This window comes from Mustela lutreola, chromosome 6 (genome assembly GCF_030435805.1).
Source record: "Mustela lutreola isolate mMusLut2 chromosome 6, mMusLut2.pri, whole genome shotgun sequence".
Lineage (NCBI taxonomy): Eukaryota > Metazoa > Chordata > Mammalia > Carnivora > Mustelidae > Mustela > Mustela lutreola.
The window spans coordinates 96,471,727-96,543,815 of NC_081295.1; the positions used below are offsets into that span (position 1 = coordinate 96,471,727).

Consider the following 72,089-nt stretch of genomic DNA (forward strand, 5'->3'; position numbering starts at 1 on the left):
GAATAAAATTCCACATTATCAGTTCCTTGTTATCTAATGTTTGGCATGTTATTGAAAAACTTAAAAACCAGAAAAAAGAATTAGTCAGTGAAGATCCACATGTATGCATCTATTTCCCAAACTTTTGTTGTAAGGCCAAGATCTTTTTGGGGGGGTGGGGAGCAGTATCTGCAGATTGAAATTTCTTATCTATTTCCTGGCATAAACGACACAAAAAGTTCATTGTCTAAGATATTCAACTTCAGGTTCATTAAATAAGATGAAGAATCTTGATAAGCAATCTAAGAGTCTTTCTAGATTTAGTCCAATATCTTATTTATACTTAATGCAAAGTCAGTCTGTTTTTGTTGTCATTGTTTTAGCAACTTGTCTTCATAGTCTTTCTGATATGTCCAACACAAAAATGAAGACTTTCGCTAATTGCGCTTATAAAAACATCAATGAGCATTGAATTTTAGAAAGATTCCATATAGACAAGTTACTAAAATTGCATCATTTAAAGAAGTGTTAGGTAAACTGAAAACCTACAATTGTTTGAGGTCTGGAGTTTGCTCTCAGCTTCTGGGAAGTAATCTCTAAGCCCTTGGAATTTCCTGCCTGATAGAAGTGTATTTGTTTACTTGGGGGTGTTGGGTCACCTAGATAGTCTATGCTAATAATGACTTAGAGTGTTGTCTTGGGCCATGTGGTAAAGCTCAACCTCTGGAAGGGTAGAGACTAAGATAAACCATGTGGGTGGTCAAAAAACATGTTTATGTGACCAAGCTCAAATAAAAACTCTGGAAACCAAGGCTTGGTGATCTTCCTGGTTGGCATTACTTCATATTGCCACCCAATAGTCCAGTTCACTTGACTCCCCTGGGAGAGGTCAGCTAGAAGCTTATGTCTGGAATTTCCTGGATGTCCTATAGGATTTTTTTTTTTTAAACAAAGTGGGTTTTTTTTTTGTTTGTTTGTTTGTTTTGTTTTTTAGAGATTTTATTTATTTATTTTACAGAGAAAGATCACAAGCAGGCAGAGAGGCAGGCAGAGAGAGAGAGAGAGAGAGAGAAGCAGACTCCCTGCTGAGTAAAGAGCCCGATGCAGGGCTGGATCCCAGGACCTGAGATTGTGACCCAAGCCAAAGGCAGCTGCTTAACTCACTGAGACACCCAGATGCCCTGTCCTATGGGATTTTTTTTTTTTTCTAGCATTTGAATCTGAATCTCTATTCTTTTGCTATAGTAAGCAGCAACCATGAGGATAAGTGCTTTTTCTGGAATTCTAATTCTTTTTAACAAATTATTGAACCTGAGGGTATTCTTGAGGACACCCAGACTTTGTATTTTTTAATAAATTCAATGTAGAAATTATCACTCCCATTTAGTCCACGTAAACATGAATGAATCTCTAACTAGTTGTTTTAGAAAGGCTTCATGTTGGCAAATTGCTAAAATTGGATCATTCAAACAATTATGAAGTAGGCTGGTAACATATAATTGTTTGGAAAATATGATTACAGTAATAGACTAGACAGCTTGTTTAATTCCATGAGTTGAGTAAAATAGATGCCAGTAAAAGAGAACTTCTACTATATATTAAGAAAATGATGAGAAAGCTATTGTACCTGATTTCACTCACTTCAGAAACATGAATTTTTAGCCAGTTATTTTGTGTGATATAATGATATCTGAAAGGGATCTTTTACTGGGAAAATTTTGAAGATATCAAAAGGATTTGCTGAGAATGATGGACTCTACTAACCATAATGTGAAATATTTACAATTTACCCAACATACTTATGGCCAATAAACTCAAAATGGTGTATTGTGAGATATGATGTAAATTCTCATTTCTAGCTCATTAAAGAATTGGTGCTAATTATTAGAAAGTGCTTCTAAGAGAATAGTATTGAACTGAACTAGCTTCTACTTTGATGAGATCCGAGAGATACTTCTGTAGCTCCTAATTGTCTCATCTTACCCAATTCATGTTTTGTTTTAAGTACCTGACCTTGAGATTTTTAATTCTCCCCCATGAATTTATTCAAAGAATAAGTGGAGAAGTGTTCATCAATAGGCATATATATATTTTTGCCTGCCTTTGTAATGAACTGAGTGCTGGCTACCTGTTTTGTTGGTGAAGATTGGGAGTGAAAACATCATAGTGCAGCTCACAACTGCACTATGGTCTGGACTTTGTTCCCCTATATTCCCTCCCCAAATAGCATTTGCTCTGTAAGAGGAGTGTGTTCCATGTCATCAATGTGGGCTAGTAAAATCCATTTTGGACTAAAAAGTCACTTTATGTTTGAAATCAAGGATAAAACAAAATGTCCTTAATGTATCACAGGGTAAATATCTACCACATATTGAAACAGCAACTTATAAAGTGATATTTTTCAATCACTTCATGCTCTATTTTGCTTTCATTTTAGAAATTTTGGAGAAGAATGCCTGGCAATTTCACCTAGCTCAATATAGATGTAATCCCTGGCTCCTTCTATAAGATTAAAAGGCTTTTCTGAAATGGAATTGAGTTGGGGTGCTTGGGTGGCTCAGTCTCTTAAGTGTTTGCCTTTGGCTCAGGTCATGATCCCAGGGTCCTGGGATCAAACACCGGATTGGGTTCCCTGCTCAGCAGGGCGCCTGCTTCTCCCTCTCTTCTACTCTTCCCCCTCTGCTCGTGCACTCTTACTATCTCTCAAATGAATAAATAAAATCTTTTTTTAAAATGGGATAAAGCTAATCCCGTAATGCAAGTTCAGAAGACAGTTATTGTAGGGTGATCACTGTTTTTTATTCCTCGGACCAAAAAAAAAAAAAAAATTGACTCTTATTCTTCCTCTTTCCCTTTCCATTTCTTCTTCTAATGAAAAACTCAGTTCTGCCACTAAAGGTAGGACTGAAAACAAGGTAGTCCTTCCCACGTGTGCTGGTGGCTTAGACCAGCACACGTTGTTGGAGCTGGAACAATGTAAGTGGATTGCTCATGGTGGAGAATCAGAGCCAGGAAGAGTGAAGAGTGAAGACAGTGACCACATGGAAAAAGGTTGTCATAAGGGAAGGAGGGGTAAGCTAGAGTCTATGTGATAAAGTATAGTGGTGAAGAGATCACCTGTCTCAAGAATGAGGCAGTGGTAGTGATGAAAGATGGGTTATATACTGGGACTTGATGAATTAAGTGCCCATATCAAGGATAAGAAGAGATAGGTTTATCCCTGGGGGTCCCAAAATAGAAGATATGAAAATTAGTATAAATCCTGGAGTGTTGGACTGGAATTAGAGACGTTTGTGTGAATTTACAGTTTTAAATAGAGTCAGTGCTGCTAGAATATGACATCATGTTCCTAAAAACTATTATGTCATACAAAATCAGACAATAAAATGGACAGGGCTTATGAAAGAAATGAGGTTGGGGAAATACTTCATCAGTGACACATTAAAAACAAAGTTTGGAACACAGTAAAAACGATAGCACAGTTAACATGTTAAATGGGTAAGAAATACATAAATACTATGGTACTTTACATTGAAAAGGACCAGACATTTGCTTGTAGAAGTAGGCATCAAAAAGACCGCAGCTTCGGAGTCATTGTGAAGCAGTAGAAAGGAGAGTTACTTAAATCAGAAAGTAAGTTGTACCACCAGATGAGATGGTTATGGAGAGTGGCACATAAAATGAGTTGAAGTAGATGGTAGATGTTGGATGTGTGTGTGTGTGTGTGTGTGTCTTCCATAAGGCAAGGCTTGGAACAACTGAATGTAGTTTTCTGTGTTCATCTGTTTCTCTCAGAGGAAATCATGCCTAAGCAAACACAAAATTGCACTATGCTCAAATTCTGTCTTCATTATTCAGTTGTATTGGAAAAAATCATATTATCAAACAAATGGTAAAGTAGAACTCATTGTATATACATATACATAGATAGGTATTGAAATATTTATAAATGCAAATGCACACATTGATTACATACACTTCTAACTTATATGATATTCTCTATCTCCAACCGCTGAGAGAGCCTTGGAAAGGCAACATCCCAACAGCAATGAGCACACTTAGATCTCAGAATCTAAATACACATCTTCCTCGACTTACACTGGGATTGCATCCCATAAATCTATTGTAAATTGAAAATGTTATAAGTAAAAAAATGCACGCAATACACCCAACCTACTTAGTCTAGCCTACCTTACATGTGCTCAAAACACATTCATCTACAGTAGGGGACAACCATCTAACACAAAACCTATTTATAATAAAGGGTTGAATATCTCATGTAATTTGTTGAATTCTGTATTGAAAGTGAAAAACAGAATGTCTGTGTGGGGACAGAATGGTTGTAGGTGTCCTGGCTGTTCCCTCTCGTGATCACATGCCTGACCAGGAGCTGTGCTGCCACTACCCAGCATCAGGAGAGTTGATCGTACTGTCCATCACTAGCCCTGAAAGATCATAGTTCTGAATTCAAAGTATGGTTTCTACTGAATGTGTAGGACTTTTGTGCCATTGTAAAACTGAAGAATTGTCAGTCAAGCTATCATACTTTGGGGACTGTTTGTACCAATCAAAGGAACCAGGACTTGGAGAAAAGAGTGATTCCAAAGCTGGAACAAAGCAAGTACAAGATAAGCATATGTCAGAAAAGACATCAGAACCAGTCTGAATAGTGTCCAACTGGCTAAATCTGGGACAATTTTATCGTTACAATGAATAATGACTATTATGTAAGGAGTTGAATAAAATTAGAATTCATGAGTTTCTACTGACATAAATTAGTAAATAAAAAATTAGAAGATGGAGGAAGAGTGAAACATTTATATAGGGACATGGGACATTTCACATTGCTTTCTCATAAAACAATATTAATTACAAAAGTAAGAAGAAGGAATTTTATTTTTTTAGAGATTTTATTTATTTACTTGTCAGAAAGAAAGAAAGAGCTCAAGCACACAAACAGGGGGAGCAGCTGGAAGAGGGAGGAGCAGGCTCCCTGCTGAGCAAGGAGCCCAATGTGGGACTGGATCCCAGGACCTGAGCCAAAGGCAGACACTTAACCAACTGAGCTACCCAGGTGTCCCAGAACAAGGAACTTTAAAGTGGAGAAACAGGCACCTCCTTCATCAATGATCAAAATGATCATTAGTAATGGAGAAAGTTCAAAAATAAATTCTACTTGGTAGGATCCAAGGAGAAGCTCGTAGTTTCACTTTTGTGATAATGCTTTGAGTTTTAGAACTTGAATCTAAGCATTAGGAAACATTGGGCAGACCCAAATGGGGGACGTTCTACAAAAAAAAAAAAAAAAAAAAAAAACAAACTTGGCCTATAATTTTCAAAAATGTCAAAGACATAAAAGTCAATGAGGCTGAGGCACTGTTACAGATAAAGAGCTGGAGAGAATAACAAGTAAATTCAAAATGTGATTCTGAACTGGATTTTTTATAGCAAAGCTCATCATTAGGACATTTGGTGAAATTTGAATGAGGGTCTCAGGATTTGATAGTTGCTATGGACTGCATTATGCCTCCCCAACAAACCAAATTTAAATGTTGGAAGCCCTAACCCCCAATGTGATTGCATCTGGAGATAGAGCGTTGAGCAGGTGATTCAAGTTTCATGAGGTCATAAGGACAGGATCCTAATCTGATTGGACTATTGGCTTTAAACGACAGAAAGAGATCTCCTTCTCCCTCTCCCTGTACTTCTCTCCTCTCTCTCTACTCACACCCAGGAAAGACCCAGTGAGGACACAGAGAGAAGGTAGCCATCTACAAGCCAGGAAGAGCTTGCTCCCCAGGAACCAAACAGAATGACATTTTGATCTTGGAATTTCCTGCCTCTGGAACTGTGAGAAAAATGAACTTCTGCTGTTTTAGCTACCCAGCGTGTTTTGGTATAGCATGGTATAGCAGCTTAAGCTGACCACTGGTTTTGATGGTTATGTTTTGGTTGAGAGAGTATTTGTTTATTGGAACTATATACTGAAATATTCAGGGATAATGAAGCCAGAAAATTATATGGCTCCATAAAAGACAGTTTTGTGGGCTGTACTGCTTTTTCTGAAAGCTTGAGATTGTTTCAAAATAAAATTATTTCAAAGAGGTGTTGAGCAAAATATTCAGTATTTTGTGAGGACTTCTGGCCCCACTTTAATAGGAAAATAGCATAAAATATTCAGGAAGCTGACAGTTGGATTTATGTTGATGAAAAAATGGACAAAAATATCAGCCAAACATTTTAGAATAAATCTTGTCTTTTTTTTTTTTTTTAATGTATTGACCTTCATATCTAACAAACTTTGGAGTAGATCAGAACTTTAATTAGTGACAGAAATAGGACAGGACAGGACCTGAGACTTTTCCCTCCAGAATTAACTCTGTGAGTGCTGGGTATTGTGCCAGCCAGCCATTCCCATACATTAAGCAAGATGCAGCTGTTTGCCTAATTCATTGCTTTGGAGCAGGAATGTGGAAACGTGACCATGGGAACAAATCAGGCACTTGTTTGGTTTGTTTGTTTTTATAGAGCAATATTGTTCTATTCATCATGTGTAGAAAAGGGAACTTCGCAAGAATGGATGTTTTCAATGTAAGTACCTGATATTCCTTGCAACCAGAAAAGTTACTTACACTTCATTCATCATTTTATCTAATTCATCTATAAAAATCTGGGAGTGGAAAAAAATTGAAGGATTATAAATCCTGATATTTTTAATTGATAGTTTTTTGTTTTGTTTTGTTTTTTAAAGAAAGCTCCATGCCCAGTGTGGAGCCCAATATGGGACTTGAGCTCACAACCCTGAGATCAAGACCTGAAATGAGGTCAGGAGGCAGATGCTTAACCTAATGAACAACCCGGGCGCCTCTGGTAGAAATGGGTTCTTAGGAGAAATATATATGAATTCCAAATGCTGGGGGTTAAAATATCCCCACAGGAATCATGATTCAGGCAGCAGTGGCAGAATGCTCATATCTAAGACCCTCTTCCCTAGGTCTGATGGGATCAAGCTGCTGGTTATGTGGTGCCAAGATCTCTCTCCCTCACTCTTTTCACTAATACTTGAAATTCCACCAAGAGACATCCATTTCTCTGTGCTTGTACAACTTAATCTTTAGAAGTAGCATTCGGAGTTGGTTGTAAAAAAATCAATATTTGAAGTTACAAGATCTAAGCTTGAACCCCAGCTCCTTTAGTCAGAATCTCAGCTTCTTCAGTGATAATATATAAGTCAGAGGGCCACTGCAAGGGTGAATTTGGACAATTTATGGAAAACTCCTAGTTGATATAAATACTTAAAAAAATTAAAGAATATTAAGATGATTTAACTTTCTTCTAATTTTTCTAAGGGTTAAAATGTTATCCTTCGTCCTCAAAAATAACTTCACAAAGTAGGTATTATTGCTTTTTATAGATGAATAAAGATATTAAGAGAGATAAAGTACTTTTTCTATAAACACATAAATAGTAAAAGACTAAGCAAGAATTAAATTCAAGGCCTGGCATATTAATGGGTGAGGTCTAGGAAGTGACTATGTCTGATTGACAAGGACAAGATGTGCTTGTTGGAGCTGCTGTCATTTAGGTTGGATAAAATTGGGGTAGATATTTTTTGGAGAGATTATTGATGAATACCAACTGAAATAAGACCAGGATAAAAGCTAAGGTTATTAGTTAGAAAAGACCGGATTTTGTTCCCCCCAAATAGACAGAACATAGATCTAGAGCTAGACAGGACAGAAGTGGGTGATTTAGGAACTAAAGTACAGATTAGAGAGATCTGACATTCATGAATTTTATTGACTCCTCTCACTTGCTACTCACCTTAGCTGACCTATCCAACCAATCCACATCCACATAAATATACACGCACGGCAACAACATGCATCTTCAAAAAGAAGAAGGGAAAGTGGATGGAGGAGTCATCTAATCTTTCATTTCATGAGCAAGTGGTTTCTAGGTGAAAGAGTGTTAGCTTATTTTCAATAGAGTTGTCTTGTTTTTGCTATTATTTTTTAAAGATTTGTTGATTTTTTGAGAGAGAGAGCTGGGGGTGGGGCAGAGGGAGAGAAACTCAAGTAGACTTCATGCTGAGCATGGAGCCCAACTTGAGGCTCCATCACATGACCCTGAGATCATGACCTGAGCTGAAATCAAGAGCCAGATTCTTAACCAACTGAGCCACCCAGGCATCCCTATAGTTGAGTTTTAAATCACTCTTTGCATATATATATATATATATATATATATATATATATATAATTTTTTTAATGGCAAGTTTTCCTTTAATTTTATTTAGGTTCTCCTCTCTTCTTATCTGTGACACTGTGTATGCTACCATTCTAGCACCCTCCCCCCCTTTTTTAAAGTAAGCTTAACATCTAATGTGGATCTTGAACTCATGACCTTGGGGTAAAGTGTCACATGTTATACTCACTGAGCTAGACAGGCACCATTCATCCTATATTTCTAATCAAACTACAAGGCATGTCCTGAGCTGAGCAGTAACTGAGCCTGCTGTTTAACTGGAGGATGGAAGACCGTGGATGCAAAGAAGGAAAGAAAAGCTGATAGAGAAGTTCCCTCCTCTATGTTTGATGAGAATTTGGAGGCAGGTGGCAGAGACCCAACAAGGAGAGGTTTGAGAACTATTGCTTTGCAGAGGTTTGTGAATCCCCAGGGAATGGTAATTTATCTTCTCAGCTGAGCATTCCTGAGGTGATGTGGGTCTCCCTTGTCCCCCATGAGCTGCAGGCATATTAGCAGACACATTGAGTTCTTTCTGGTCCTGGCTCTAGAAGAACACCAAGAACAGCTTGCTGAAAAGACTGAGGAACAGAGAGGCTTTGTTGGAGCTCTCATTAGGGGAATTATATTTTCACACTCTGGCAAATCTCTGACATACTTTGCCAGATTGCTGTGCCTGCCTTCATTATCCAGATTACTGGCACTCAAGGTACCTCAGCAACTGGAATATAACACCCAGGGAAAAGATACACTAAGTCAACAACCAACCGAAAGGGTGCCAGAAACCGGAAGGAAGAGACTCAAAACACCCAAAATAAGTGGCTTCTAACAACATAAAGCTATTGCAGAAGCCCTGCCCTAGATCAGCAGAGATCTCCTACCTTATACAATGTGTCATGGCTTTTTATGGCTAAGTCACTGCTAATGTTAGCTACTGTTAATAAAAGAATATAATAGCACTTGAGAATATGAGGACAGAAAAAAGATGGCAGCAAACACAGTTCAAAACACAACAAAACAAAGCAAAATAAAAATGGTTATAAAAAATTAAACATAATTTTTAATTATTATAATATTTTCATTATATTATGATTATATATTATATTAATTACTATTAATTATTACATTATATTGTTATTGTAATTATATTTTTTATTATTCCTAAGATTGCTATAACTATTTAAAATGCTTAAAGTCCCTTCCAAAAAGCTGAAAGATTTAACTAACATGTCAAATGTACTGAAAATGGAAAGAGCACAGCACAGAGCTAATGAAGAACGTCCGGCATTATTGCAGGTATGAAATTTGAACAGGGAGTTCATAATTAGAGAGTTAGGAGAAAGAGGAAGAGAATAAGAACTTTTTTTAACTATCATGATATTCTCTGAGTAATAAATACGAGATCTTAGAACAGGGTTTTCATTAAATTCTTCTTTTATACTAATTGTTATTATTGTATGGCTAACGTGTAACGAGGGCTTTCTGTGTTCTAGGCACTGCTCTAGGCACTTGTAGTTGTATCCCTTAATTCTCAAAACAACTTCGAGATGTGTGTGCTATATGATTTTATTATACAAATGTGAAAAAGAGACCTATTTTTAACTCAACCTTAGACAAACTGCTTAAAGTTATGATGCACACCTTAGTCCAAATGCCGATTCTGATTCTCAATCATTATCTTGCAGAAGAGAATGGGCGATAACATTAGGTATTATGACTAACTTCAGGCTTTTAGTTAGTGAATACTTGAACAGTTAAGAGAACTGTAGGACTTATTAAGTAGTTATTAAGAATAAAGTTGATTAGACCATATATCCCTTAGCCATTTCAAAGTAGTGTGTAGATAATGGTCCTTGGGTCTTTGTTAGCAATTTAGAAAATCCAGGATTGGTAGTAGTTTATGCAAGGAATGCATCCCCAAGGATTTCTAATAATTCAAAAATCACAATTTACTCCAGTTTTTCCATATGATTGAGAATAACATTGGGTGCATTAGACTCTGAACAACAAATTTACATGTATTATAAATTAATTACATATATTATAACTTTTGTATATTATGTAATAATGAATTGCATATTTTATAAATAGAAACTTACTTTCTTCCTAGTGTGAGGTTATATTGAATTTTTATTCCTGTTACTACTTTTCAAGAATATATTTTCAGCGCTGACACTAGTTCCACCATGTAATGAACAGTTGGATATACTGATATAGGTATTTTTAAAATTTCAGCTTTATTGGCTATAATTATAAGATATTCAAAGTGTACATTGTAGTGATTTGATATATGTACACATTGTGAAGGACTCCCTCATCTGGTAAATTAACACATCCTTCACCTCACATTATTTATTTTTTATTTTTTGTGTGTTAAGAACACTTAACTTCTCTCTCATCAAATTTTTCAGTATACAGTACAGTATTACCCATTATAATCACCTTATTTTTCACATTAGATCATCACACCTCCTTCATCTTATAGCTGAGCATTTATACCTTTTACTAACCTCTCCCTATTTTCTCCCCTCCCAGCCCCTGGTAACCATGTTCTTACTCTTTTTTTGTGAATTTGTTTTTTTTTAAAGGTGATTTTAAAGGTTTTAAAATGTGATCATGGAAGTTATCTTAATATTTAATACTTGAGTAAGTCACTTGAAAGTGGTCAGAGATAGCAAATGATAGTGTGATCTTCTGTAATACTGAGGGGCATTTGTTTTCTAGCAAAAAGCATAAATATAGTTAAATGAAAAGAAAACCAAATACATATTTCTTATATCACAGCATTACAACAGTCTATGGTTTGCTTGCTTGATGGCCAGTTACTCAGTGGAAGCACTGTTTGCATTTTGGGCACAAGAGTTCTTCACTGGTCTAACAGAACCGTTGAACTAGGAGTTTTTAGGTCTTGTCTGTATCTATCAGTTTTCTGTTATGTTCCTTACTTACAACCACTACCTTTTCCCACAGTAGCCTGGAGCTGTTTTGGGGGTGACTTCAAAAACCTGTATCAGCTAATAATGGAAGTTGTATTCATTGAGCTCTCTCATTCGCTGATGGTGCTACAGAAAAGGCAGTGATGAGCGCTTTCTCTGAGACTGAGAAGATGGTATGGGAACTGCAAGGGCTCAGGTTTTTGATCTATATGGACCTCCGCATAGGAATGGAGCCATAGGATTTCACAACCAGAGTTAGCTTAAGAATATATAAAAATAAGGACAAAACAATAGCAATCCACAGATAACAAAAGCATGCTACAAGTGTGTGTTCACAAAACAGATGAACACTAACCTAATTCTTAAGCAAACTGAAAGAAATTCAGATAAACAGTAGAGGGTATGGAAAAAATCATAAATCGGCATTAGACATACTAAAAACTGAAGCCACAGAATTTAGGAAAAAATTATAAAAGAAAAAGCTTTTCAGATATGTAGACTACATTAGAAGAATTAAAGCAAATGTAACAAATAAATGCTTAAAATAAATAGTAAAGGAGAAAATTTTAAGGATCAAAAAGAAACATTTTTTTTTTTGAAGTTGAGAAAAACTGACAAAGTAAAAGCTCAGCATAGAAGATATGGCATAGGTATAGTAGGACTACCCAAAGAAGATAACCAAAGCAGTGGACCAAAATATTTTTTTTAACTACAATGGAAATTTTTAGTCCTTATTATATTAACTTTTCTTTATTCATTGTTGTTATTCATTCCCTCTATAGTGAATTGATTGGTGTCCCCAAAAATGATATGCCCAACTCCTAGCTCTCGAACCTGCAAATGTGCCCTTATTGGAAAAGAGAGTCTTCCCAGATATAATCTTCCCAGATTAATCTCATCTTCTCAAGATGAGATCATCCTGGATTATATTGGCTGGGTCCTAAATACAAAGACTCATGTCCTTAAAAAGACAAACATGTCCTTAATAAGAGAAGGAGACATGGAAGAAAAGGCTGTGTGAAAAATGCAGAGATTGGAACAAGCAGCCACAAGGAAGTCTGGGAGAGGCTGGAAGAGGCAAGAGAGGATTCTCCCTCAGAGATTTCAGGGGGAGCACTATCCTGCCCACACCTTGCTTTGGACAACTGCTCTCCAGAGCTGTGAGAGAATAAATTTCTGATTTCAGACACCAAGGGCGTGGCAGTTTTTTGGGCAGGCACAGTAAACTAATACATGTGGTAACACACATTGGTACTGGACAGGACTCTCTAAAATCAAAAAACCAAGTTACAGGAAATTCAGGACCGAGGAACAAGTTAAACCTGACCCACAAATTCTATAAAGCAAACTATCTAGTTTTCTGTGCAAATCAATTGGAAAGATCCAAAAAAATTGGACTGGAAAACTGTAGATGAAAGGAGACTTAATATGCACTTCCTAGAATTAGAATGGCCAAAATCTAGAATGTGGACAACAACAAAGGCAGATGAGGATGTGGAGCAATAGGATTTCTCATAGCTGGTGGGAAATGCTAAATGATACAACCAGTTTAGAATACAGTTTGGCAGTGTCTTACAAAATGAAACCTCTTCTTACCACATGATACAGCCATCATGCGCCTTCGTATGTTGTACATGGATGTTTGAATATTGCACATGGATGTTTGTGGCGGCTGTATTCATAATTGCCAAAAGTTGGAATACCAAGATGTCCTTCATTAGGTGAGTGGATAAATAAATGTGGGATATCAGACAATGGACTATTATTCACCACTAAAAAGAAATAAGCTATTGGGCCCTAATGAGACATGGAGGAACCTTAAGTGCATATTATAAATCACAAGTGAAAGAAGCAAAACTAAAAAGGCTCCATACTGTATGACTGCCACTATGTGATGAGTTAGAAAAGGCAGAACTGGAGAATAAAAAGATGAGTGGTTGCCAGTGGTGCATAGTGGCTTAGAGATGGATAGGCACAGCACAGCAGATTTTTAGGCCATCAGTCCTTGGGCTCTGCTGTATTCAAAACTGCTGCAGCAGTTTTGCTGAGTTATGGAGGAAATATTCTTGTACATGGGTTATATTTCCTTCTTCCATGGATACTAAATCTCCATGTAATGAATTAGTAAGTTGGTAAATTAGTTTCTCAGAAGTTTGTTTTGCAAAAGGAAAAAAGAATTACCAGTTTCTTCTAAAAATTTTTCAATATATGTGGTATTTATAAAATATGTCTATTAACATATTTTGGCTTTATTCAATACTGTATTTAATTTAAAACATTAACTTTCTGATCTCTTACACAGGAAGAAATAGATAAAATAGCAGAAACCATAGAGTCAATGCCTGGGAATATTCAGAGCCTAAAGAACAAAATTCAGGTTCTGACACGTGAGGTGGAAGAAGGGGAGGAGAAAGTAAAACAGGTAATTGTTTAATGATGCATATCTTGAGTCTGGATAAGTTTTTTAATGCTTATCTCTCAGCAAGACAACTTTTGAATGTAAGAAGAGAGAAATCAGCCTTTTGAAATAATCTGTAGCTTTCTATTTTTACTTTAGATGTTTCAAATAGATAGTGGGATACTCTGTCTTCCAGATCTTTCTCAGAAGAGTCTCAAAGCAGCCACACTTCAGGTAAATGCTCATTTGCCATATCAGCTGTATCATCAGTTGTGACTTGCATATATAAAACCATAATATCCTTTTCCTTTTTTTAAAGACAAATGATATCTATGATACGTTTGTAGGCACATTATTTTTCTGACTTGACAGAATAGTTTGAACATCTTATTTTGTGAGCATCTTTCATGTGGATCTCTCATTCTTGTCAATAACTGTATAACATTGCATTCTACCGTACTATAATTTGTGAATTACTGGTGGAAATAAATGATTTTTGCAGTTACAAATAATGCTCAGTATCGCTTGTATATGTATCTTTAGATATTTGTGTGGTTGTAACTGCAAGGTAGATTTCTGGAAGTAAATTCCAATAGTTGAGTTTGTTTATGCTTCTAATAATGGCCTATAACTCATCATGAAATAATGTTGTGTTATTTGTAGCAGACTATATACTGGGCTCTGTTTTCACAGGTTCCCAGTAGCTATTATGGTATAAATGTTTATAGTGGTAGAAACTCTTTAAGTTTCTTAAAAATAACTTAAAATAGTCCTATCTGTAATCCATTTAGAGTGAAAGAAAAGGGAATAGACAGAGGAAAAACAGAATAATACAAATTTGAAAGAATAGGAATGAGTTGATGATTAGTGAGTTTAGCTGATGAGTATATAAGGTTTAGTGTACCATTCTCTCTAAACATACATTTGACATTTCTCATAATAAAAGGTTAAAAACTATTTATATGGGTCAACATGGTCAAAAGGTACAAACCTGCAGGTATAAAATCAGTCATGGGGATGTAATGTAGATAACAGTGACTGTAGTCAATAACATTGTCCTGTATATTTCAAAGTTGTTAAGAGAGTAAATCTTAACAGTTCATATCACAAGAAGAATTTGTAACTATGTATGGTGCTAGATGTTAACTAGATGTTAACTAGACTTACCGTGGTGGTCATTTTGCAGTATACACAAATATTACATCATTGTGTGGTATACCTGAAGCTAATATGGTGTTATATGTCAATTATATCTCAGTTTTAAAAAATTTTAAACTAAGTGCTATTATACCCACAGAAAGAAATGTTGACATCAATTCCAAACCATAAAGCTCTTCAGAGAGACAGATATTCTCCATAACTCATCCCAGATAAAGAATATGTTAACTTTCAGGACGCCAGGGTGGCTCAGTTGGTTGGGCAGCTGCCTTCAGCTCAGGTCATGATCCCAGAATATGTTAACTTTCATCGAAGAAGCCTACCCTTTAAGAGTTTTTTAGTCTGTTCTGTATTAATTTAAAGTTTATGAGTTTGTAAAATTTAGCCTATGATAATACCGCTGAAGCTGAGGCTTCTTTGGGATTTATTTTCACCATACACTTAAAATTAGCCTCTGTAGATCTAGTAGCATCTAATGTAGTTCTAAAAACTGTTTTTAATTGTTGTCAAATCTAGCAACTCACATTTCTGTTGCTGTTTATCCAGTGGTTTTCCTGAGCTGCTCTCTAATGATTTACAATGGCTGAATCGAGTTCTTTTATTGATTAGTGCTGAGGAACTGTGATACTGTAATGCAATATATGGAAAGTGCGTAGAGTGCCTAGCACATAAAAACACAATTGTTTGCAGTCATTATTATTTAGTTCATGACTTGCATTTTCTATCTGGTCATCTGGAACTTGAGAAATCCCCAAATGCTTTTATTCTTTTACATAACCCTTTAGACCTTTTGTGACATAATTAAGATTTGCTAGGTGTGTTTACCTGTGGGAGTAGCATGAACATTTTATTTCTTTGGTTGGATTATTGACTAGATGATGAATATTTTCCACTGTCATCAAAGCATAATTTCATTTAAAAGGAACCTAAGCACATTTATTCCCTTAAAAGAAAAATCAAACAAAAAACCCCTTTCTGTAAACCTTTTCTCATTGTAATAATGTTAGGAATTAGTTGGACAGTTAGGTAGTCTGGACCAGGGTCCCCAACAAGAAAATATGGAAACAGGATAGCTAAGACAAAACAGTACAAATATCCTATTTTGCACTAGCATTTTGTTTTGCAGCCTTTGTAGAAATGACTTTTGCAAAATGATCTAAAATGAAACAAAGCATCTGTCACTATCATGAACCGGGGCAGTTAAGACATAAGTCCCCATATCTTAGCCCAAAAAGGCCATCAGCACATAAACATTAACATCACATATGTGTGATCAAAGCCCTGATCAGCATGCCTTAGAACACTTTGGTTGCTTAAAATAGTTCTCCAAAAGTGCTCATAAAAACCCCTAGACTTAGAAACTCCAATGCGACCCTCTCGGGTCCCCTTCCTCTTTGGGAGTTTTGTACTATTGCTCAATAAACTCTGCTTTGCTGGTTACCACTTTTTGTCTGGTCTACCTCCTCATTTTCGTAGTGGCATGACCAAGAACCTTGGGCATTAAAGAAACGAAATCCTGAAATACTTTCTTGGGATTTCATCCAGGATCTCCACCAACATAAAGGACATCTAACTCTGAGTAGCAGGAAGCGTCTCTCTCCATTTTGTTAAAACAGTGGACACCATCAGTCACGTAAGAGCGGATTAGCATGCCTGCCATTCTCATATCTCTGGTGACAGGCTCTCTGGGCTTCTTTCTGATTGATCCCCCAACATAAGTTGGGAGGACTCAGAACTCGTTTCAGGCTGGACCACTGGATGTGAGGGACCTAGAGAAAACTGAGCAGCAACTGAGGGTACTGACCAAGACTAACCTTTGGAGGACACTTGAAGGCTCTCTGAGGGACTTAGCTCCTTACATGCCCATCCAGGCATCGAGCGAAAAACCCTCTACTGCTCTTTTCTCAGACATCCTCTTGCAGATGGTTCAGGCGGCCTCCAAGGGATCATACACACAGTTCCCTGTCATGATGAGGAACAGCCTTACTCCTCTGCCATGTGCCCTGTGGTGGCATCTCTGACTCATACTCCTTACCACAGCTACTGGGTCAGATGGAAGAGTGTATTACTATACTGACCAGAAGGGCTGGCAACCAAGGCTTCCTTGGGGGCCTGGCCCATGCTGTGCATCAGGAAGCATCCCCCACTGGCACCACTTTAATCCCTATATTAGATCACTGGAATCATCTCTTTTGTGCATAGACAGAGAAGAAATGTGGGTTCTCTTTCTGCATAAATGATGGATAGGATCCAATCCCCACAAGCCTAGGTCTGTATTACCTGCCTGAAGGAGTACTCACACATGGTGGCAGGTACCACTTCACTACACCTGACAAATTGTTATTCCCATATCTATACTTTAAGGTAGACCCTTCCCCCACTGCCCAAAATTGGCTTCACCACCTATAGGTAGGAATGGCAAAACAGAGCTGGTAAACTAATGTCTACCCAGGCACCTTCCGTCTTCCCAAGTTCCCCATCATATCCCTCCAAAAGGTGGCCTTTACTAACCTCTTTTTGTGGCTATGCCTGACAGGACAATTCTGTTATGCCATTATGCCAACTTTCAACAAGCCAAAAGAAGTCTAGCATTTCCATTAACTACTCAGGGAGATTTAATAGGTCATAATTAGTACCCTCAAGTACCATGGGTAGGAAACAAGGGGACAAAAAAGAAAAATATTAGGGAGCCAAGGGTCACTCTCTAGAGTTAGGGCCAAGCCTGGGTAAGCACAACTACTCCCGGCACCTCACAGAATTGACACGGGCCTTGGTTGTCAGTCACATCAACAGCCCAGGCCATCAGATCAGAAAAGGTCTTCCTGATATATTATAAGGAACTGACTTAAGAGATGCCTTTTCCTCTCTTCCTATAGATGGGCAACTGCAATTCCCTGACCAACACCAGTACTCCTTTAAGATGCATCCTGAATATCTGGAAACATTTTGACCACAAACCTTGAAGAAAAGGCAACTTACTTTCTTTTGTAACAAGACATGGCCACAATATAAATTGGAGGAGGAGACATGGTCACCCGAGGGAAGTATCAATTACAATACTATTTTACAATTAGACTTGTTTTGCAAACATGAGGGAAAATGGAGAGAAGTACCCTATGTATAATGTTTCTGGGCCTTAAAGGAAAATAAGGGTCTGTGCCAGCAGTGTAGGATTGATTCCAGCCTCCTGGCTGCTCTCTCCTATGGCCGGCCACTTGGGAAAGGGCAGGAAGGGGGACAAAGGACTACCACACCCACACTGAAGGTATATAGGCAAATGGCACTCTCGCAGAAAATCATCCACCCCTAGTCTCTCCTTCCCTATGGCCTCAAGGTGTTTGTTGGGGTCTTAGGTCAGTTCCCTCTACATGGAACCTGGACTGGTACTTGGAGGCTCTATCCCTTCCAAGAACATGTACCTGGAGAAGGACCAAGGGAAAGGACTGCTGCTGTGGCTAGGGTATAGGAGCCCTTTTCATTGAAAGACTTGAGACAAAGGGGAACCTTGGAAAATTTTCCAACAACCCAGACAAATATATTGAAGCCTTCCAAAATCTCACGTGTTTGAATTAACATGGAATGATGAATTGCTCTCATTAAATCAAACCCTCTCCAAGGCAGAGAAATGTGGGATCCTGGCCACCACTGAAAAATATGGGGACAAACAGCAACTTCATTACCAGGGCATGGGTTAGCCCTTTGGTGACTTCCAGTTCCCAAATGGAGCCACATTTTCCTTGTCCAGTATCCCAATTGAAACCTAATGATCCCCTCAAAAATTGGTACTGAGCTCACTTCCAGGCTTGCGTCCTTGAGGGATTAAGAAGGTCAAAGACTAATTAAGCCTCTGAATTGTGCCAAGTTGCCTACCATCACCCAAATTCAAGAGGAAAACCCAATAGCCTTCTTAGGTTTAGAGAGGCTCTCATTAAATACAGCTATCTCCCCCAGTTCTCCCAAGGCAGAGATTATTCTCAAAGACAAATCTCTGAACTAGTTAGCCCCAGATACTCGATAAAAGTTGGTTGTTGGACCAGAGGGTCCCTAGAACGGCACTCATGAGCTGCTAACAAGACCTTTTACAATCAGGCCCAAAAGGAGAGTAAGGAACAAGAAAAGGGACTAAGATAGAAGTCCAAGACCCTAGTTCCAACTTATATATGCTTACCAACTTGGCCCCTCAAGGCTCTGCTACTAAATACCACTGAAGTGGGCCACCCACAGCACTGGAAGTGAGAATGTCCTCAAAAGGAAAAATCAAAGCCCTGCAACCCTGTACTATACGTGGAGGGGGAAACTGGGAATCTGAATGCCCTTGGGAATCTCAGTCTGCAAGGGCTCAGACAACCAGCACCCCCAACAGGGACTGGTGGGGCCCGGGGTTCTTCACAGTTACTCCCCAAGAACAGCTTACCAATGAAAACCCAGAGCCTCAGGTAATCCTGGAGATAGAAAGCCAGGCAATTTCCTTCTTGAAACTACATTCCACTCCAGGCCAACTGTCTAACCACAGCATTGTTGTTAAGGGTGTCACTGATCCAGTTTCATTTTTCTGCATGTGGCTGTACAATTTTCCCAATACCATTTGTTGAAGAGGCTGTCTTTTTTCCATTGGACATTCTTTCCTGCTTTGTCAAAGATTAGTTGACCATAGAGTGGAAGGTCTATTTCTGGGCTTCTGTTCCATTGATCTATGTGTCTCTTTTTGTGCCAGACCATACTGTCTTGATGATGACAGCTTTGTAATAGAGCTTGAAGTCTGGAATTGTGATGTCACCAACTTTGGCTTTCTTTTTCAATATTTCTCTGGCTATTCAAGGTCTTTTCTGGTTCCATATAAATTTTAGGATTATTTATTCCATTTCTTTGAAATAATGGATGGGATTTTGATAGGGATTGCATTAAACCTGTAGATTGCTCTAGGTAGCAGAGACATTTTCACAACATTTGTTCTTCCAAACCGTAAGCATGGAACATTTTTCCATTTCTTTGTGTCTTCCTCAATTTCTTTCATGAGTACTTTATAGTTACCCGAGTACAGATTCTTTGCCCCTTTGGTTAGGTTTATTCTGAGGTACCTTATGGTTTTGAGTGCAATTGTATATGGGATTGACTTCTAAATTTCTCTTTCTTCTGTCTTGTTGTTGGTGTATAGAAATGCAAATTATTTCTGTGCATTGATTTTATATCCTGACACTTTACTGAATTCCTGTACAAGTTCTAGCAGATCTGGAGTGGCATCTTTTGGGTTTCCCACATAAAGCATCATATCATCTGCAAAGAGTGATAGTTTGACTTCTTTGCCAATTTGGATGCCTTTAATTTCTTTTCATTGTCTGATTGCTGAGGCTAGGACTTCTAGTACTCTGTTAAAAAGGAGTGGTGATAATGGACATCCCTGCCATGTTCCTGACCTCAGCAGAAAAGCTTTCAGTTTTTCTTTATTAAGAATGATATTTACTGTGGGTTTTTTTATAGATGGCTTTGATGATATTGAGGTATGTGCCCTCTATCCCTCACTTTGAAGAGTTTTGATCAAGAAAGGATGCTGTACTTTGTCAAATGCTTTTTCAACATCTGAGAGTATCATATGGTTCTTATTCTTTCTTTTATTAATGTATAACACTGATTAATTTGCAGATGTTGAACCAATCTTGCAGCCCTGGAATAAATACCTCTTGGTTGTAGTGAATAATCCTTCTAATGTACCATTGTATCCACTGGGAGGTACTTTGGTGAGAATTTTCATCTGTGTTCCTCAATAATATTGGTCTATTACTTTCTTTTTTGATGGGGTCTTTGTCTGGTTTTGGGATCAAGGTAATGCTGGCCTCATTAAATGAGTTTGGAAGTTTTCCTTCCATTATTATTTTTTGGAATAACTTCAGGAGAATAGGAATTAATTCTTTTTTAAATGCTTGGTAGAATTCCCCTGGGAAACTGTCTGGCCCTGGAATCTTTAGCCTCCGTGTATTTGGGTTCTTTCCACATCTCCTCTTGTGATTGAGTTCTAGCTTCGAGCATTGTGGTCTGAAAATATGCAGGAAATGATCCCAATCTTTTGGTACCAGTAGAGACCTGCTTTGTGACTCTGGATGAGATCTATCCCAGAGAATGTTCCATGTGCACTAGAGAAGAATGTATATTCTGTTGTTTTGGGATGGAATGTTCTGAATATATCTGTGATGTCCATCTGGTCCAGTGCATCATTTAAGGCCTTTATTTCCTTTTTGATCTTTTGCTTGGATGATCTGTCTGTTTCAGTGGAGGGGGGGAGTGTTAAGTCCCCTACTATTATTGTATTATTGTCAATGTGTTTCTTTGATTTTGTTATTAATTGGTTTATATAGTTGGCTGCTCCCATGTTAGGGGCATAGATATTTAAAATTGTTAAATCTTCTTGTTGGAAAGACCCTTTGAGTATGATAGACTGTCCTTCCTCAACTTTTATTATACTCTTTGGCTTAAAATCTAATTGATCTGATCTAAGGATTGTCACTTCAGCTTTCTTTTGATGTCCATTAGCATGGTAAATTGTTTTCCACTCCCTTACTTTAAATCTGTAGGTGTTTTTGGGTCTAAAATGAGTTTCTTATAGACAGCATATTGATGGATTTTGTTTTTTTTTTAATCCATTGTGATACCCTGTGTCTTTTGATTGGGGCATTTAGCCCATTTACATTCAGGGTAATTATTGAGACATGAATTTATTGCCATCATTTTGCCTGTAAGGTGATTGTTAGTGTATATTGTCTCTGTTCCTTTCTGGTCTACTACTTTTAGGCTCACTCTTTGCTCAGAGGACCCTTTCAATATTTTCTGTAGGGCTGGTTGGGTGTTTGCAAATTCTTATCATTTTTGTTTGTCTTGGAAGCATTTTATCTCCTATTTTCAATGATAGCTTAGCTAGATATAATATTCTTGGCTGCATGTTTTTCTCGTTTAGTGCTTTGAATATATCCTGCCAGTTCTTTCTAGCCTGCCAGGTCCTTGTGGATAAGTCTGCTGCCAATCTAATATTTTTACCATTATAATTTTTTTTTTTTTTTACCATTTTTACCAATCTAACATTGTATATTACAGACTTCTTGTCCTGGGCTACTTTCAGGATTTTCTCTTTGTCACTAGGACTTTTGAGTTTTTCTATTAGATGACAATGTGTGGACCTATTATTATTGATTTTGAGGGGGGTTTTCTGTGCCTCATGGATTTTGATGCTTGTTATTTTTGCCATATTAGGGAAATTCTCTACAATAATTCGCTCCAATATACCCTCTGCCTCCCTCTCTCTTTCTTCTTCTTCTGGAATCCCAATTATTCTAATGTGTTTTATTTTATGGTATCACTTATCTCTTGAAGTCCTGTTAGTGGTCCAGTAATTGTTTGTCTCTCTTTTGCTCAGTTGCTTTATTCTCCATCATTTGGTCTTCTATATCACTAATGCTCTATTCTACCTCCTTTATCCTATCAGTAAGAGCCTCCATTTTTTATTGCACCTCATTAATAGCTTTTTTTATTTCAGCTTGGATAGATTTTAGTTCTTTTATTTCTCCAGAGAGGGCTTTTTTTTTTCTCCAAGCAGTATTTCTCTAATATCTTCCATGCCTTTTTAAAGCCCAGCTAGAACCTTGAGAATCATCATTCTTTTTTTTATTAATTTTTTAATTTTAATTTTTTTATAAACATATAATATATCTTTATCCTCAGGGGTACAGGTCTGTGAATCACCCAGTTTACACACTTCAAAGCACTCACCAAAGCACATACCCTCCCCAATGTGCATAACCCCACCCCCCTTCTCCAAACCCCCCTCTCCCCAGCAACCCTCAGTTTGTTTTGTGAGATTAAGAGTCACTTATGGTTTGTCTCCCTCCTAATCCATCTTGTTTCATTTATTCTTCTCCTACCCCCTTAAGCCCCCATGTTGCATCACCACTTCCTCATATCGGGGAGATCATATATATGATAGTTGTCTTTCTCCACTTGACTTATTTCACTAAGCATGATACGCTCTAGTTCCATCCATGTTGTCACAAATGGCAAGATTTCATTTCTTTTGATGGCTGCATAGTATTCCATTGTGTATATATACCACATCTTCTTGATCCATTCATCTATTGATGGACATCTAGGTTATTTCCATGGTTTGGCTATTGTGGACATTGCTGCTATAAACATTCGGGTGCACATGCCCCTACAGATTACTACGCTTGTATCTTTAGGGTAAATACCCAGTAGTGCTATTGCTGGGTCATAGGGCAGTTCTATTTTCAACATTTTGAGGAACCTCCATGCTGTTTTCCAGAGAAGTTGCACCAGCTTGCATTCCCACCAACAGTGTAGGAGGGTTCCCCTTTCTCCACATCCTTGCCAGCATCTGTCATGTCCTGACTTGTTAATTTTAACTATTCTGACTGGTGTGAGGTGATATCTCATTGTGGTTTTGATTTGTATTCCCTGATGCCGAGTGATACAGAGCACTTTTTCATGTGTCTGTTAGCTATCTGGATGTCTTCTTTGCAGAAATGTCTGTTCATGTCCTCTGCCCATTTCTTGATTGGATTATTTGTTCTTTGGGTGTCAAGTTTGCTAAGTTCTTTATAGATTTTTGACACTAGCCCTTTATCTGATATGTCGTTTGCAAATATCTTCTCCCATTCTGTCAGTTGTCTTTTGGTTTTGTTAACTGTTTCCTTTGCTGTGCAAAAGCTTTTGATCTTGATAAAATTCCAATAGTTCATTTTTTCCCTTGCTTCCCTTGCCTTTGGCGATGTTCCTAGGATGATGTTGCTGCGGTTGAGGTTGAAGAGGTTGCTGCCTGTGTTCTCCTCAAGGATTTTGATGGATTTCCTTCTCACATTGAGGTCCTTCATCCATTTTGATTCTATTTTCATGTGTGGTGTAAGGAAATGGTCCAATTTCATTTTTTTGCATGTGGCTGTCCAATTTTCCCAACACCATTTATTGAAGAGGCTGTCTTCTTTCCATTGGACATTCTCTTTTATGCTTTGTCGAAGATTAGTTGACCATAGAGTTGAGGGTCTATTAATGGGCTTTCTATCTGTTCCATTTTGCTATCTGTTCCATTTTGCTATCTGTTCCATTGATCTATGTGACTGTTTTGTGCCAGTACCATGCTGTCTTGATGATGACAGCTTTGTAGTAGATCTTGAAGTCCGAAATTGTGATGCCACCAACGTTGGCTTTCTTTTTCAATATTCCTTTGGCTATTCGAGGTCTTCCCTGGTTCAATATAAATTTTAGGAATATATGCTCCAATTCTTTGAAAAAGATGAATGGTACTTTGATAGGAATTGCATTAAATGTGTAGATTGCTTTAGGTAGCATAGACATTTTCACAATATTTATTCTTCCAATCCAGGAGCATGGAACATTTTTCCATTTCTTTGTGTCTTCCTCAATTTCTTTCCTGAGTATTTTTTAGTTTTCTGAGTATAGATTCTGTGCCTCTTTGGTTAGGTTTATTCCTAGATATCTTATGGTTTTGGGTGCAATTGTAAATGGGATTGACCTCTTAATTTCTCTTGTTGTTGGTGTAGAGAAATGCAACTGATTTCTGTGCATTGATTTTATATCCTGACACTGTACTGAATTCCTGTACAAGTTCTAGCAGTTTTGGAGTGCAGTCTTTTGGGTTTTCCACATAAAGCATCATATCATCTGCAAAGAGTGATAATTTGACTTCTTTGCTGATTTGGATGCCTATAATTTCCTTTTGTTGTCTGATTGCTGAGGCTAGGACTTTTAGTACTGGGTTGAATAGCAGTGGTGATAATGGACATCCCTGCCGTGTTCCTGACCTTAGCGGAAAAGCTTTCAGTTTTTCTCCATTGAGAATGATATTTGCGGTGGGTTTTTCATAGATGGCTTTGATGATATTGAGGTATGTGCCCTCTATCCCTACATTGAAGAGTTTTGATCAGGAAGGGATGCTGTACTTTGTCAAATGCTTTTTCAGCATCTATTGAGAGTATCATATGGTTCTTGTTCTTTCTTTTATTGATGTGTTGTATCACATTGACTGATTTGTGGATGTTGAACCAACCTTGCAGCCCTGGAGTAAATTCCACTTGGTCGTGGTGAATAATTATTTTAATGTACTGCTGAATCTTATTGGCTAGTATTTTGGTGAGAATTTTCGCATCTGTGTTTATCAAGGATATTGGTCTATAGCTCCATTTTTTAATGGGATCCTTGTCTGGTTTTGGGATCAAGGTGATGCTGGCCTCATAAAATGAATTTGGAAGTTTTCCTTCCCTTTCTATTTTTTGGAACAGTTTCAGGAGAATAGGAATTAGTTCTTCTTTAAATATTTGGTAGAATTCCCCTGGGAAGCCGTCTGGCCCTGGGCTTTTGTTTGTTTGGAGATTTTTAATGACTGTTTCAATCTCCTTACTAGTTATGGGTCTGTTCAGGCTTTCTATTTCTTCCTGGTTCAGTTGTGATAGTTTATATGTTTCTAGGAATGCATTCATTTCTTCCAGATTGTCAAATTTGTTGGTGTAGAGCTACTCATAGTATGTTCTTATAATTGTTTGTATTTCTTTGGTGTTAGTTGTGACCTCTCCTCTTTCATTCATGATTTTATTTATTTGGGTCCTTTCTCTTTTCTGATAAGTCTGGCCAGAGGTTTATCAATTTTATTAATTCTTTCAAAGAACCAGCTCCTAGTTTCGTTGATTTGTTCTATTGTTTTTTTGGCTTCTATTTCATTGATTTCTGCTCTGATCTTTATGATTTCTCTTCTCCTGCTGGGTTTAGGGTTTCTTTCTTGTTCTTTCTCCAGCTTCTTTAGGTGTAAGGTTAGGTTGTGTACCTGAGATCTTTCTTGTTTCTTGAGAAAGGCTTGTACTGCTATATATTTTCCTCTTAGAACTGCCTTTGTTGTGTCCCACAGATTTGGAATAGTTGTGTTTTCATTATCATTTGTTTCCATGATTTTTATCAATTCTTTTTTAATTCCTGACCCATTAACTCTTTAGAAGAATAGTGTTTAGTCTCCATGTATTTGGGTTCTTTCCAACCTTCCTCTTGTGGTTGTTCTAGCTTCAGAGCATTGTGGTCTGAAAATATGCAGGGAATGATCCCAATCTTTTGATACCAGTTGAGTCTTGATTTAGGACTGAGGATGTGATCTATTCTGGAGAATGTTCCATGTGCACTAGAGATGAATGTGTATTCTGTTGCTTTGGGATGAAGTGTTCTGAATATATCTGTGATGTCCATCTGGTCCAGTGTGTCGTTTAAGGCCTTTATTTCCTTGCTGATCTTTTGCTTGGATGATCTGTCCATTTCAGTAAGGGGAGTGTTAAAGTCCCCTACTATTATTGTATTATTGTTGATGTGTTTCTTTGATTTTGTTATTAATTGATTTATATAGTTGGCTGCTCCCACGTTGGGGGCATAGATATTTAAAATTGTTAGCTCTTCTTGTTGGACAGACCCTTTGATTATGATATAATGTCCTTCCTCATCTCTTATTATAGTCTTTGGCTTAAAATCTAATTGATCTGATATAAGGATTGCCACTCCTGCTTTCTTCTGATGTCCATTAGCATGGTAAATTCTTTTCCACCCCCTCACTTTAAATCTGGAGGTGTCTTCAGGCTTAAAATGAGTTTCTTGTAGGCTACATATAGATGGGTTTTGTTTTTTTATCCATTCTGATACCCTGTGTCTTTTGACAGGGGTATGTAGCACATTAACATTCACGCTAACTATTGAGAGTTATGAATTTAGTGCCATTGTATTGCCTGTAAGGTGATTGTTACTGTACATGGTCTGTTCCTTTCTGATCTACCACTTGTAGGCTCTCTCTTTGCTTAGAGGACCCCTTCCAATATTTCCTGTAGATCTGGTTTGGTGTTTGCAAATTCTTTCAGTTTTTGTTTGTCCTGGAAGCTTTTAATCTCTCCTTCTATTTTCAATGATAGCCTAGCTGGATATAGTATTCTTGGCTGCATGTTTTTCTCGTTTTGTGCTCTGAAAATATCATGCCAGCTCTTTCTGGCCTGCCAGGTCTCTGTGGATAAGTCTGCTGCCAATCTAATATTTTTACCATTTTATGTTACAGACTTCTTTTCCCGGGCTGCTTTCAGGATTTTCTCTTTGTCACTGAGACTTGTAAATTTTACTATTAGGTGACAGGGTGTGGGCCTATTCTTATTGATTTTGAGGGGCGTTCTCTGAGCCTCCTGAATTTTGATGCTTGTTCCCTTTCCCTTTAATACATATAGCCATATTGGGGAAATTCTCCCCAATAATTCTCTCCAGTATACCTTCTGCTCCCCTCTCTCTTTCTTCTTCTTCTGGAATCCCAATTATTCTAATGTTTTTTCATCTTATGGTGTCACTTATCTCTCAAGTTCTCCCCTCGTGATCCAGTAGCTGTTTGTCCCTCTTTTGCTCAGCTTCTTTATTCTCTGTCATTTGGTCTTCTATATCACTAATTCTTTCTTCTGCCTCATTTATCCTAGCAGTGAGAGCCTCCATTTTTGATTGCACCTCATTAATAGCTTTTTTTATTTCAACTTTGTTAGATTTTAGTTATTTTATTTCTCCAGAAAGGGCTTTTATATCTCTCGAGAGGGTTTCTGTACTATCTTCTATGCCTTTTTCTAGCCTGGCTAGAACCTTGAGAATTATCATTCTGAACTCTAGATCTGACATATTACCAATGTCTGTATTGAATAGGTCCCTAGCCTTCGGTACTGCCTCTTGTTCTTTTTTTTTTGTGTGTGTGTTGAATTTTTTCCATCTTGTCATTTTTTCCAGATAAGAGTATATGAAGGAGCAAGTAAAATACTAAAAGGGTGGCAACAACCCCAGGAAAATATGCTTTAACCAGATTAGAAGAGATCCCAAATTGTGAGCGGGTAGAAAGGGGATAAAAAGAGGTTCAAAAAGGAAGAAAGAAAAAAAAAAAAAGAAAAAGAAAAGAAAAAAAAAAGAAAAGAATTTTAAAAAAAGAAAACAAATAAGAAAAATATAAAAAAGAAAAAATATATATATTAGATAAACTAGTTAAGAAATGTTCAAAAATAAAAAGGTAAAAGTTAAAAAAAAAATTAACCAGAAGGCGTGAAAAAAAAACAATAAATGAAAAAGAAAAAAATTAAATTAAGTGCAAGACTAATAAAAATCACAGGGAAAAAGCCATGAGTTCCGTGCTTTGCTTTCTCCTCTTCTGGAATTCTGCTGCTCTCCTTGGTATTGAAACCGCACTCCTTGGTAGGTGAACTTGGTCTCGGCTGGATTTCTTGTTGATCTTCTGGGGGAGGGGCCTGGTGTAGTGATTCCCAAGTGTCTTTGCCCCAGGCGGAATTGCACTGCCCTTATCAGGGGCCGGGGTGAGTAATCCTCTCGAGTTTGCTTTCAGGAGCTTTTGTTCCCTGAGCGCTTTCCGTAGAGTTCTGGAGCACGGGGAATACAAATGGCGGCCTCCTGGTCTCCCGCCCGGAAGACCCGAGAGCCCAGGGCCCCACTTCTCAGTGCGCCCTCAGAGAACAGCGCCCAGTTACTCCCGTCTGCCTGACCTCCGGCCGCGCTCCGAGCTCACCGAGCCTGCGACCGGTTCAAGGTAACACGGAGCTGTGAGCTTACTGTGGGCTCTGTCTCTGTAGCCGGCTTTCCCGTTCCAATACCCACAAGCTCTGCGAAACTCAGACACCCCCAATCCTTCTGTGACCCCGGGACCTGAGGCCACGCTGACCCCGCGTGGGCTTTGCCCCAGTTTAGCCTCTGGAGCGATGTTCCTCAGCGGAACAGACTTTAAAAGTCCTGATTTTGTGCGTCGTTGCTCCGCCGCTTGCCGGGAGCCGGCCCCTCCCCCCGGGGTCTATCTTCCCGTCGCTTTGGATTCACTTCTCCGCCGGTCCTACCTTTCAGAAAGTGGTTGTTTTTCTGTTTCCAGAATTGCTGTTTTTCTTCTCTTCGATCTGCTGATGGATTTTCAGGTGTTTGCAATCTTTAGATAAGCTACCTAGCTGATCTCCGGCTAGCTGAAGTAGTCTCAGCCTGCTACTTCTCCGCCATCTTGACTCCTACCCTTTAAAAAGATTTTTTTAAAGAAAGATATTGTTAAGATAAACTGGTTAAAAGACGTTAAAAGAGGAAAGAGGAAAAGTTAACAAAATTAGAATAAGAAAAAGAAATTTAATAAAATTAATTAACTTTGTAAGACTAAGGAATCATGGGGGAAAGCCATGAATTCCAGGCTTTGCTTTCCCCCCCTTTGGAATTCTGCTATTTTTGATCAGTGAGCTAGGTCTTTGCTGGGTGTTCTTGCTGATTTTCTAGGGGAGGGGCCTGTTGTAGTGATTCTCAAATGTCTTTGCCCAAGGCAGAATTGCTCTGCCCTTGCCAGGGATCAGGCTAAGTAATCTTAGCTCTCAGGCGCTTTTGTTCCCTGAAGACTTTCTTTGGAGCTCTGGAGGATGGGAATGAAAACAGCCTCTCAATTTCTGGCCCAGAGAAGCAGAGAGCTTGGAGCCGCACTCCTCAGTGTGTCCTTGGAGAAATACCCTCAATCACTCCTGTCTCATTGGTCTCTGGCTCCACACCCGGACTGTGACTGAGCATTTCTGTCTCTGACACACAGTCCCATTTGGAGTCTTCAAACCCAACAGATTCCTTCTGGTCTGCTCTTCCAGGGGCATTTCCCCAGATCTGACACTTGTGGGGTCTCTGCTCAAAGAGCAAGTAGTCTAACAGTGCCACAGATCACAATATAAGGTAACCCCCACGCTGAGAGCTCACTCCTCAGCTTTGTCTCTGTAGCCACCTTCCCCGCTTTAATACATATAGCTCTGCTACACTCAGACTCCCCCCCCCATCCTTCTGTGACCCCATGGGACCTGAGACCATGCTGTCCCCATAAGGGCTCTACCCCCGCTTACCTTCTGAAGTGATGTCCTCTGTGGAGCAGACTTCTGAAAGTTCCAATTTTGTGCTCTGCTGCTCAGCCGCTTGATAGGAGCCAGCCCCTCCCCCAGCGGTCTATCTTCCCCTCACGTCGGATTCACTTCTGTGCACGTCCTATCTTTCAGAAAGTGGTTGATTTTCTGTTTCTAGAATTGCTGCTCTTCTTCTCTTTGATCTCCTGTTTGATTTGTAGGTGTTTGAAATGGTTTGATAACTATCTAACTGATCTCCTGCTACCTGATGTCATCTCAGCCTGCTATTCCTCTGCCATCTTGACTCCTCCCATAGAAGCTGATATTTATCCTCAGGTCTGGGCAACTCAGGGAGAATTAGGCTTGGTCTTAACTGCAGTGTCTGGCCACATACACCTTAAAGACCTCATAACTTTCCCTTTCCCTCATAACAATACCCTCTAAAACCAGAAGCAAGGGATGGACTAATAAAAATCATAAATAATCTAAAGCAGCAGGGTCTCTTAAAACAATGCAACATCCCATGTATCACCCCAATTTTAGGAGTAAAGAAACCTTATGAGGAGGCACTGGGTGGCTCAGTTGGTTGAGTGTCTGCTTTAGGTTTGGGTCATGATCCCAGAGTCCTGGGATGCAGTCCTGCATTGGGGTTCCCCCTCGTGGGAAGTCAGCTTCTCCCTCTGTCCCTCCCCAACTCAAGCGCACATGCTCTCTCTCTCTCAAATAAATAAAATATTTAAACAAAAATAAAGAAAGAGAGAGAGAAAGATAGAAAGGAAGAGTGAGAGAGAAACCTAGTGGGGAATGGGCATAGTATAAGACCTCGGCATTATCATTGAGGCTGTGGACACAGTTCATACTGTGTTTATAAACCTTCATGTCCTACTGGCTCAAATCCCCTTAAACAGCAGTAGACTTAAAAGATGCCTTCTATTGCATTCCTCTTGATTCAAATTCTCATTTCCTGTTTGTATTCAAGGACCCCACTAATCCAACCACCCAACTAATATAGACAATTTTACCCCACGGGTTCCAAGATAGTCCCCATTTATTTGGACAAGCCTGTCCCAAGATCTCCCAGATTTTTCAGCTGAAATCTGCATCCTACTGTAGTATGTAGACAATCTCCCCTTATGTGTCTCCTTTGAGCAAAGCATTCAAACTGGCACCCAAAAACTTTTCAACTTCCTGGATAGAAAAGGATATAAGGTTTCTCAGAGCAAGGTACAATTATGTAAGACATTTGTCAAGTATGTGGGCATGGTCCTCACAGATGAGACAAGGAGACTGGTAGAAGATAGGGTTTGACTTATTACCTCCTATCATCCCCCTAATATTAAAACAAGTAAAAGGGTTTGGGGGCATAACTGGGTGCTGTCACTTGTGGATACCAGGGTATGGAGAAATAACATACCCTCTTTATCAGTTGATGAAAACCCACCATTTCCCTCCTATTAATGTGAACTCAAGTCAGAAAAAGCTTTTAAAAGCCTCAGAGGGGCCTTGCTCAGTGCCACAGCTTTAAGTCTTCTTTCTGAGAGGGCTAAAAACACATATGTGACAAAAAGAAAAGGAATGGCATTGGGTGTCCATATCCAGGCAATAGTGGCAGACACCAGAGGCTACCAAACTGACTTTGGAACAGGATCTTACCATACACAACCCCCATAATATTCAAGGTCTCCTGTCAACCAATGGCTCAGACAGCTGCCTCCTATGATACCAGCCACTACTGGAGGGTCCAGTCATGCAAATAAAAACCAACCAATTTCTACCGGGAACCCTTAGATAGATCTCTGGGGATGGAGATACCTGTTTTTAAACAGCACCCCGGACCATCACGAAACAGTTATATGGGTCATTGCTCCCTTTCCCTGATGGCAGTTAGTGTCACTTCTTCAGATGGGAGCAAGTTAGGAGTTAGTTGGAAGTTAAGTAGTCTGGGCCAAGGTCCCCAGCAACAAAACATGGAATCAGGGCAGCTAAGACAAAACAGTGCTAATATCCTGTTTTGCACCTTAGACAAGACTACACTAGAATTTTATTTTGCAGCCTTTTCAGAAATAACTTCTGTAAAACATCTTAAAATGAAACATTTAACCACAAAGCATTTGTCACTATCACAAGCTGGGGCACTTAAGGCATAAATCCCCACATCAGCCCCAAAATATCATCAGCACATAATGACCAAAGCCCTGATGTAGTACACCTGAGGACACCCTGGTTGCTTAAGATATTTCTGGGAAAGAGCTCTTAAAACCCCCTGGGTTTAGAAACTCCAAGGTGAGTCCCCTTGAAGGTCCCCTCCCTCTCTGGGAGTTTTGTACTATCGCTCAATAAACTCTTCTTTGCTGCCCACCATTCCTCGTCTGGCCTGCCTCTTCTTTCTTTGAAGTGGCATGCCCAAGAACCATGGGCATTAAAGGAGAAGAAATTCTGAAACGATAGTAAGTATATACATGTGAATAAATTACAACTTAAGTATATTAAAAATCTTTTCTAGTCACTATAGTATTTTGTCTGTTTTGCTTTTATTTACTTGTAAAATAAAATATCTGCAATTTCTAATTATTTTCTTTCTAGCCTAGAGTATCTTGTCAGTTAGGGTAGAAGATACCACAATTCTGTTGATACCCTCCAGGCAGAAATGGCCAAAACCTCAGCTTTAGCTAAACAAATTCAGTGCAATGAATTTGCACTGAATCACAGTGAGGGAGACCACATTTTCATGTGGAACCCTGGGGAGCTTAGGAAAAGAGTCAAAAACAATATCCTCTTAGGAAATAATAGTTGAGGAGAACATTAGTGGGTTTTAGAAGAAAAGTCTTCAAGAAAGGAAACCTGTAGCGCAGCATTTGAAGAAAATATGTTTGTGTCCTTTGGACCCGCTATATGCCAGGCAAAGCCACTAAAAGAGAATACAAAATCTCCATAAAACCCCTCACTTGGAAACTTAGAACTTCTTGTTTTTAGAGTGATGAATAGAGCCCCAACTCACTAATTTTTTTATCATTAATCATGATGTTTATTATGGCTTTCATTGGGGAGGGAGAAGTTAGATTAAAGTCTGTTGTTTCTCTCGGAACATCTACTCAACAGTGACTGTTCAGCTGGGATTCTAACTCACCACTTTTGCTGAGTGATATTTTTCACCATGCACAGACTGGTCAAATAACCCTCTTACAGCTTTTAAAGGTATGTGATATGATTTTGATGGATCTACTGTATCTTCTGGCAGAGAGCAGGCAATCCAAAACGTACATGATATTTTATTTAAAGGCTAAATTTCGGTGTGCCCTTTGTGAAGAATTTAAGAGTTAACTACAGACCCAGATACAACTAAAATTCAACTGCACGTGATCCCAGTCATTCAGATGGCGGCCCTCCTTTGTAGCATCTTCATTTGCCTAAGCTCTCACACGCACAAGTCATGACAACAGTACATCTCCTCTCCACAACACTTGTCACAGGCTTTCATGTGTAAAACACACATATTTTGGGATGGAAGACATACAATATAAATACACAGTGTCAGAGAAGGAAGGTAAATTGTGATTTGGGAGACAAATGGGTATCGTGTACAGATATGTAGCAGAGCTTCATACACTGTCAGTTGTTCAAAATTCTCATTTTTTAGGAACCTTTCCATTTTCCCCAACTTTAAGTTGTTTAACAAACAACTGTTATGTTTAAAAAACAGGTTTTGCTTAAATATTAGACACCTGAACTGGAACCTAAAATTAAGGGATATAACTTCCTTTATTTGGTTGGATAGAATTTCCTGACATTCTCTACCCAAACTTAATGCAGGTGCGCCTGTCAAACTTAGTATGTAAGTCATTTAGGTTGGCTTCGTTTCGAAACACAAGTCTTCTAAATCCTCTCATGTTTCATTCATTGTCAACAAACACTCAGCTTTGAGGAGAGGAGAAGAAAGAAGGAAAGCAAGAGCATAGAAAAGTTCAGATTTCCCATTTGTATTTTTGTCATGTAAAAAGTAAGTAAGCCATTTCTTTTTTTTTTTTTTTTTTTTGTATTCCAACTAGCATTTCTTTTTTTTTTTTTTTTTTTTTAGATTTTATTTATTATTTATTTGACAGAGAGAGATCACAAGTAAGCAGAGAGGCAGGCAGACAGAGAGAGGAGGAAGCAGGCTCCCTGCTGAGCAGAGAGCCCGATGCGGGACTCGATCCCAGGACCCTGAGATCATGACCTGAGCCGAAGTCAGCGGCTTACCCCACTGAGCCACCCAGGCGCCCCCAACTAGCATTTCTTAAGAGTTGCTGGCACTAACTATATTTCTTTGCTACTAAACCTCACCTAGGGCTCGGTGCCCAGCAGAGAGTTTGCTTCAAGATTCTCTCTTTCTACTACCCCTCCCCTCACCCCCCCCAAATAAATAAATATTTTTTAAAAAAGTAATCAATATACCCAGATCAATAAAGGCAGTCTGCCTTTCCCATCCAGTAATTGTCATCTAATACAATTTCTCTAGCCACGTTAAGCTACCAGCTATCTATCCATTGTGTTACTTTATAAGCATCTTCAAGTACAGAATTTCCCAGGGACACTTGGGTGACTCACATGATGAAGCATCCAACTGTTGATTTCAACTCAGGTCACAATTTCAGGGTCATGAGTTCAATCCCAGCTTGGGGCTCCCCATTCAGCAGGGTCTCTGCTTGAGATTCTCTCCCACTCCTCTCCCTCTGCCCTTCCCCCCCATTCTCTCTCTCTCTCTCAAAAGAAATGAAAAAATCTTAAAAAAAAAAAAATTAAAGAAAAAGGAAAAGGACACCTGGGTGTCTCTGTTAGTTAAGTGCCTGCTTTTGGCTCAGGTCATGATCCCAGGGATGTGGGAATCCCTTCTCAGGCTCCCTGCTCAGTGAGAAACATGTTTCTCCCTCTGCCTGCTACTCCCCCTGCTTGTTCTCTCTCTCTCTCTGTCTGACAAATAAATATAATAAATATTAAAGAAAAAAAGTATGCCCTGACTTTCCCCCTTATTGGATATTCACTTTACGAGACATAAAGATGATAAACAGTAGTATCCTCCCATACAACCACATTCAAATTGAAGCACTCTACACATGCCACTGAAATATTCACACTGTTATTATCCCAAAGCTCAGGTATTGCATTGTGGGCCAAGATGCCCATGCAAATATTTACATGTCACTTGAAATTGCAACCATCTGAGGAAACAAGTAAAATCTTTTCATTTAAAAGATTAGGGAAAGAGAATTAAAATTATCAGAAATGCTGTCAATTCCACAAGTATATGCTTTAGAGATTATCCCTTAGGGTAGAAAAATCATTTCTTCAAAATAGACGAAAATATAGGGGCACCTAGGTGACTCAGTCTGTTAAGCGTCTGCCTTTGGCTCAGGTGATGATCTCAGGGTCCTGGGATCAAGTCCCAGGTCCAGCTCCCTGTTCAGTGGGAAGTCTGCTTCTCCCTTTGCCTCTGCCTCTGCCCTATGCTCATGCACTTTCCCTGTGTCTTGCCCTCTCTTTCAAGTAAATAAATAAAATCTTTAAAATATAGGTGAAAATATATAAGAGGGCAATACCTCTTTGTCATTTTCTATGGTACCCCATTCATCTGGGTCTCTTCACTTATTATTTTTTCATGAGATCTTAGTAGATGGTGGGTTTGGGATCTAGAAAATGTCCATCTTTAAATCAAGATTAGTATTCACTGTTTTTTACACTGTAAGCTAAATCTGAGAGAAAGGAAGGGGTGGGGTGAAAATACTCATGCTGTATGCATGAGGCTTTTCACCTGATACCATAAACTCCTCCCTATTAACAGGTGTGCACACTTTTTTGTTTTTCTCTCCCTTCTCTTTCCACTAAGGACTAATTAGGGAAGTAGGCTTGACGAATAAACTCACCATTTATGAAGAAGGAACCACTGACCTGATAGAAACTGAACTCTCAACACCAGGTAAGCATTCCTTCATTAAAATAATAAATTTCAAATCATTAATTAAACTTGCAAGAAGAAATGGGAGAAATAGGGAGGAGAGATGAATTTCAGCATTATACAGGAAGGGTAAATCATAATTGGGTTTATGGGGAAAGATGTTTGCTTTTTGTTTTTGTTTTTCTATTTCAAATCATGATTTGGGGAAAATAAGCATTACAAAATATAACATCATTTGCACTGATGGGGCACAACTAGAGAAACAGATAAGAGAGGCATCTCTGAATGGAAAGCCCATCATCTGAAAAACAATTACAACCTTCAGATCACAAGAGCTTTAAAAAAAATTCTCTGTCTCATTTACAGAAGTCCCCCATTGTACTGTAAATGCTATGTTACCTTAAAAAGCAAGACCTTATATTTTATTTATTTATAAGAAAGGTCTTTCAGGCCAGTGTTAACGCTTTCATTGACTAATGTTCATAACATATTTTAAGTGCTTGTTGTGTGATGATGAACACTTCAGTGCCCCAATGAATCTTGGGCTCTTAAAACTTGAATGACTGGGGCGCCTGGGTGGCTCAGTGGGTTAAAACCTCTGCCTTCGGCTCAGGTCATGATCCTAGGGTTCTGGGATGGAGCCCCGCATGGGGCTCTCTGCTCAGCAGGGAGCCTGCTTCCTCCTCTCTCTATGCCTGCTTCTCTTCCTACTTCTGATCTCTGTCAAATAAATAAATAAAATCTTTAAAAAACAAAAACAAAAATCTTGAATGACTATAATTAATTACATTCCTTGACAAAAATTGCAGTTAGTGGGTCTGTTTTTGCTAACAGTTCAGCCAGAGGAATTATAAAGCTTTACCTTCTAATTCTAGAACACAAGTGAATTATGGGGCATTTATAATTTATTGGTGAGATTATGATTCTCTGATCTTGTAGCTCTCAGAATTAATGGTTGTCATTATGATTTTCTCATATAAGTCAAAAATATGTAAAATATATTTTCTGCATCCATGAGAATTTCTTCATTCTGCTCTGTGCCCTAAAGCTATCTTTGTATTTCAAAAGAGAAAGGTCCTCAGGAAATTCATCACTGTTTACTGAAAGAACATTGTCCACTGTTGTTCATTAATTATAGTGTCTTCCCTCTGTGAACCCATGGGAGAAATGTCTCTCTGATTTTAATGTCACCAATATTTGTCACCCAGAACAACTGGTGAATAGAAAGGTATATTGAAGCCAGATCAAGGAGGGTTTTGGTTGCTTAGAGGTTAGAGAATTTCATTTAAAGATAATACAAGTGAAAAGTCAAGCAAATGCTATGATAAAGAGCATAAGAATAATGTTTTTAAAGATTTATTTATTTTAGAGACAGAAAATGAGAGTGAGCGAGAGAGTATGAACAGGAGCAGAGGCAGAGAGAGAGGGAGAGAAGTCCTCAAACAGATTCCCCACGGAGCACAGAGCCTGACGTGGGGCTGGATCCCAGGACCCTGAGATCATGACCTGAGCCAAAATCAAGAGCTGACGCCCAACCCTCAGAGCCACCTGGGTGCCCCAAGAGTGTGAGAATAATTTTATGGACAAACTGAATCGCGTAACTAATCATGTTTGTTTCTCTTACGTTGGCTGCCAGGAAGCTTACAGTACAAAATGTGCTCTCACCTGCTGCAAATCCCCTGCTTCTCATTGTTGGTGGTGGTTTTGTTCAGCGAGGTCACAGGGATTACCATCTGTAGGGAAAACGTAAGATTAGGTTCCTGCAAGCCTCTGGTCACAATGTTTTTATCAGAAGACCAACACAATACCTTTCTTTTTTTTAAATTTACTTTTAAAGATTTTATTAATTTCGTTGAGAGAGAGAGCACACACAGACTCAGGGGAAGGATGGATGCAGAGGGAGAAGCAGATTCCCCGTTGAGCAGGGAACTCGATGTGGGTCGTGATCCCAGGTTCTGAGATCATGAGCTGAGCCAAAGGCAGCTACTTAATCTGCAGAGCCACCCATGCATCCCAGCACATAAACCTTTTTTATGTGTATTTCTGTTTAAAGACATATTATTTACCAATTGTTGATTTTTTTATTATCATTGAACTCCCAGTCAAGAGCATTATAACCCATAATTGAAAAAAGTTTGTGTAACACATGTATATATCTTCTCGGTAAGACCCATCACAGTCTTTTTACCATAGGAACACTAGACAGCACTTAAGTACTATGCTTGGGACAAATTTTTATTTATTTATTTTTTAAGATTTTATTTATTTGACAGAGATCACAAGTAGGCAGAGAGCCAAGCAGAGAGAGAGAGAGAGAGAGAGAGAGAGGGAGGAGAAAGCAGGCTCCCTCCCTAGCAGAGAGCCGGATGTGGGACTCGATCCCAGGACCCTGAGATCATGACCTGAGCTGAAGGCAGAGGCCTAACCCACTGAGCCACCCAGGTAGCCCGGGACAACTTTTTTTTTTTTTTTTTTTTTTTTTTTTAAGATTTTCTTTACTTGTTTGACAGCGAGAGAGAGAGAGAGAGAGAGAATGAGAAAGGTGAACACAAGCAGGGGGAGCGGGAGAGGGAAAAGCAGGCTTCCCACAGAAAAGGGAGCCTGATGCAGGGCTCCATCTCAGGATTCTGGGATCATGACCCGAGCTGAAGGCATATGGTTAATGACTGAGACACCCAGGTGCCCCTCGGGCCCATTTTAAACAGTGAAATTGCCAGCAGAATGTGAACATCACAATAGAATGTGGCACAAATACATCGTATAAAGGGCTTGTTTAGAATATAAAAGGTGGAAAGAGAGGTCAGATTCTGCGGCATCCGCTGAGAATATTGGCTTTGGAGACTCAAATATGTCCATAAATGACTGCAAAAACACCATCACTATGGATTTGAAGGGTTCCAGGTGAATCTTAGCAAGTAGGTGAATTCACAAATATGGAATCCGCAAATAAAAAGGATCAACTCTGTATGTAGAACTATAGTCCATGTGCTTTGGCTGCTGGCCTCACTCTTGACCCCATATTATGTTTACACCTCTGTTTTCCCCTTGCCTGAATTTTAATTTAAACTTAATTTTTCATCATATATTTTACCTATACTTATAAGTGGTTTCAGGAACAAATCAGGCAATAAAGCAAATCGCCAACAAGTTCTTAGAATTCCTACCATTTGTGCTAGCTACTTTGCTATGTATCAAGACATAAAAACATCTCTAGGCATCAAATGTAATAAGAGATACATAACCAGTTTCTCTATGAAATAATTTTATCTTATTTTCTCAAATACTGAATTAGAATAAATGAATGTACTTAACATGAGGATCTGCTAAGACATTAATATTTTATTTAGAGATAGCATGAGGGAGTGAAATGTCAAGCATATACAAGTGTGAAAAGATGATGCCTACATCTCTCCTTCCTTTGCTCAACCTGAACCCTGGAAACTCGATCTTTGCAAAGCTTCTCCTATCAGCCCAGACTGTGAGTACTAGGGTCCAGGAAGCTGATTTTCTGGTGCTGCCCCTAGTATCTTTTTGGAGTCCTGGAGAGAATTACAAACACCTCAGGTGTCCCACTCAGCAGACTGCAGCCACAGGACTTGGTCACAGGAGATATGCTTCGTCGAAGTTCAGACTCATGTAAACCATATGATGGAGCTGCATGGTGGATTTTAAGTCATAATCAAACACTTGAGTATCTTATAGTCACAAAGAGCTGCCACATATTGAAATCAAGTAGTAACATCCTCTATCTGGGGAATGTGCTGAACAGGAAAGAATTCACTGCAGTCTGAGAAACACCAGATTCTCATGTCTCGCTGAGAAATTTTTGCTATCCTAGTGTCTGTTTGTTGAGAGTAAGTGGATAAGCTCTAGTGCCTCGAATATAGAGAAAAAAAAGTTTGTTTAATTCAGTCAAGACCTGATTGGAATGTTGGGGGAGGAAAAGTTTCTTAGGAACAAAAAGCAGGGAATAGGAAGTCCCCAAATCTACAAAAAAATAACTGCCTCTGAATGGTGAATAGCATGCATTATATTAAGTTCTTTTTTGTTCCTTAATTTTGTCTAACTAAACTGAGTCTCAGGTTTTGTTCCCATCTGGTTCTTTATCTTCAACCTAGGTGTTTCTCTGCAAGTGGCTTCCCATAAGCACCTGATGCCTGACCCACTCACATCTTCCACCTTTGCCCCACATTGTAAAAAGAAGTTTCCCTGCTTACCCTAAGACTCTTACTCTGAGCTTCCTCTTAACCATTCAGCAAGCACATAGAATGCCCTTTTCCTCTGTGCCAGTCCTGTAGGTGATGGACTACAATAGAGCACAAAGCAGACATGGGGCCTTTCCTTCTTATACCTCCCAGTCGACTTGAGACAGACTCAAGGAACACATGAACAGATGTGAAATTACAATTGTTTCTGTGTCTCACAGGAAGAGTTGAGCGTACAGTGAGTGTGTATCATAGGAAGACTTAACCCAGCATGGATACTCACCTCTTTCCCAGATTAGGTCATTAACATTCTCTACTTCTATGTGCTCTCTGCTTTTCCCACCCCAGTGCCTCTCATCTTCCCTCATCAGAGGGAGCAATGGCATTCGGAATTGCACCCAGTGAGAACAGGACTTCAAGGATATTTCTAGGGAGATTCAAATGTTAACAAGCAAAAACTAAACACATCCCTTCTGCGTTCTCATTAGGTGTGGAATTGCTAGAGTTCTGGAGAAGATGCTGGTGCTCAGCTGTTCTACCAAATTGCTGATCCTGGAAAAAATGTTGAAGAGTTACTTCCCTGAATCACTCAAGGTATTCTACACTTAAGAGCCCTCTTTTTATTTCTTTATTTTATTTATTGTGAAATAAGGTCCGACTTGTGACTGTTTCCCCAGTTTTTCTGATGTCAGGACTTTCCTTTTAAACCTATTGAACAGATGGTTTCCCAATTGTCTCCTGCTAGAGACTGATTCCATGCAGCATAGATATGGCTGTGATAATTATTTTTTTGACAGTCACTCTAGATGACCTCTAGGAAAATTTAGGTGGTGCTGCACTAGACTATTTCTAGGTAAACTCAAGTTTCAAACTTTTCTTAATGGCAGAAGAATATGGATTAAGTAGCATTGTTCATAAGAACATAACCTAGGTTCACAATGGAGCTAGGTCCAGGAGTCATAAAGTTTTTATGACTATTTCAACATTTTTATTTATTTATTTTTTAATGGCTTTGTTGGTCTTAAAGCCTCTGTTGAAGTCTTCCCAAAGTCCGTGAGGGCCTGCTGATAACTCAGAGCTACTATGGAAGAAGACATTAATCACAGATTACAAATAAATATGAGATTTAAAATATTTTAAGCATTTGAAGAAAAAAAATTCAAAGTGCAAAAACATTGTCTTTGAGGGCTGCAATTCTTGAGCAAGGAGATAGCCCTACAATATGGATTTTCAAATGTAAGTGGCAAGGGGTATACCTCAGTGGTAAGAGCATTTGACTGCAAATGTGATGGCTGCTAATAACCCAGAAGAGATATAATGAATCATAATTTCTAAAGACAGAAACCAGAGTCCTGTGTATTGCGCACTCACGCTCGATAATCCTTTTTTACACTAAACTTTAACAAAAGTTATCTAGAGCACTGTACTGGGGTGATTAAATATAGTCATCTTGCCTTATGGGTCATGCTTAAACTATGTGTGGTAGGGAAAATCTGAGTGATTTGGGAGCATATGGCTAAAAGAGTACCAAATGGACAGTTCGACTCAAAATGTCCCATATTGAATGTTTGACCTACTCTTGCTAAAGAGAAATACAAAGGTTTTGGTGATCTTCATAGGGTCGTCTAAGATCATACAATCATCAAGACAAATGATGGGCTCTTACCTTATAAATAGTATGTGGATAGTACTTTGGCATACAAATGATTTCAATTTTTTTTATCCTTCCAACAACTTTGTAAGATGTTTATTAACCCATTTTAGAAATGAATAAGGCTAAAGAAAGTAAAAAAATCAGTTGAATCCTGGTTCTTTTGATTTCATAGCTATTGCTTCTCCTCTAGCAGCTTAACTACCAGATACCCAGGTGAGGATGTTGATTTTTCCCTTTTCTGTTTTTTTTTTTTTTTTTTTTTTGATTCCTTGCATACTGCTTGGCATGGGGCTTTGCCCATATAATTCTCAATAAACTGTTGTTGGTTGGTCGCTAGCAGTGTTATGAAGTAATTGCTCATTAACCCTCGCCTGTTCAAATCTTATTTTCAAGGACCTCTGAATTCAGATTAGTTGAGTTGATCAGAATAGTAGGTATCATTTTTTTTAACATACCTTTTATGCTGTCTCCTTTGAACTTTATAAAACCTATTAATTCCTCTGTAATATTAATAACTGAATAAGCAGGTAATTATATTATACTTTTAAAGATGATATTACTAAATCCCTTCCCTTTATCTAAGTGATAGAGTTCAGATTTAAATCCAAGCTTTCAGATTCCAAACTGCATAGTTGTGGTTTTCTGTTTTTTTTTTCATTGTTTTTTTTTTTTTTTTTTAATGCTTCTCATAGCACCACTTGAACTAAGAGTTAAAGAAATGAAACACGTAGGCACAAGTCATTGCCTTCCTCATATCATCTTCTCATTAATAGCTGCTTAGCTTGACACTCCCGATTTCTCATTTTCTGTACACAGTCTCTTTAACTTTGAATCTTTTTATCTTTCTTCAGTTATTGGATTGTTATATAGCGTTTGTCTCGGGTTCTCTGACCATAATTTCAAAATACCTCTTCAGTTACGCTATGCCCTTTTGAGAATCAAAATGATAAAGAAACAATTGTTTTGTTGTTCCATGCTTCCTCCATTTTTTTGGAGGCTATGGCTATATATTTTATAATCTGTTTTTTTTTAAGTTTTTATTTAAGTTCCAGTTAGTTAACATATAGTATAATATTAGTTTCAGGTGTACAATTTAGTGATTCAATGCTTCCATACGTGACCCAGTGCTCATTACAACAAGTGAACTCCTTCTTAACCCCCATCACCTATTTCACCCATCCCACCTCCTACATCATCTTAGTATTTCAGTGATTAAATATCCCTCTACATTTCCTTCACAAATTCCAGCTGCTCATTCTTCTGGCATCCTTACTTCCCTTAGCTACTTCCCCTCTCCTCTCAACACGCACCCTGTGAATAAATAGGTGTTAAAGAATTTGTTTCATTGTCTTCAACCAATGCCAACTTTTTCAGTCGGTTGCAAAACTCTTACAAACAAGTCATTGCTTTTCCTTTCACAATCTGAATATCAGAATTTTTTTTTTCCTTTTAACCTCAACATTGCAATCATATTTAAGCTCAATTTTTTAATAATGATGTATGGTTTCTTCATGGGAAAAAACACTCTAATAAATTTATGACGATGTATATATAAGATCGGCATCCCCAAAATTTAATAATTAAACAGAGCAAGCATGACCCTTCCAGGTTAATTTAGTTCTTGGATTTTCATTAAGTGTGATCCATGTCACATGTTAGTATTAGCCAGACCAAATTAGGAAAGATACATTCTATAAGAAGATTTGAGTTAGGTCCCAGATTGGGAAAGAGAAAAGAGAGTTGAATAATGTTCTAGGTATTGAGGAGCATGATTTGAATCATGATGTGATAAAAGAAGTAAAATGTAGATTCTAATGTCGCTATAATTTAAATTGGTTTTCCCTGAAGTATAACACATACTAGAAGATGCACATAACATAATTATGTGGATCAATGAATTTTCATAGAGCAAATACTTATATAATTTATGCTCCAATCAAGAAAGAACATTACTTCAGACACAATTTCTCCCCAGCCCCCCAGTGCTCTTTTCCAAACATTCTCTTTCCCAGATCTCCATAAGTAACCAGCATCCTGACTTCTAAAACCATAATGTGGTTTTGTCACTTCTGAATATAATGTAAATTGAATCACATAGTATATCTTTTTGCATCTACCTTCTTTCGTTCACCATTAAGTTTCTGTTTTGTAATTTATACTATGAATATGCTACAATTTATTCATTTTTTCCCACTGCTGATGGACACTGCGATTGTTTTCAGTTTCTATCTATGATGAAAGTGCTGCCAAGAACACTAGCCTGTAACTCACTCTTGTTGTTACCAACACAACTTCTTCTCTATAAGCACCCCTGGCATATGGAGGTTGCTTTATAGGGCAGGCATCTTTGATTCTAAGTGGAGAAAAGAAATATGAAAGGGCACAGGTAAGAATTCTAATACTCAGTATTGTTTAGTCAACAACCTGTTGATCCACTATGTCAGACTCCATGTATACAGCAATGAATAAGACATAGTCATGACCCTCAGGTCAGGGAATGCTTAGAGAGCCTTCCTCCATCAAATCTGAAAGGCAGGGGGCTTTTTTGGGGAGGGGAGTTACCCTCAGTGATGTTTAATTGTAACTCTGGATTGAAGGAGTAGTTACATTAAGCAGGTTATTTTTGGAGAGCATAATAAGCTTCAAAATAAGCTGAACATCAAAATTATCTGTGGAATTGTAAAAGATATTATGAGCCCTACATTCATACATCAGATTCTGATTCCTTCTGTAAGTATTTATTATTGACCCATGTGCCATCTAGTCAGCCTGTTGTATCTCTCATTGCTCTACAGTAAAAACCTAAGTTTGGGGAGAGTTTTCATAGATTTTCCTAGTTTTGTTGTTGTTGTTGTTTTGTTTTGTTTTGTTTTTACCAGTTTTCATGTACAATAATGAAATAATAAGAGAAAAGTTTGTACATGTGCGTGTTGTATATAAGTGCATATAAAAAAAAATTTCCCTTCTCATGGCCATAACTATATAGTACAAGATGAAGAGAAAACAGTAATATGCAACTGAAAGAGTTAGTAATATGACTGGCTTGTCTTTCTGGGTTCTCTGGCTCAGGTTTATGGAGCAGTGATGAACATGAATCGTGGGAATCCCTTTCAGAAGGAGGTGGTGGTGGATTCGTGGCCAGACTTCAAAGCTGTTATCACCCGGCGACAGAAAGAGGTACAGATTGGAAAGGACAGAGAAACAAAACAAAACCAAACAAAACACCCCCTGAAAACCCAAGAGTTGGCATCAACTGGAAAGAAAAGATTGGGTAAAGGGGATATTATAACCATTACAGTCATATATATTAGCTTAAAAGGTACATATTTCACCATTAGTTTTTTTAAAAGATTTTATTTATTTGCATGAGCGAGAGCACAAGGAGGGAGGGGCAGAGGGAGAAGCAGACTCCCCACTGAGCAGGGAGCCCAACATAGATCAGGATCCCAGGACCCTGATATCTTGACCTGAGCTTAAGGCAGAGGTTTAACCGCTGAGCCACCCAGGTGCCCCTCACTATTAGCTTCTAATTTGACTGGCTTTGGAGTTGCAGACATGGAAAACTGCTAGCTTAAATGTGTTTAATAAAGTGTTTCTTTAGTGTTTCACAATATCTAGAACCATGAAGCTTACGTACTTATACATACTTGTTTTTCCTCTGGTTTGATGTTTTCCTGTGACCAACAACTTCGGTAATGTGGGTAAATACATAGGGAGACTGAAAAAGATGACATCTGCCCCATTTTGCAAGGACAAAGAACTCACGTCATCAAATGTGTTGCCCTGACCACATTAGGAAAGTTCTGAGAGTTCTGTTTAAATCTTGTAGGTGGCTCCATTAAATTATACCCTTTCCATTTTTTTTTTTTTTAAGATTTTATTTACTGGGACACCTGGGTGGCTCAGTTGGTTAAGTGGCTGCCTTTGACTCAGGTCATGATCCCAGCATCCTGGGATCCAGTCCCCCATTGGGCTCCTTGCTCAGCAGGGAGCCCTCTTCTCCCTCTGCCTCTGCTACCACTCTGCCTGCCTGTGCGCACGTGCCCTCTCTCTCTCTCTCTCTCTCTGACAAATAAATAAATAAATAAATAAATAAATAAAATCTTTAAAGATTTTATTTACTTATTTGACAGAGAGAGACACAGCAAGAGAGGGAAACAAGTGGGCCGGGGGCGGGGTGTGGGAGAGGGAGAAGCAGGCTTCCTGTTGACCAGGGAGCCCAATGTGGGGCTCAATCACAGAACTCTGGGATCATGACCTGAACCAAAGGCAGACGCTTCATGGCTGAGCCACGTAGGCAACCCCTTTCCATTTTTATAAATAAATAAAATCCTAGAAAGAGATGGAATAAACATCTTAAAACTTTCCAAATACCAGATGAATAATCAAGCAAAAGTATACTAAGCAAAATATCTGTTGCTTCCCTCACCAGAGTGTATTAGCCACATTCCTATCTAGCCGTGGTTTACAGGTGGCTGATTTTGGCAGTGGGAATGATCTAAGTATATGCTGCCAATGTACCTAATTTATCTAGTATTTGAGATACCTAGAGGACATATTTATGTTTTTACAATTATGTCTTCTGTCCCAGGCTGAGACAGATAACCTGGACCATTATTCTAATGCCTATGCTGTGTTCTACAAGGATGTCAGGGCTTACCAACGCCTGTTGGAAGAACACGATGTTATCAACTGGGATCAAGTTCTTCAAATACAAGGTAAGATCAAGCACAGACACTAGGCAGTCTTCTTTTTCTCATTTTTGTCATATACATCAGATAGATATGATATCCGTTTCACATATATGATAATATATATATATTTAAGTGCACAAATTCATAGATATACATTTTATATAGTTACAATTTTTATACTACAGTTTTGTAAGAACACTTGTTTTACTCCTAAAGAGGCTTGGCCATTGGGGTAAGTAGGCACCGTTTAAATTGGGCTGCTTTCAAGTGACATTTTCCCCCCACTGTTACTGTAATTTCACAGCATATTTTTCTTTATTCCTCATAATCATTTCCTGTTCCAGTCTTTTAAAGTGACTCTAACTTCAGTGTAAGCCAATAGGTAAGTCTTCCCTTCTTTCTGAAGCAGCTGATTGGAAAGAGATTATTAACTGATTTGCATCAGATATCCTGACATGATTTAGTAAGATAAGTGTATATCTGAGATTCAAGGAGATAATTGCATGGTTATCAATGCTAATGGAAGAACTTTTGGCCAAGACTGACCTACATTAAGAGTTTCTAATACTGTGCATGGACAATTTCAGCTTCAGTGGCTTACTTTTCCAACTTCTCATGATGACTGGGGAGATGATACAGTCAATGAAGTTCTTGTTTTTAACTGTTGCATTGAAAGTGAGTTCCTTCATCATTGGACAGGAAGGTAGGGTCCCCGTCTGGTAATATTTTTCAGCAGCAAACAGCTGAAGCCCTCTCACAAGGAAGAAGCTCTTGTCTTCTTGCAAAGAATGACCAAGGCATATCATTTTCTAAAGTCTTGGGGTGTTTTAAAACATCCCTTTGGAAATGCTCACAAAAGTGTTATAGTGGAAGTTCTGAATGGTCTCTGACTTTTACAAATTTATCCCAGTTACACTGGTGAGACGTGAGACGTGAGACAGGGTTCTACCACTCACTTAGCCAAACTAACAAAATTTTCTTGCCATTATTACTCAAGTGTGGAAATAAGTAGATCTCTTACTTGGTATGAAAAATCATGGCAATGATTGGACAGTCTGTGGTGCTGGCGGACCCACTCTCCTCAAAGCACCTAAAGCCACCATTAGGATGAGAACATCCTTGTAATTGCCAGTAATTTTTTTTTTTTTTTCCCTAGCAGGTGGAGCTGTTAGTCATGAGTCAGTCTTAATCATTTACATTGACACATCATCCACCCTGAAGTTAGGTGGGGACAGATGAGAGTTAATAGCACCTAAAATAGTGGTAAAGCCCCCTCATTTAGCATGTAACCAGTGTAGGCATTGTCTTTGGCTCCTGATGTGGCCTCTCACCTATAGGCTTTGCTATATAAAGGAACTATAATTTCCTTGGAATACAGAATAGCTCTTAAGAAGTCATCAGTATCTTTATTCATTTTAACCAAAGCACCTAAGAGCTATTCCCATAACATCCCCAAATCATGAATGACTCCAAAAGCCAACTACTACCACAGAAAAGGCCGGTCTTTCATCTTGCACCCCAGAGTTACTGGTGGGGCTGCCTGGAAAGCCTACAAAAATTAGGCAATGGAGGGATGCCTGGGTGGCTCAGTCAGCTAAGCCGCTGCCTTCAGCTCAGGTCAATATCCCGGGGTCCTGGGATCAAGCCCCACATCAGGTTTCCTGCTAGCAGGAAGTCTGCTTCTCCCTCTCCCTCTGTTACTCCCCCTGCTTATGCTCTCTCTCTCTCAAATAATAAATAAAATATTTAAAAAATATTAGGCAACAGAGTTACTTCAATGCCAGGTGTTCAGAGCAATGGTGCACTCTACACGGGGATGCCTTTGTCACTTTTAATCTAAGAGCTGTCCATAAACAAGGTTAAATCGGGGTTCACCCACAGGAAGAGCTAAACTCTTTGTGTTGGCCATGAGAGGACAGGGTATGAAAAAGTATACAGCCATCCAGATGGGCCAGGCTCTTTTGTTCACTACTGGTCGCATGGACATGAGAGAGCTTGTTGACGTGAGCACTAACCTAAAAGTTCAGAATCTGGCTTGCTGGTACTGTGGTCCCATGAACTGTGGTCCAATAAATGGTCTGAGTTCTGTCTTATCCAATTAGCAATGCCTCCCTTTCTAAGGAGGTAAGGTGAACAAAGGTAGGACAATTTTAGTGAAGATTCCTGATGTGAGCAAGGAGAAAATCACTTGTTAAAATGGTAATTGGTGTCAGGGACAGAAGGACATGGTCTACAAACCATGGAGAGATCATCCACAAAATCCAAACTATAGAGATTCTACCCAGCAAACTGGATTCTTTAACAAATAAATGGAAAGAATATTTAAAGGATATGAAGGAGGGATAGGCATGTAAAGAAAAGCTGCGGATTAAAAGATCCACCAGACAAAAAGTGAACAAAATATAACTATGGTGTTTAAGGCTCACCCTTGCATGATAAAACTTAAAACAAGGATGTGACTGTCATTAAAGATGATAATAGTGGCTATTTTTAGTGGAGAATGAGAGAATTGTGCTTAGGAGAATGGTAAATAGGAGATGGTTAGTGAATTTCTATTTTTATGGCTTTAGTAGTAGATAAAATATGTAATAATGAAGTTACACATTTGTTTTTTTTAAAGATTTTATTTCTTTATTTGACACAGAGAGAGAGCGCACAAGTAGGCAGAGCAGCAGACAGAGGGAGAGGGAGAAGCAGGCTCCCCACTAGGCAAAAAGCCTGATGCAGGGCTTGATCCCAGGACCCTGACATCATGACTTGAGCTTAAGGTGGACGCTTAACTGGCTGAGCCACCCAGTTGCCTCAGTTATACATTTGTTTTATGCAGTTTTTCTATTACATCTTATGATTTTAAAAGTTTTTCAAGGGGCACCTGGGTGGCTTAGTTGGTTAAGCGTTTGCCTTCAGCTCAGGTCATGATCTCCATGATATCTAAGTCCTGGGATCAAGCCCCACATCAGGCTCCCTGATCAGCAGGGAGTCTGCTTCCCCTTCTCCATCTGGCCCTCTGCATGCTTGTGCTCTCCCTTTCTGTCTCTTTCTCTCTCTCTCTCTCTCAAATAAATTAAATCTTTTTTAAAAAGTTTTTTAAAAGAAATATTAGTCTGACTTTTAGAAAGAAGTACTTCAATCTAAGAAAAATAAATTTTGTTTGAACTTCCAATCATATGCTTCATTAGCTTGAACGATTTTTTTCTCAGAGTCTCTTCAATTACTTCGATGTAATTCAGGTTTATAATGTGGTATTCTAGCCACAACTTCTGTAATTTCTAATAGTGTTAACTTGAAGAAACTACTTGGTTTTTCTAGACTTAAGTCCCTGAGAAAGTAGCCAATGCTCGGATTTCGGACTCTATTCAACATGATCTCCTATTCGTGTATTCATGTATTCTTCCACAGGAAATGACTTACTGGAAGGAGGAAACAAGCTTTTAGATAAGGATGGAAGTGGGAAACTCAATTTCCAGAGGATTCAATTAATCAGGACCCCTAGAAAGGATAGAGCTGATAGGATTTTGGAGAAATAGAGCGAGTCAGTTCTAAGTAAACAGAAGCTAACGTGCCATGTGATGAGCTCTATCAGAGACTGTACCATTCTTGGGTCTCATGCTGGTGCAGTGCCCCGCACAGTGTTTTACATACGAGTACTGAATGAAGATTTATAGATAACATCGTATACCTGTGATAAATGAGTAGGATCCAAGTGAGTCAAGATTAGGATAAATCTCACCAACGCTAAATTTATACCTTGATATTTCTGCAATGGGCATCTAGGCAAGAGGCTAGAAGACTCTTTAAGTCAGAATGCCATGCCAACTAAATGTGAGCTCTCTTATGCTTCCAGCTGAATGGTAGATTGTAGACTTTGAGAGCTATACAATTTCTCTTACCTTAGGAGCTTAGGATTAGTCTGAGAAGTCAGAAGTCAGGAAAGTCCCGCAAGCAATTCCACATTCCTAAGGGATATTCCCATCAGAAGTGTTCATGGAAGATCATGATTGTGAGAAACAACACGATGGGGATCTGGAAATCCCATACAATGTTTGAGAATCAGGCCAGGAGTCGCTGCAATAATTCATCTATAGCTCTACAGGGGTTAGGATGATACAAGGTGGCTAACTGGCGGCGTAGTACAAAATACTGCGACAAATTTCCTTCCTGTGTTTTCAGATAAAATACCGTTTTTCATTATGTCTCTCCACATACAGGGCTGCAGAGTGAGTTACATGATGTTTCCAAAGCTGTTGCCAACTCAAAGCAGTTAGGTGTAAAGTTCACTTCCTTCAAGGCTGTTCAATTTTTCCCTCATCCACTTCTGCCGGACACCAGTTCTCTGTACGTAGACCAAGTTTCTGCATGTGGGGCGGGACTTCCTGCACAGAAGTACAAAGAGGAGTACCTGAAACACTGACTGTTATTAAGGGATATTTGGGTACCTTGGAGTAAGGCCACAGAATCTAGATACGTCTCTGTGTCATGAGTCCGTGGGTCTGTGTGTGTGTATTTATTTTTCTGCTGTGCTTGACTGCTCCTAATTTCTTGCAAAATCAAATCCGTGTCTTTGTGCATAGTGATAAGTGAACTCAGGAGTCCTGTATTTTCACAGGAAAATCATTCCTTGGTATGCTCCTTCTCCAAATAATTCAAAATAACCTCTCTTTGAGCCAAAAAGTGTTTTTTGCATGTTTCAGGGAAGTGGGTAAATGACTGATTTTATAGAGAGCTCTTATTTGTGGGGCACTGAATGTTTTAAATACATTACCTCTTGAACCCTTTCCACAACCCCACAAAGTACTGTATAATTACCTTTTTGAACAGAGTTGAAGTAACACATAGGAGAAAATTGTAGAGCTAAGAAATAATTCCTAACTCTGACTCAAGAATCCAATCTTCAGAAGACTTGCTAGTGTAACCTGCATTCTTCTTAACGGGAGAGCCCCTGCTCTGACATTTGCTGGTTACCTTCCTTTCTGCTTAATCTTTCTGAGCCTTGATCAATTTCTTTTTGGGGGAAATTAACCTATAATATCTTCCTTACACATATTTTGTAAACAAATGAAACATGATATTTGAAAAGTACCTACCTCAATGAATGTTAATTTTATTCTAGGGAATATGTTGAAGGAATTTTTGAGCAAAACAAGACTAAAGCTAAAGAAGAATGGGCACTATAAGTCACATAAAGCAATTGGACTTTATTTTTATTTCATTTTATTTTTTTCAGTAATTAAAATTTTCAAGGACATACAAAGGCTGAGTGAGAGATTATAATAAGGAAAATCTCATCAATTTATGGCTAATCTTGTTTCATCCATTGCCCATCTACAAACTACTTTGAAGGAAATATCCCAGACATTATGCTATTATTCTTAAATATCTTAACATATATTTCTAAAAGATAAAGATTCTTAAAAAAAACAAAAAACAAAAAAACACTATACTAATATCACTCCTGTACAGAGGTTTCCAGGACGACCCATAAGCTCATTGATTGGCTAGAAGATCTCACAGAACTCAGCAGAGACAGGCTACAAAGCAAAATCAGCAGAGGAAAAAGGTGCATTGGCAAAATCCAGTGAAAACCAGGCAAAAGCTTTCCAGAACACTCCCCAATGGAGTCATACAGGACACGCTTAATTTCCCTAGCAATAACTTGTGACAACACATATAGGATTTTTTTTATTGGAGGCATACTTTGCCTAGCACATAACAATTTTCTAGACTCCCAGAGGGAGAGCAGGTGTTCCGCATAAACCACACTGATTGCACAAACAGCTAGGAACGGTAACTGCCAACTCCTGTCAGTTCTGGGAACAGCAGGACCCCTGCAGAAATCCAAACTGCCAGCTGCCATCCAAGGGCCAAGCTGGCAAGCAGGCTTCCCTAAAGATAGAGGCCTCAAGCTTGCTGCATCAACTCTGTGCTGTTTTAAAATTGGTTAATAGTATTTCCTTAAACCAGTTAGTAATTACATTTCCCAAATTAATATAATATTTTAGCAGTTTATTTTGAATAAGCACCTAAATAAAGTTCATACATTGAAATTGGTTAATATGTCTCTTACATACAGGTTCCCCTTTCATATTTTTTATTTCTTCCATTACTTTTTGTTGAAGAAACCAGGCTATGTGTTTCCCCATCTTTTACTGTCCCATCCCTGAGATGCTATTTAAAATTCTTCTCTATCCCCTGTCAGGTCTTTTAAAATCAGATCTTGCTTTAAATTGCTCCCTTCTGCATAGGAAGAAACTGTCTTTTACACCTAAGTCCGTACCCAAATTTGTATACCCATTATTTTGGATACCCTACCCTTCAGATATAAGATCATAGTCACTAACTACTCCTGAAACATTTGCCTTAACAATGTTTTTATTTGTAGTGACATTTCTTTTCTTTTCTTTCTTTCTTTTTTTTTTTTTTTTTGAAGATTTTATTTATTTATTTGACCGAGAGAGAGATCACAAGTAGGCAGAGAGGCAGGAAGAGAGGGGAAAGCAGGCTCCCTGCTGAGCAGAGAGCCTGATCCCAGGCTTGATCCCTGGACCCTGAGATCATGACCTGAGCTGAAGGCAGAGCCTTAACCCACTCAGCCACCTAGATGCCCCTACAGTGACATTTCTGCCTGAGGCTTTGTTGCCTCAGGGTTTTCAGCCTTTGTTCTTTTCAAAAATAAGAAATTCTATCAAGACCATGATTGCTGGTGTTTATTTTTTCCTTTTTTTACCCTCCTTAGTGGTTAGATTATTGTTGCAGTGCCAGAGCCCAGAGTATGTGTAGAATGACAGGTAATTGTGGAACCACTAATAAAAAGAAACCACAAATTTTAATTTATAAACATCGTAGCGAGAATGACATTAGCTGTTATGGGGGATGGTCTTATGATACTGACAATTTCAAGAATGAAAGCAAATTCAGAAGCAAAACCAGCACCATAGGCTTGCAACTAAGTAATCCATCTCAGTTCTTAGAAATTGCAACAATTCCTATCCTTGCCTTTATCTCAATACCATGAGATTTTAGACCTTTTTCCAGACCTTTTAGGGGTAGGTCTAGAAAGACTGGCATTTTTTTGAGCATCTATACATGCCTAGAACGTTAAGCAATGTATACTTTTTTCCTGGCCATGGATGCATAAAGATACAGTTCGACCCTAATACTTTTTTTTTTTTTTTTTTAAACCAAGGAAAATATTAGGGGCCCAAGAATGTAGACTTGTTTAGGCTTCAGGGAAGGTGTCAACAGACTCAGGCCTTAAGAAGAATAAGTCTGAGAACTATTTTACAGAAAAATGAAATACATGCCCTAATCTATATGAAGGCAAAAAGATATGGGCATAAAATGAGGAGGAAAGACTTCAGTTTCATATAATGAGGATTTTCTCCTACCGGAAATGAAACCCTGAAAGATGTTCATAAGTGGGAAATGATAGATAGATTCCAATTTATTGAAAATATATTGATATTGGCTAAGTACAGGGATTGTTTCTTAGTTTGAATCAGTGCAAGAAGAAAAGTAGCTGGTTGTAGTCCTAGGACCCTGCATTCACATTTCTTCTCGTGTTGTTTCCTTCTAGAAAGGGCTCTGTCCCACAACTAACTTACCTGAGTGTTGCTGATGCTGATCTGCTCAACCGGACTTGGTCTAGGGGCGGCAATGAACAGTGTCTCCGGTATATCACGAAACTCATCTCTTGCTTCCCCAGTGTATGTGTCCGGGATGATAAGGGAAACCCGATCTCTTGGTCTCTTACAGACCAGTTTGCCACCATGTGCCATGGCTATACCCTGCCAGAGCATCGCAGAAAAGGTTACAGCAAGCTGGTGGCCCTCACACTGGCCAGGAAATTGCAAAGCCGGGGATTCCCCTGTCAGGGCAACGTCCTAGATGACAACACAGCATCCATAAGCCTCCTGAAGAACCTCCGGGCTGAGTTCTTGCCCTGTCGCTTTCATAGGCTTATTCTCACCCCTGCAGCTTTCTCTGGCTAAGTTTACCTCTAGCCCATTGGAACTCCAAGAATTTTCTTCTTTTCCCTGAATATACATACACTTCTTAGCTGGCAACGAAGGGAATTTTCCAACTGGAACCAGAAGAATTGAAAAGGGCCCGGAGAAGACACGCAGCATCAACCTGAGAAGCCTGCCTTCTCCCTGCATCAGGGTTCTACAGGAAATAACCGGGGATCAGAGACAGCAACGGCTGACAGGAGGATGATTATCTTCCTTCGGGATGTACTGCAGGAAAAAGGTTCTAAAGCCAGCAGTTCTCAGCCCAATTATAGAAATGACTGCATGAGAACAGTGTCTTAACACAGGAGCATGTGGCTCCTGCTTCCTTATTGCTGCCTGGGTTTCTGCTCTGGGTGGTCACAGCCATACCAGCTCCCCACTACCGTAAATAACACACCCCAGCCTGCTGCGATGTCTCTCTAAACTCTTCCTACCACTTCTGATCCAGCTTTTCTGTAGAATACCCTGCTTTTTCTCCTTTAATGACTGGTTTCCACCTCTGCTTACAACTCAAGCCTATCGCCTTTCCTGGAGAATGTTCCAGTGAAGTGTTTCTCACATTTTCGTTCACTTCTGAATCACCTGGGATGCAGATTGCAACACAGACTGTGGAGCCTCTTTCCCCACAGCCCCTGATTCAGTAAGTCTGCGGTAGGGCCTGAGAATTGGCATTTCTAAAAAGTACCTACTGCTCAGTGGTCATGGATGGAAGAAAGAAGATACAGGCATTTTAAATGCTAGGAACAGATGGTGTCAGCATAGGATTGGACCTTAGCTATCACCTATTCCAGCTTCCTTGTTTATAATCTGCTTTCTCATTCACATTTTCTCATGCACAGCTATAATAGGTGTGAATGTGGGTATGCAGATGCACACATAAACGTACTATCATAGATGCATTAATACATATATACATTTGCTTCATATTTTATATATGTGTATGTATAAACTCAGAATTCTGCTAAGATAATAAACTTTAATTCATTGCATATGAAAACTTGAAGGCTCAGGGAAAATAAATGACTTTTTAAAGATAATACAATCAGTGTTAGACATCCAGCCAGTATGCTGTCATTTTGATTTCAATCTTTTTTTTTTTTTTTTTTTTTGGTTACTATATCATGTATCTTTTCTGTAAAGGAAATTAAATGCCTAAATAATTAAATAAATATTTTCATCAGCATTTTATCCTGAGTATTTTTTTTTTAATTTGGGTTTCAATTTCTTTTGTGTATATATATCTTTCAAGGATTGCAGAGGAAGAAATATGCATCACCAACTAACTGTGTCCTTGCATTTACAATAAAAGCAGGCACAGACTGAATGGTCAGATTGGTCTAGTTTGTATAAAGTGGACTCAGATATAGAGAAAATATTGTTTTCTTATCCCAACAGAGGCCATAAAATCCCAACTATGAAGATAAAGGAAGATCCAAATTTAGGTGTTTATTCTGAGAGAAGTAAATACACTGACCGAGAGAATCATTTTAATAAAAAAACAAGACTCCTTGGGAGTGAGTATATGCTTAGGTCATCCTGACTATTGGTTACCTGGAAACTTATGCTTGGTTTCAGAGGGAAGAACACCAAGTAATTGGAGTCCATAAAGCTCTTGGGAAAATATGGTCTACGTTCTGCCCCAGGGATGCTCATTATCTTTAGTGTTGATTCAACATAATTATTGCTGCCTGGTATATGGCAATAATATTATAGCCTTACTTTATTCTTAATAATAACATGCCTCTAATTTATCTAACGTTCAACTATGTGCTGATCATTGTGCTGAAGAGTGGATATATATAACTTAATCCTTGTGAAAGATAGGAATTATATTATCATGGGAAATCTGGCTGGGAGATGTCATGACTCATCAAAACTCATGCAGGCTCCAAGTGGCCACGTGGTGGTCAGAACCAGGTTTTGTCAGATTCTGAAGCCAGTACTGTTACTCATTATGCTAACTGGCCTCTGAAGCAGCTGGAAACTCTTTGGGGCTGATTATCCCTTTATCTCATTGCTTTCTGGATTTTCACCACCTCCACCCCTACTCCACAGTGGGCTGCATATTTTTAAAGTGATTTTTTCCCTATCAAATTTCACTAGAATGTGCTTTGGTGAGTGCTGTGAAGTGTGTAAACCTGGTGATTCACAGACCTGTACCCCTGGGGATAAAAATATATGTTTATAAAAAATTAAAAATTAAAAATTAAAAAAAAATTTCACTAGAACTTTATTTATCTATTTTTTATCTTTTCTTCCAGATAACCATGTTGGATATAATTGTTCAACTTTCAACCTTCTTTCTGACCCTTTTAAGGACGACATGGAGCAATTTCTGGAGAAAGAAGAGAAAGGCAAGGAGAAAAGAGCGACTCAAGAACTAGCAAGGGACTGGGTCCTTATGCTGATTTAAGGAACTTCGGTATAAAATACAAACCATTGAGGAATTGGAAGCAGAGTATTCATTTGCTTGGAAATTAGTCAAGAGGCAATTGCAATAGTCCATGCAAGAGATGATCCAAGTTTAGCCTGGATTTTAATGCAGGTAATGAAGTAAGCATGACCAGAGGTAATAAGGAGGAAAAGGATTTCATGCCTGTCAAGGATACTGAAAGAGAGATGTCGACAATAAGTATATTGTGAAACCTGTGGCTGGTGGTATTTTTCCACTGAGATAAGAGATACTAAAACAGCACCAGGTGTGGAGCAATTGGGAGAAGAAGGAATTGTTTGTTCAGTTTGGGAATGTTGAGTTTTGAGACCTATTATGTGATGGGCTCACGTCGAATATCTGAGTCTCAGGGAAACTGTGGAAGAGGTTTATATTCAGAAGTCATGGGGATATAAATAGTAACAGAAGCCATGTATTTGGCTGGAACTTCCTTGATCAACGATTTAAGGTTGAGTGAAGGGGAATGTGCTGGAATGGGAGGAGTAGTATAGGAAAGACAATAGGAAGACAGGAGGTAGGAGGAAAGCCAGGAGATGATGTCATAAAACAGAAAGGCATGGTCAGTGGTGTCAAATTACACTGGGAGGCCAAAAATATGTAAGGAATGAAAACCTTACATTGCACTATCAAATATTTTAAATGTATGTACTGCAAAGAAGCCAGAAACAAGAATATATGCTGTACAATTCTGTTTATATGAAGTTCAAAATGAGGCAAAACTCATCTATAGCCTTAGAAATCACAAAGCACTTACACTTTGGGATAGTAATTAGAAAAGGAAGGAAGTGGCTTCTAGTTTCTGGTAATATTCTGATTCTTGGTCTGGGTAGGTTATATAAGTATGTTTACTTTGGGAAAGCTCAGCAAGCTATAGGATTATAACTTATGCACTCTTCTGTATGGATATTACACAGCAATATGAAATATACATGAATAGAATACAATCCTGGAATCTGGGCATGAAAGGGGGAACCAAGAACTCCACTTTTTTATTTTTTAATATATATTTTATTTATTTATTTGTGTGGGGAAAAAAAATCACAAGAAGAGAATAGCTAACATCTGGGTGTTCCTTTTACTGATTCTTGTTCAGCTTTCTCTTTTGCTAACAAATAGATATTTTTCCAAGGCAAATATGCAAAGAAGCCTTGCTCGTACTAGAATATTAAATGTTGGGTTAGCACCATGCAGTGATTTCAGCAAACACTAGATGTCAGAGTTTAGTCCTCAATGATTTCCTAATAGCAAGACCTTGAATTCTTTTCAGTTTCATTGGAATTTTTGCTGCAGAGGCACCTGGGTGGCTCAGTTGATTGAATGTCTGCCTTCAACTCAGGTCACGACCCCAGTATACTGGGATCATGATCCCAGGGTCCTGGAATTGAGCCCCACTTTGGGTCCTGTTCAGTGATGAGACTGCTTATCCCTCTCCCTCTGCCTGCCACTCCCCTTGCTTGTGCTCTCTTTATGTCAAATAAATATAATCTTAAATTTTTTTTTGTTTGTTTTGTTTTTTTTTTTTTTTTTTTTGCATTTTGCTCTGTCCTCTCACCAGGTTCCCTGGGATAGACAAGTTTATTCTTGAGCTTATGTGAAAAATAAATATATAAAAATAGCAGTACAAATCCTAAAAAAAAAAGAGTAAAAGGGGAGATTAACCCCACCAATATTAAAACATATAAAATGATTGTGTAATTTATACTATAGTAATAGCACATAATTATGCAGGACAATGAGACAGAAAAAAAATTTAAGATCCAGAAATAACCACAAGTATCCAGGAAAGTTTAAAACTAGATCAAAAATGGTATTTGAAATCACTGAGATAAAGATGGAATTTTAAATAAATGGCAATTTGTTTAAAGGGACAACTGGATAAGAATTTGAAAAGAAGTAAAATAAAACTGGATTCATACTTCATACCTTAGACCAGAATAAATTTCAAACTGATCTGAAATCAATAAATAAATAAGTAGACTTTTAAAAGAAAAGTGATACAAATACTAGAAAACATGGTTTAGTTTCCTTTTAACCTGGATGTGAGTAAAATCTTCTGAAATTTAGAAACTCCAGATTCAGAAGTAATACAAGTATAATTGATAAGTTTGATAAGCTATTGAACAAAAATGAGGTGAAACTATTCACAATTTATACCACACAAGGAGGAAAGAATGAGAAAAGTAGTGTATATCAACATAGACCTCTGCTGATTTTGCAAACAGAAACACAGGAAAATGAAATCAGCAACTAAATTTTTTTAAGTAACCTCTAAGTAATGGAGATAGAAGTGAAGAAAAGACTTCTCTGAATATATCCCACTTACATACTTTTGCTTTTTAAATAATGTATGAATTTGGGATGTAAAAAAATATTTAGCTCAGAGAAAGAGAGATCAAATATGATAAAATATTAGTGAATCTGTAAGGGCCTATTTAGCCAGAGCGGCTCCACCCCTGTTGAACAGCCATTTTTTTGTTTATGCAGTAAAACTTAAATTGACCCCCCCCCCCCAGGAACTTACTTAAAAGCAAGTCCAGGAAACCAGTCCCAGGTAACAAAGCCCAAGTACGAGGGTGGGTCAGGTCAGGTGGAGATAACAGTCTGAATGCAGGGATGAGTCCGGTCAGGTGGAGACATCCAATCAGTAGAGTGTGCATACTGTCTCCCCAGCTACCAAGGAGTGTGGGCCCTGCCTTTCGGGCGCCAGTTCTGACCAAGGTGATAGGCTAGTTCAAATAGCTACTATGGGGTGAATTGTAATTCAATTGGCCACCTGTGTGAGACCTAGCATGACTGTGCAGCTTTCTCTGTGTGTTACAATCTCATTGGCCACCTGTGTGTGGCCAGGCCCAACTACATGGCCTTTGCTCTATAAAAGTTATCTGTAAGGCATGGAGGAGTCACCTCTTTGGAAGAGATGGCCCTGGCTGGTCAGTTTGATTCCTGATGCTTGACACAAAATAAAGCTTTGCTTGACCTTCGCTTTGTATCAGTTTCACTCCTTTGATTAAGGACCCAACACATTAAGGACCCTTTGATCGTCTGGGATCAAAGGATGAGAGCTGAGCGGGCATCATAATTTCTGGGAAAAGCCTCCAGAGGTAAGATCTCCAGATTTTATTCTGTGAGATCCAATCTTTCTGTCTGGTTGCGGAGCTCCAGGGTATGGTGCACAAGGGAGAAGCTGGAGGCAGCCATGCTCCCCAGGGCTGAAGTGGATGTGGGGTTGCCTCATCCCTCTTCTGGTGGATCGTCTAGGGTTTTGAGTCCCCCTAGGCGGTCAGGGGACCGAGAAAATCCCCACCAGCAGGTGGTTGCAGGAGACCGAGAAAATGTCCACTGGCTGCTAGGTCTGGTTGTCTTTGTCTTGTCTTTTTGTTGCCTGTTGTGTTGCTTGTCTCTAGGGGGCTGAGAAAACCCCCACCAGGGTCGTCAGGCTCTGGGTGAGGGCCACTGGGTCTGTGGTTGTTTTTGTCTTGTCTTTTTGTTGTCTGTTGTGTGGCTCGTCCCTAGTGGACCTAGAAAATCCCCACTGGTGCATGTCTCTAGGGGACCAAGAAAAACCCCACCAGTGGCAGTTTCTGGGTGAGGGCCGCTGCGTCTGGTTGTTTTTGTCATGTCTTTTTGTTGCCTGTTGTGTTGCTTGTCCCTAGGGAACTGAGAAAATCCCCACTGGTGAGTGTCTCTAGGGGGCCAAGAAAACCCCCAACAGAGGCAGGCTCTGGGTGAGGGCTGCTGGATCTGCGGTTGTTTTTGTCTTGTCTTTTTGTTGTCTGTTTTGCTGTTTGTTGTGTTTGAAGAAATGAGGCAAGCAGAGAGTAAGGGGACTCTTACTTTCATCTCTCCATTCTTCCTAATAGATGTAGGGCTTCTCCCTTACTCATTTCTTGTTTTAATGGCTGGCTATAACTGGAGCCAACTGTGGTTAGTCTAACTTGAGACAGAGACTTTAAGGAATATTCCCAAGCAGCTGCTGAAATTCCCTTTGTTTGGGGGATGTTCCTTCCCCTCTTTGGCCTGACATGGACTGCCTAGCCTCTTCCCCTTGCTGGCAGGAAAGCAGGGCATCTCCTCCTCTCTTGGAGCTGATGAACTCTAGAACTGGGAAACCTTTCTTTGCCTTCTGGTGGCACTTTGTTCTGTTCTTCACTGTTGGGAAACAAGAATAACCTTCCCGGGACCTAACACCCACCACTCCAGATCTTCCCACCTAGATCTCAGATAAACATTCGAAGTGGAGTGGGCCCGGTGGAACATAAATCAGTATTTGAACTAAGTTAAGTTTGTTGGGTTAATTAGGATGAACATGTTTTTTTGAGTTAACAGCAGTAAATGTGAAACTTCAAAGTTTACTTAAGATCAAATGAGCTTGTGTTATTTATGTTAAAATCTGTTAAAATCTGTTGAAGTCTGTTAGCAAAAAAGATGACTAAAACTGATGATTAATTGTCTGTCTCAAAGTTTTAATGGATAATTGTTAAAGTAGCTTTCAAATCTTTGGTAACCTGAAACTTTAAATCAAATGGGATAAAATGCTAGAGCGCTGGTTGCTGGAACTAGATTTGTGCTTTTGAAACCTGTTGGTAAACATGTTTTGTGCTTAACTGATTCATAGATTTGCTTTCTAAGAATTCTGTTGCAACAGTTCACAATTGGTTAACACTTAGTCTTCACTAGAGATTGAGATGTTTCTAAGAAAATGTAAATGGTTTTCTCTTTACCCACCCAGAATTGTAAATGAGATCTGTTTGACTCATAAGGCTTTTTCTTGATATGCTAAGTTACTCAGGGAGTACTGCTAAACCAATGATAAACCTTGGGTTACATTTGGGTAAATGCTGTAACTACTCTAGAGGTTCTATACATTTCCTAAAGTTTAATGTTTTGATAGGGTCACCACTTGATATTTAACCATATCTATTCTGAGTTTTTGTCATTTGTAATTGTTTTAATCCTTTTGTAAGAGGAATTCCGCCTTAAAGGAAATTCATATGGGAGACTTTCAGGACAAATACAGGTCTTTGATATGTTAAAATCCTGGAACTGAAATGGGTAAGAATTTACAAAAGGAAAAGCTGCATTTGGACTACACCAGAATTAGTAACATGGGACAAGATGAACTGAAATATTGTAATGTTGTGTCTCTTAATGTTTTGTTTTATTTTAAACAATTACTGATTCTGTAATGTTTGCTCCTCTAGACTAGGGAAACTTTTTCATAAGTTATCTGTAATTTACAGAGATGTAAAAGTATTCATTTGTAAACAAATCAAGGCATTCAACTTTTCTCTCTATCTGAACCCTCTGAAACCAAAGGTCTCAGTAAGTATTCTTTCTTCCTTGGCAATAAGTCATTTGCATAAGTTCAATAAGAATCTGTTCTTCTTGTAACAGGACACCATTGGAAACACTGGTTATCTTACCAAGGCTTTGACTAGAATGTCATATTTGAAAAAGACTCAGATATGACCAGACAGCTTAAAGGAGCTAAGATTGACTATAAAACCTAGAGTCATAAAGCCCTTTGGAACTGTTGGCCTGATACCTTGCTTACAGAGTTCCCAGCAGCCTCACCAGGTGAGTAAAGGATGTCACTTCCTGGTAGGCACAGGAGCCTCAGAAAACGTTGGGTACCACAGGAAGAGGAATTTGCCCAAATCGACAGGTATTACAGACAAGTCTGATGGCAACTATGTGACTTGGCTTCTGGCCCAGAGAGGCTACAATGTTCAACTTAGAGATTCCTTATAAGAAGTTCCAGCAAAGCAGATTCTAAAAGATCTATATGAGCACTTAATATTCCTGCTGAGCTTATGTAAATAATTAGGTCAAGTTTGTTAAAACTGGATTTGTTTTTCAAATAAATTAGTCCTGATTTGGCTATCTCTGGAAATGAAGGTTATTTTAGAGAGAAAAATTAGTTTTAATAACACACCTTTATGGATGTTAAGTTCTAGATTTGGTTTTCTTTAATTTATTTTTTTTATTTTTTTTACCTAAGCTAGACAACTTGAGGAAAATGTTAGAGGAAGATTTAAAATATTTACAAAAATGAGTTAAACTAGACTATGAAGGGGATTGGGTTAAGACTAGAACAGGAAAGTTAATTCTTCCTCAAAGTTATGTTAGTTTTAGTGCATACCTTTTCAGGCTGGGTAGAGGCTTTTTCTGCCAAACATGAGATGGCAGGAGCTTCTAGAGGCCAAAAAGCTTCTAGAGGTTTGGGTTACCTCTTGCGATCGGGTCAGACAATGGCCCTGCCTTTGTGAGTTCAGTCTCACAGGCATTGGCCAAAACCGTGGACACTAGTTGGAGGCTACATTGTGCCTACTGGCCCCAGAGTTCTGGGCAAGTAGAGAGAATGAACCGCACTCTCAAAGAGACCTTGGCAGAGCTAATTCTGCAGACTGGTGGTGGATAGGTTGATCTCCTTCCTGTCACCCTCCTTGGGACACAGTGTACACCCTGCTTAATAATGTTCGGGAGACACACCCCCACACACACACTCTGCCTTCGGCTACAAGAGGTTGCCCTAGCAGAAATGACTGAATCAGTCTGTACTCCAGTCACTGCAGGCATTACAGTCTGTCTTACAAAGAACCCATGCAGGGATCTAAATTGCCCATACTGAGATGGAGACAAAGGTGGAGCCACATCCTTACTAACCGAGGGACTTGGTCTGGATATGCTGCCGCCAAGTGGGAGGTTTGGAGCCTTGCTGGAAGGGACCGTTTGCTGTCATCCCGACCTCCCGCATGGTGGTGGAAGTTAAGGGTGTTGGAGCCTGGATTTGCACAGGCTATGTCAAATGAGCCAAGGATAAGGATGCCCCCCGAGAGGGATGCCACTGCTGGTGGACCCTGCCGATCATGGACTAAAGCTAACACTCAAAACAATAAGTTCATTGAGTTCATTGTTGCTCCTATTGTTAAAGTATAGGTGGGAAATATAGACAATTGCAAAAGAGAGGAGGGTTTGACATACTATTTCTAGAAAAAGGGGGGCTCTACATTGCCCTAGGAGAAGAATGCTGTTTCTGGGTAAATCACACTGGAGTCATTAAAAACAGGATGGCAGCCATGAAAAGAGACTAGAAGAGTTAAGGATCTGACTAATCTCCAAAGAAAAGGGGGGAATGTAAGGGCCTATTTACCTAGAGTGGCGCAACCCTGGTTAAACAGCCATTTTTTTGTTTATTCAGTAAAACCTAAATTGACCCTGCCCCACCCCCCAGAGGAACTTACTTAAAAGCAAGTCCAGGAAACCAGTCCCAGGTAACAAAGCCCAAATACAAGGGCAGGTCAGGTCAGGTGGAGATAACAGTCTGAATGCAGGGATGAGTCGGGTCAGGTGGAGACATCCAATCAGTAGAGTGCGCATACTGTCTCCCTAGCTATCAAGGAGTATGGGCCCTGCCTTTTGGGCACCTTTTGGGTGCCAGTTCTGACCAAGGTGATAGGCTAGTTCAAATAGCTACTATGGGGTGAATTGTAATTCAATTGGCCACCTGTGTGAGACCTAGCATGACTGTGCAGCTTTCTCTGTGTGTTACAATCTCATTGGCTACCTGTGTGTGGCCAGGCCCAACCACATGGCCTTTGCTCTATAAAAGTTAGTCTGTAAGTCAAGGAGGGGTCGCCTCTTTGGAAGAAATGGCCCTGGCTGGTCAGTTTGATTCCCAATGCTTGGCGTGAAATAAAGCTTCACTTGACCTTCACTTTGTATCAGTCTTGCTCCTTTGATTATGGACCCAACAAATCAAGATGAGAGTACAGCAGCTGTTTATTATATTCTTTCAACTTATTGTGCTAGAATCAAAACTACTGGTAAGAAGTGGAAGATTTGCAGGCTGCTCAAACTGTACAAGTGACAAACAAAAGTTACCACAAATTTAAATACAATATTTTATCTTTTTAAAAGATTTTATTGATTATATATAATATTTTAATGTAAAATATTACAATGAAGAAATTATGTTAGCCTCATTTTTACTTGACTAAGGGCTTCTTCTTTACCTTCTCATTGGTAAATCCATGACTAGTAATTATTTTTTTTTTAAAGATTTTATTTATTTCACATAGAGAGAGAGATCAAAGTAGGCAGAGAGACAGGCAGAAAGAGAGAAGAGGAAGCAGTCTCCCTGCTGAGCAGAGAGCCCAATGCAGGACTCGACCCCAGGACCCTGGGATCATGACCTGAGCCAAAGGCAGAGGCTTTAACCCACTAAGCCACCCACGTGCCCTCCATGACTAGTAATTATTAAGAAATATTGAATTTTCAATGTTTTACTCTACTCAAAAGCATTAAACCAAGACATAGGTGATGATTTAGGTCAGCAGTCTATGACGGGACTCTGAAAAGCAAGGAACGTGGAAGTAGAAACAGAGTCCTCAAGGAGGAAGGAAAGAGGAAGCAGGGCTTCAAAGGCTTCAAAGGCAAAAATAAATAGATAAATATGATAGAAATAGAAAACTAGTTAATTAAACAATGATGTCAGGCACCAGGGGATAGAGCAGTAATAGTTACATTGCAATGAATAAAATAAAGGAAAATCCCTACTGACATTAATTTTATGAGAAATGGAATTTACTATGTGGTAGGCACTGTTCCAGGGACTTTACATATGTTAAATCAATCCCAACAACAATCCCAGGGGCTTGGTGCTATTCTTACCCCACTTTTCAGGGGAGTAAAGGAAGGCAAAGGAAGGGTATGTTGCTGAAGGGTATGTTGCTGAAGGGTATGTTGCTGAACTAATACATGGCAGGGTCCAAGGAGGTAACTCCACCACTCACACTCCTCTGCAACACATTTGAAAGTAAGGAAGGAGCTGCATAAAAAGAAAAACAAACAAAAAACAAAAAAACAAAAAGGGGGAGAAAGCGCAGAGAACAGATAGAAGAGACACAAAGCATGGTCAGAGGAAAGGATAGCTATCAGGAGTATTAAACTGAAAGAGAGCTGGGCCCTGGGTTGTACAGTCAGTTGAGGCTGGTTTCAGCTCAGGTCATGATCACAGGGTCCTGAGATCCAAGCATGCATCAGACTCCATGTTCATTGTGGAATCTGCTTGCAGCTCTCTCTCCCTCTCCTGCTGTGTCCTCCCATCCTGCACACTCACTAAAATAAACAAACCCTTAAAAATAAACAAATAAGTAAACTTAAATTTAAAGAAATGAAGGAGGGATAAATTCCATGTCCTTAATGAATATTTGGTATTGAAACTAAGAATGTAAGACTGTCCTTAATATAAGAGCTGAGGAAAAGGGCAGAGTAGAACTAGGTGGTGGGTGTATTAATGACCAACTCAACCTACTTTACCACTTTACCCAAGCCTTGCCCTTGAGAAGTGAATTATGAAATATGTGTAACAGAAAAAGAGAGGTTATTACTAACAGTTACTTTGAGTTCGTTGAACATTCCAGATCAACTTGTTTGCAGACTTGCTAAGCAAGATCTGGTATTTTCTACCCACTCATTGCTTTGTTGATATAATGTAGCACATTATAACAGCTAGATATTTGGGAAATGAATTCTTTCTGGATGCAAAATATTGAGGATTTCACCATAGCTGTCATACCCTTAGAAGGGTATGACAAGATCACATGTACAAGATCACATGTACATTAATTAATATAATACAATGAGAGGAAAAATTGCCTTGCCCCCCTGAAAAGTTTTTATTAAAACCTAATTAAGATTGGGCGTTAAGATCATGACCTTTAATATCCTAACCCAAGTGATTATTTTATTTGAAATAATTCATAAATATTAATTCACCCACATTGAGTCCAAGATTAAATTATCTCTGGAAAACATACAGGTTGCTGTTGAACAGGTCAACTTTTGTTTATGCGCAAGATGGTTATACAGCAAAGAACATGGGTTCTTCATTATCATCATTAAATGCTGACTCAATCACAAATGATTCAATTTCCTGTTTAATGAGTTACTTAGTCATACTCAATGAGAGGGCTCAGTGTTCTATCTTGATCTTTTCCAGGAGAGAATGATGATGAATATACTTGAAAACTGTGGGTGATGCAGGCAGCTGACATGGAATTGAAATTTCAAAATCTCTTGTAAGCAGCCAGAGCTCAGAGCTACATGAACCAGCCCTTACAGTTAACTGACAAGCCTGGTATGCTTCATCTTTTAACTCCAAATTTCAAAGTTCCTGGCCAACATCATTTAGGGGTCACCACCACTCTCTGGAGTAAAAAGAATATATTAAATATGCATATATATTAAATATATATACATATATATTTAAAAGTTAGTCTCTGGGCTCCATATTAAGTAAACATAAGGCTCTTTTTCTTCTTCCAGGAAACCAAATATTGATCACTCAAAACATAAAGATCTCATTTTTAAACATTTGCCTCAGTTTACATTTTATCTCAGACCTCTGGACTAAGCTGCCTGATACTTACAGAATTGCCACACTCTCACTCTTCCTCTTCCCCACTCTGCCCACCTCTCATTCATAAATACCAACATTTGTTCCTCTAGTCCAGGATGATGAGTCTGGTTCTCATTCCCTACCCCTAGCCTTTGACTTTTCATCTTTCTCTGAGGACTTCATTAAAAACTTTGCTTTAGATTTCCAGTTCTAAAAAACAAAAATGAACTTTAAAAATATTAAGTTAAAAATACTTTCCAGACTTAAATTGTTATCTGAATCCATACAAATCCTAGAAGAGAGCACAGTCAGTAATTTTTCTGACACTGACCATAGTAACTTTTCTCTAGATATGTATCCCAAGGCAAGGGAGACAAAAGCAAAAATAAACTATTGGGATTACATCAAAATAAAAAGCTTTTGCACAGTGAAGGCAACAATCAACAAAACTCAAGGACAACGTATTGAGTGGTTGAAGATATTTGCAAATGACTTAATTGATAAAAGAGTTAGTATCCAAAATATATAAAGAAATTATACAACTCAATGGTCAAAAATATATATATAATTAAAAGTGGGCAGAAGACATGAGCAGCCATTTCTCCAAAGAAGACATTCAGATGGCCAACAGACACAGGAAAAGATGTTCAAGATCACTAATCATCAGGGAAATTCAACTCAAAGCCACAATGATATACCACCTCACGCCTATCAGAATAGCTAAAATCAACACAAGAAACAATGTTGAAAAAGGAACACTCATGCACCACTGGTAGGAATGCAAATTGGTCCAGCCACAGTGAAAGATAGTTTGGAGGTTCCTCAAAAAATGAAAAATAAAAATACTATGTGGATCAGTAATTCCGTTACTGGGTATTTATGCAGAGAATATAAAAACACTAATTAGAAAAGATATATGCATCCCATGTCTATCACAGCATTATTTACAATAGCCAAATGATGGAAGCAGCCCAAGTGTCCATGCATAGATGAGTGGATGAAGATGTGGTATGTATAGATGATGGAATACTACTCAGCCACAAAAAAGAATGGGATCTTGCCATTTGCAAGAAAATGGATGGAGCTAGAGAGTATAATGCTAAGTGAAATAAATCAGAGAAAAACAAATACTGCATGGTTTCACTCATATGTAGAATTTAAGAAACAAAACAAAAGAACAAAGAAAAAAGAGCTAAACCAAGAAACAGACTCTTAATTGTAGAGAACAAACTGATGGTTACCAGAAAGAAGATGGGTCAGGGATGGGTGAAATAGGTGAGGGGGATTAAAGAGTATATTTATCTTTTCTTTTTAAAGATTTTATTTATTTATTTATTTGACAGAGAGAGATCACAAGTAGGCAGAGAGGCTGGCAGAGAGAGAGAGGGAAGCAGGCCCCCTGCTGAGCAGAGAGCCCAATGTGGGACTGGATCCCAGGACCCTGAGACCATGACCTGAGCCGAAGGCAGCAGCTTAACCCACTGAGCCACCCAGGCGCCCAAAGAGTATATTTATCTTGATGGACACAATTAATGTATAGAATTGTTGAGTCACTATATTGTATACTGGGAAGTAATACACTATATGTTAACTAGACTGGAATTAAAATTTTTTAAATGTATTTTTCAGGCTTCATAGCTTTCAAAATGTTACCAGAAGAATCCTTTCATTTGATCTCCATAGCAGCCTTGGGAAGCAAGTGGGACAGACATTACTTATTCCTTCAGATGAGAATATAGGATTGGAGACATTGGGACACTCACCTAAATGGACATGACCTGCCAAAGTCTGCTAACTCAGTCCAGTATGGTCTTTATACAGTCTAAGTTCTCCAGATCATGAAAACTCTAGCTTCATATGATTGAAGTCTCTTTGAAAAGGCTGACAGTTTTCATAATCCAAGCTGGAATTTATTTATATAGAATGACCTCACATTATTCTCAAGCCTATGCTTTGTGTTCATTCGAGCAGTATAATTGTTCCTTTTTTATTTTTTCACTCAAATATATACAGTGATAGGCTAGGTAAGATGATGACGATCATTTATGCCATTCCTAAGAGTCTATTTTTGTAGGGATTAGAGAGGAAGAGACAGAAAGAAAAAAAAAGTGGCACCTGCAACATTTGGTTAAATATTATATATGCGGAGTTGGGGTTCCTTCTGAAGGAAAATGTAGGTAATAGAATCACTAGTCTTACTCATCTATGAAATAAAGAACAGAGAGCAAGAGGGTAGATTTAAGAGACTAAGTGAGGAATTCAATTTTAGGTAATTGGGAACCATGGAACATTCAGAAGGTGTGTCGAATAGAAAACTGAAGAGAAACATACTTCACTAGATTAGACTGTGGTAAGAACCAAGCCCCAACTTTGTTCTTTTTTTAATAACAAAAGTCTGTTTCTTGCTTAGAATATGTATCAACTGCAGTTCTTCCATTTCTTATCTTCATTCTCTGATCACAGCTGAGATAGCAATATTACCCAGAGCCAACCTTGCAATGACTCTTCAAGTTTTTATCAGATGCATCTGATGACACACCAGTTTATATCCTATAAGCTGAAGCAATTCACATGGACAAAGTCAGCATCAGTGGGGTAGAGAAGTGTACTCCCATAGAGGGAGCATTGTGAGTCTTATAGAAAACAAGCAAGGAAATATGGTCCTCTTTCAGGAAAATGAATTAAATAACTTAAGACAATAATACAATACAAATAATACCACAAGTACAGAAGTGTCATGGTCTGTAAAAGAGATAAATTTGTGAATCATTAGTGCACAGGTTTGCAGTTGACACCATGGGAATAAATCAGTGTTTTAGATTTGTGAGAAGAGAAATGTCAAGAATAAAACTATTATCTACATACACCTCCATATATATCATTACACCATTGATCATAATGCTGCCTCATCCAGAATGCCCCATTTGTCACTCTCATATCCAATCCTGCTTATAATAGTGTGGTAGACATTTGTATGATTTTTTTAACCTCCTCTTAACAATACCCTGACTTGTTTATTGGAGTGTTAGCTCTACCTACTGTACAGTTTTGTCAGGTGGTCAGACCAGCTGTTTGCTTTTTCCACTGTAGAAGCTGAGGGGGCCCCCAAAGACTCCTTTTTTTTTTTTTTTAAGATTTTATTTATTTATTTGACAGACAGAGATCACAAGTAGGCAGGTAGAGAGAGAGAGAGAGAGAGAGGGGAGGAAGTAGGCTCCCTGCTGAGCAGAGAGCCAGATGTGGGACTCGATCCCAGGACCCTGGAATCATGACCTGTGCTGAAGGCAGAGGCTTTAACCCACTGAGCCACCCAGACGCCCCCCCCCCCAAGACTCCTTTGACTCTATCTTTCCTTTTACTGTCCTATATTTTCAAGGGGTAAGTAAGTTGCACAAACTCAGCCAGTTGGGTACTTCTGAATGAGAATTTGTCTCCTGAGTAAATGCCCCAAGCACAAGTGAGAGAGGTGTTCATTCAATCCAGCAATGCCTACATTCTTATAGTGCCAACTTTCTACCCTTCTGTAATAGCTTACATCGCTACTCATTTTAAAGTCAATCCTTCTACTTTTCCAGCACATCTGTGAGTTCTTCTTCTTAACAATGATATCCTTATGATAAAACCCATTTTCCTTAAATCTTTTCAAGTTGGTATACTAGTCAGTTCAGGTCTTATAACCAAATGCCATGGACTGAGTGGCTCAATGACAGAAATTTATTTTCCCATAGTTCTGGGGGCCCAAAATCCAAGATTAGGGTGCCAGCATGGTCAGGTTCTGGCCAGAGCTCTCTTCGTGACTTTCAGATAGCCACTGTCTTGCTGTGTCCTCACAGGGGATGTGGGTAGCAGGGGCAGATCTCCCTTCTTAGGAGGCTGGATTCCTATCAGACCGCACCCTTATAACTTCATTTAACCCTCATTACTTCCAAAAGACCCTATGACACAGACACATTAGGGGTTAGGCCTGCCAGTGGAGGGTATACCTTCTAAAGGCCAAGATACTAGAATAATGAAGAGTGATACTATATTATTAGGATTAAAAATTACTTATGAATCTAATAAGCAACATGAGTGGGGCTGGTCCCTGGGAGACTGGGCTATTAACAACAAGCTTCTTTTGATCTTACTAGGGTATAGAGTCATTCATCACTTTTTAGATCCCAGGTATAGAAATTGTTTTACTACCTGCCAGTGGCTAGAATTTGCGAGTGTTGGAGGCAATTTAGAAAGTAAACAGGGTGAAAAGGTTCACTTTAGCCTTTTAGGCACTTTAATTTTAATAAATTTTTTATTTTTTATAAACATCACCAGGTACTTTAAGATAACAAAGCTTAGCAGACACCGCTATCCTAGAGGCACACTGCCTGTTTTTCTGTTGTATATTCTTTTTAAACTCTATCTCTTTGAAGATTAACTTATTCTGCATTTCCTGTGAAAATTCTTTTATGCATCATTAAAAAATTCTCGACAGCTAGAAATTCAGGTGCCACATGATAGGTGTTTCATTTCTCAGCAAATAGATATTTCCCATTCCACATCCCTACTCGAATCCCTCAACTAATCTCCAAAGGCCAAAAAAAAAAAAATAATAATAATAATAAATTTTGTGGTTTACATTACATTTCTCTCAAAATAAATATACCTCCATTGAAATTCTAATCAAAATTTCTGCAAGGAAGGAAAATGCAGTGTTATTGTCACTTGAAAGCAGAAAAAAAAAATGCTTAGAGTTTATCTATGTAGATTTTTGGTGATGTTTCTCCAAATGCTGTTCATGGAGAACTAGCCTCAGAATAACTGGGAGGCTTGCTCAAAATCCATACTGACTGCTACCCCCGCTCTACAAGAACAGGCTCTTTCAGAGCAGAGTAAGGCATTCATCCTCAGCGGATATTTGTGTACACTAAAGTTATTATATCCTACTTTTGGACAAGAGTTTGAAGAATGAAAACTTCAAGAGTTTTTGTCCCATATTTGTCCCATAATCCCAGAAGTCTCCAACATCTAGAATATTTGTTGACATTTATCACACATTCAGTAATTACTGGTTGAGTAAAGGAACAGAAAAAAACATGAAGTCATAGGGTTAAAGTGGGACCGACTGGAAACAG

The 72,089-nt window shown here is 38.8% G+C and overlaps 1 protein-coding gene across 1 annotated transcript; it reads left to right on the forward strand.

Annotated features, from left to right (window-relative positions):
* Positions 1–35,475: 35,475 nt before the first annotated feature.
* Positions 35,476–55,312, forward strand: LOC131834079 (glycine N-acyltransferase-like protein 3). The gene is made up of 6 exons (XM_059178209.1): positions 35,476–35,583; positions 40,256–40,361; positions 44,491–44,598; positions 46,013–46,139; positions 50,324–50,450; positions 53,689–55,312. The coding sequence occupies exons 2-6, from the start codon at positions 40,284–40,286 to the stop codon at positions 54,101–54,103; spliced, it is 855 nt and encodes a 284-aa protein (XP_059034192.1). The 5' UTR covers positions 35,476–35,583; positions 40,256–40,283; the 3' UTR covers positions 54,104–55,312.
* The last annotated feature ends 16,777 nt before the right edge of the window (positions 55,313–72,089 follow it).

Bases quoted from the DNA above. Each gene is read 5' to 3' on its own strand.
- LOC131834079 (XM_059178209.1), top strand. From the start codon at position 40,284: ATGCTGGTGCTCAGCTGTTCTACCAAATTGCTGATCCTGGAAAAAATG. The intron at 40,362-44,490 runs GTATTCTACACT...TCTCTGGCTCAG, and splicing joins ACTTCCCTGAATCACTCAAG to GTTTATGGAGCAGTGATGAA. The intron at 46,140-50,323 runs GTAAGATCAAGC...CTCCACATACAG, and splicing joins TCAAGTTCTTCAAATACAAG to GGCTGCAGAGTGAGTTACAT.